The 69,799-nt window shown below is 55.2% G+C and overlaps 2 protein-coding genes across 6 annotated transcripts; one reads left to right on the top strand and one right to left on the bottom strand.

Moving 5' to 3' along the window:
- Nucleotides 1–8,137: 8,137 nt before the first annotated feature.
- CRLF2 (cytokine receptor like factor 2) lies at nt 8,138–24,035 on the bottom strand. The gene is made up of 8 exons (XM_033110867.1): nt 23,920–24,035; nt 17,843–17,945; nt 16,145–16,308; nt 15,443–15,576; nt 13,941–14,103; nt 13,326–13,431; nt 11,026–11,110; nt 8,138–9,062 (listed from the first exon to the last, which is right to left on the bottom strand). The coding sequence occupies exons 1-8, from the start codon at nt 23,999–24,001 to the stop codon at nt 8,784–8,786; spliced, it is 1,116 nt and encodes a 371-aa protein (XP_032966758.1). The 5' UTR covers nt 24,002–24,035; the 3' UTR covers nt 8,138–8,783.
- A 23,056-nt stretch (nt 24,036–47,091) lies between these two features.
- On the top strand, nt 47,092–65,313 carry LOC117028565 (granulocyte-macrophage colony-stimulating factor receptor subunit alpha). Of its 5 annotated transcripts, none has more exons than XM_033117362.1 (10): nt 47,092–47,233; nt 50,996–51,095; nt 56,225–56,354; nt 56,445–56,620; nt 59,222–59,355; nt 59,896–59,925; nt 60,571–60,706; nt 61,928–62,024; nt 64,018–64,099; nt 65,129–65,313. In XM_033117362.1, exons 2-10 carry the CDS (start codon nt 51,020–51,022, stop codon nt 65,222–65,224), a joined length of 957 nt encoding a protein of 318 aa, XP_032973253.1. In that variant the 5' UTR covers nt 47,092–47,233; nt 50,996–51,019; the 3' UTR covers nt 65,225–65,313. The 5 variants fall into 5 exon arrangements, with proteins under 5 accessions (XP_032973253.1, XP_032973225.1, XP_032973258.1 ...); XM_033117334.1 differs by having other exon boundaries at nt 56,424–56,620; XM_033117344.1 differs by lacking the exon at nt 47,092–47,233 and adding an exon at nt 49,176–49,197 and having other exon boundaries at nt 56,424–56,620.
- The last annotated feature ends 4,486 nt before the right edge of the window (nt 65,314–69,799 follow it).

The following is a 69,799-nucleotide window of genomic DNA, read 5'->3' as shown; positions in this document are numbered from 1 at the left end:
CACCTCTGGGCTTCACGCTGGCCTCCCTTAAGATGCAGGATGCCGTCCACCCCTTCTCCCCTCCTGTGGCACCCGTGGTCCACCCAGCAGTTCCCACAGAGGAGAAAACAGGGGTGTGCAGAAAAGGTTTTAATAAAAACCCAAATGCATGGGGCCAGGCCCATTCAGAATAAAGAGACTTAAAAACACACATTTCGCCAAACGGTGGGCGTGTCTGTGTGTTTGTGCTTCGGGGAGGACCCACCCCACAGCCCCAACTCCTGTGAAGATTGCTTTAGGCTGAAGACATCTGAGATTCAACAGATACCCTGTGGTGTTGGTGGGGGGAGGGAGGCCCCAGGAGCTTCCCCTGTGGAACCCAAAGCAACAGCTCCTGGGACCTGAGGCCCTATAAATTAATTCCTCGCCAGGGCTGAGCTCCCAGAACTGAGAAGGCAGTAAGACTCACCCCACATTCCTTGTTCAGGGGGGTGTATGCCCCCCCCACAGAGATGGAGACACTTTTCGTTTGTGGGTAGACAAACATCATCGCAGACTTTCTTATCTCCTGCTCGTTCTCAGAAAACCCTCTTCATCTTTCCAAAAAATCATCTGTCTTCCTGTCAGTGCCCTGCACCCGTCAGTATGGGTAGAACCCTCACCTTACTCACCCCCACCAGTTACTCACCACAGGACCAGGACACCCTGTCCCGGAATGTACCTTTTTGGCCTGTCGATGACTTCCAGGCCACAGGGAACCAGCACAGGTGGTACGAGCGCTCTGCACCGCTCACGCTTTCCTTCTGCCAAGGAAATTCCCATGTCTCCGGGGAAGGCCCATGGGGAAAGCGGGTTCGTAGGACTCCTGTCAGAGGAGGGGGCCCTGGCTGGAGTCTGCGTGACAAACCCCACTAAACAAACACTCTCGCTCACCAGGTAGCACTGCCCTCCCCTGTTCAGAGACCCCAATCCCTTTTCCTTTCTTGAGCTAAATGTGGACTGTAAGGCAGTTCTAACCACCCTTTGGAGTCACTCATCTCTGGGGACTGTTAGGTATAAGCTGGATACCATGCTAAGACACGTCTGAGTTTTCCTCCTGTTCATCTATTGTGGGTTAATCTGAGTTACAGCCCCTGCCCCCTCCCCCAGAGAACCTACAAGGGGTCCAGGAAATTTTTTTCCCTCCGTACGCATGTCGCTGAGTTTTGTATGCATGCACACTGCACGCAAACCAACTCTTGGTTTTTTCCCTTGTGTTCATCTCTCTTTCGTCTGTTGAATTCACAGGCCTCGGGTACAGAACCTAAAAGGTTGGAGGACAGCTTTCTCCTCCAGTACAGTTCAAACCTTCCCAGAGAACGATGATAAAGATTCCTCTAGGAACCCCTTGGAAGCAGACAATGCTACAGCCATTCAGTCCTCCCTGAGACTACATTCTGGGCCAGCATCCCAGACCCTTCATCAGTTCCAGATGACCAACTGCTTGGGTGTGATGGACATTCTAACGAGCCGAGGCCCATTGTGGGGATGTTACTGGACGCTGAGCTGCTCATAGACCTATACACACTGGAAGCGAGAAGCCTGGATCTTGGGGGATCCATTCCAGGGCCACTTTCTGTCATTTCATCTCTCACTGGGGACCAGTGGCTGCCACACCTGGGGATTCCTTTGGTGTCCTCAGGGGTAAGGTATTACAGTGACCTGGGGACATCATTGCCATATAAGAGCACCCTATGAGTTTTAGCAGCACAGCCACAAATAAGAGACAGAAAGGAGCTAGTCCTATTCTACAAAGGTCAGCATTTTAAATGTCTACATGCCAGTCCATTAACAAAGAAAATGGTTATGAACAGCAAATAAGTATTTGAAAAATAAATCTGAGCCGCCTGGCTAAAGAAATAAAAACTAAAACAGAGACGCCGTTTTCTAACTTTCTGGTCATCTTTTGCTAACACACCCCACGGTCCCAGCGACGGCTGTCCACGCAGAAGTGGCATTGAAGAAGCTCAACCAGACCTGAATTTGGGGAAGAAATGTGGGAATACATTGGCGAGAGTGTGAAATAAAGGCAATAATTATTTGAGAAACGTGTGCATTGAGGCAACAGTTGACAGCAGACCCCGTGGAGACGATGTCATGTCCAACAGGTGGGACGAGGAGAACTAAGAGCTCCCAAGCTGTGTCCCGGGCAATGGGGTTCCAACACATGCTAATACATGTCACACGACACGGTGTCTCCTGGGTGAAATGAAGTGGAACTAGCTCTGGACTGCAGGACTTCTCAGAGCCTTTGGCTCTTCAGAATATGATCCAAGTATGTAACGTCTCTACACTTGTTCCATCCGGCGGCCTCACCCCGTTATCTGGAAGTTTCCTCGGGACCCTGGGGAAAGTCTGAGCCTCCTCAATAAAGACAGTCAAAGGGGACATTTGGAACGGTGTCCTTTTCCCTTCACCCATCAGGGTGAAGGTCCAGGAGCCTCCAGCAGCCTTTGGGGTGCAGGGCTGGCCACAGCCCCCTCAGTCCCTGCCTCACAGCTTGCCACCCGCTCCCCTCTCCTGCTTTTCACCAGCGCACTTGAACTCAACAGACATGTGACGCGTTTTCTGTCACAAAACAAGGACATCGAAAGGCACGACTGAGGGTCGTCCACACGCCCGTGAGGGTGACAGAACACCCTCTGTCCACGGGAGAAGCACAGCCGGCTTCCAACATCGGACGTGGGCTGGGGGGTTGCATGGGAACGCGGAGCAGGAGGGCCCCCGTACCCCACTGTCCAACGGCCCTGCAGGGAATGAAATGAAACCCCCCAAGGTGAAGATGAGGTCCACACGGAGAAGTGCAGACATTCTTCGTGTCTACTTAGTGTGTCCCCTGATAATTCCTGGGGTATTTGCCGTGTGGATCGGGGGTGCCCTGTTCCTAATGGGGGCAAAGTGGGGGCAGGGGTGAGCAAAGTCACAAATTTGCAGACCAAGGTGGTGTGGCTGACGGTGCTGGGGGAATGCAAAGTTTTCTGCTGGTTCTTTAGGGCAGGGAGTCGGGGCTGCTCCCGTGGCCATTTTCATTGTCTTCCATCCCAGTAGACGGCCACATGACGACGACGACGTCAGGAATGGCTGCACGGGGAGTGTGGGGGGGTGGTCATAAGACGAGTTTGTCCCCTCCCTGCCTGAGGACATGGCAGAGTTCTGGACTCAGTACCATCACAACAGGGCTTTGCTTCAGGAAAGACAAAAGGAAATGAAGTCAGCGTCTTCTCTGAAGACCAGGAGGGAGCGTGCGCCAAGCTGGAGGCCTGGAGCCTGGCTGTCTGTATCCCCCACGGCCTGTGAGACAGGAAGGCTGCCCAGGGCTTCTGGGACAGAGGCTAAGGGGGCGTTTGACCTGTGTAACCACCGTCTTCTTGCTACTCCCCCTTAAACTCAGAAGCAAAGGCCCTTCCCCTTCACCTTGTTATGTTTCACTAAGGAATCTGAGACATGCTACATTTATTGCATTTGTTCATAATGAATTAGTGGGAAGTGAGACATTCAGTCACGCATAAAATGACATTTTGCAAACGCCTAGTGTTGTCACCCACGGAAGAAAATGCAACGGGGGTGCCCAGATTGGAACAAACCGCAAGAGTCGTTATTTTTAAATAATGCAATTGTCTACATAGAAAATACACACATCGGCCGTCTAACGGTCAGTAAGTTTGCTGTAGAAAAGCAAAGAAGAATGAGACCCTCTAAGAGTTAAAAAAGATCCGTTTTTGAAGGTCCACACACACAAAAAGTAAGGTGTCCGAAAAGAAGTTCAACCAAACCCACATAGGTTTTTTTTTTATTGAGAAAGTTCTGTTTTTGCGGGAGGGCAGAAGAGAATATCTACAGCAATGTAAAGACATAAGATATCTAGAGAACGCAGGCTTTTAGAGCCACTTTCCAGTGAAATCTCTGTGGAATTTCTCAGGGACGGGAAACAACGACCCTGAACCTCGTAAAAGAAAAGAGGACCAAGACATTTTTGAAGAAGAAAAAAAAAAAAAGGAAAGAAAGAGGGGGCGCTAGAGACTTACCCTGTCAAATATCAACATGTAAAGTGATTTTTTCAACGTGAAGGATTGGGGCAAGAATTGCAAAGGGTGACAACCACGCAGAAGCGTGTCCCCGTGAAAATGGAAAGTCTGGGCATGGCAGAGAGGGCAGTGCCATGAACAGTGGGGGAAAGATGGATACTTCAGTAGATGGCGTGGGTAACTGGCGACCCAGAGAGAAAAAAGGAACCGTAAACTAAACCTCTGTGACGGGCGTGAATTGGGTCCCTGGGACCTTCTCTCCCTGGGGCCCCTCCCATGGGTATGTCACATTGCGTGGCAAAAGGAGACTTTGCAGGTGCAATTACAGGTTCCCACTCAATTGCATTTAAGGTAAGGAGGTTATCCACCCAGTAATCAGATGAGGGGACAGAGGCAAAAGAGGAAGTCAAACCCTGTGAAAGTTACATTGTATCTGTGCAGGCGCAGATACATGAGATGCAAAATGTATGTGGTTGGTGCATTTGTGACGATTTGGTAACAATTTGTTAAGGCAGCATAGCTAACAAACAATGCCTAGGTCACAGTTTAGGTACGACAATATCTAGACAGAATAAATACCTACTTGTAAATAGAAAATCATTGTAACTTCTTGACGGGGTGGGGACACAGGAAAGTATCCATGGCGTGGGGCTAGGAAAAGATCGTTGCAACAAGACAGCTGGAGTTCACCCTGTAAAGCAAACGGCATAAAAACCCCAGGTAGTCACTGTCTGCCCAGGTTTGGGGAATTGGAGAAGGTGGGTGAGTTTGCAGAAAAATGTTCTATGCCATGTGAGCAGGCAGAGGCTCGTCGATGGAAGGGACCAGACAACACCGGTCAGCTTTTATGTTTGAAGGACCCCAGAAAGTCTGGGGTCGCCCAGATATTTAAGCCGTGGGTGAGCCCAACGCAGCTCATGGCCTCTGCTGTATGAAAAACACCCTCTACTACGTAGTAGGAGACGTTTACAACCCGTGTCCTTCGAGGGGTTTCAGATGCAAATACACGCACGCAAACGAGGCAGAAATGTAAAAGTCCTTACCTTCCGCTGAAATCCCATATTTCCAGCGTGAGAAGTGGAGACCACCCAGTGGTGAAATCTGGGCGGTTTGCCCAGGAACACAGAAAATTCCCTCTTTACGGTGTTTTTTTTTATCTCACCAACCGCGGTCAGTTAGGCAAACAGGACGGAAAAACTGGGCTGGGTAAATAATGCAATGGGAAATCGTGTGCTCGCGGGTTATAAAATGTAATTCTTTGGGAGAGTGTGTACACAACAACCTGGGGCTTTTAAAACGGAATAGGGGAGTACGTGCATGCTTATCCGGCGTTTGCATCTCAGTACTGTGCAAAAAGTGATTTTGACTTCAGCCTGGTTGTCTCTCAGCCCTTGGAAACTCAGCACCTCTTAAATCCATGTGGGTTTTCTTTTTTTTTTTCTTTTTTTTTTTGTATTTTTTTTTTTTTTGTATTTTTGCTTTCCTTTTTTGGCAGGCATGCAGAGGCACCATGTGTAGACTTAAGGGATTTGTTTTTTTAATTGAAGAAAATGTGAAAATGTAGTAAGCAGTGACACTAACCAAATATAGACATTTTTACAACGTATTTTTCCAAAATAACCAGAGGCACCTCAAGAGGCCTGGAAAATGTCTGACGGGAAAAAAGCATTTTTTTTTCCTGTTAAAAACATAATTGACTCTCCTGTGTAATTTAAGCAGCCACAGAAAGCATCTGTCACTCCTTGTCTCATGGGTGATAAGACGCGATGATTTGTGTTTCCAAAGGACGATGGAACTTTTCATTAAAATGAGAACCGATTTATCTTGAGGGGTTTTCCGAACATGTGTTTTTATGGCTACGTTCTGGACACACACATAAAGGCTGGATGACTATAACTCAAGCCTTCTGAAACGCTTTCTGTGGGTTCTGGGCGTAAGCTAATGTACTTACGCATTTAATGAAGATGAAGAGGTCATTCTCCTTGTTGGAGAAAGGATCCCACCGCAGGAAAGAGGGAGCTGGGGAGGGAATGTGGACGTGTCAGACGGGACTGGGGTGAAGTGTCCTGGGGCGGCTGTGAAAAGTGACGCCCAACTGGGCAGCATAAGAGAACAACAAGTCATCCTCCCCGAGTCCTGGACGCCAGGAGTGCGACATCAGTGTGTCCCAGGGCCACGCTCCCTCCGGAGGCCCCAGGGGACGGTCCCTCCTGCCTCTTCCAGCTCCTGGGGGCTCCAGGCGTCCCTGGGCTGGTGGCCGCCTCCCTCCCGTCTCTGCCTCCGTCTCCACGTGGCGTCTCCTCTGTGTCTGTGTCCCTGCTCTTCTGTCTCTGACGAGGACACTGTCATTGGGTTCAGGGCCCCCCGATCCAGGACGACCTCACCTCCGACCCTTCATTTAATCCCCTTTGCTCTGTAAGGTAACTCACTCACTCACAGGTTCTGGGGATTAGGGTGTGGACATGTTGGGGCTCGTTCCTGAGCTGACCACTGCTGTCCCAGTGCCCTGGCCAGTGGGCAGGGGAACTGAGGACGAGGGCTGTAGGGGGGTGAGGCCGGGGGGGGGGGGGACAGGGCAACTCTGCCCATGTCCCAGGCTTCCTGAAGCAACACACGTTAGTCATGGAGCTGCCTCCTGCCTCTTACTGCTGAGCTGTGTCCCCCAAAACCATATGCTGAAGCCCTGACCCCCAGGACCTCAGAATGGGGCTCTATTTGGAGACGGGTCTGTAAAGCGGGGACTAAGGTGACATGAGGTCACTAGGGCGGGCCCTGATCCAATAGGACTGTGTCCTTATCAGAAGAGATAAGGACACAGACACACACAGAGGGACGGCCGTGTGAGGACATGGGGAGCAGACGGCCGTCCACACGCCCAGGAGGGAGGCCTCAGGGGGGACCAGCCCTGGGACACCTGGGTCTCAGCCTCCAGCCTCCAGGACCGGGAGAGAGAAACGCGTGTTGTGCAAGCCATCCCGGCTGCGGTCCTTTGTCGTGGCCGCCCGAGCTGACTTATATAGCAGCTAATTACAGAGAGAGAGAGAGAGAGAGAGCCCAGTAGGCGGTGAAGAGACAGACTCAAGAAGTCAGTCAATGAACAGACGAGCACACCGACACACCTGAGCCAAGCTTTCAGGGCAGAGTGAGGGGTGCGTGGCTGAGAGGTGCCCCAGGAGAGGCCCTTGATTTCTGGGGTTACAGCTTCATCCTGAGCTGAGCCAGGCTTCACCTCGCACCTTAATTAATAAGCCTCTTAACACGGCAGACTCACACGGGTGCATAAGTCAGGTGTGGACAGGGCGGGGTCGTACGTCCACGCCCGTCCTGGGACGGGCTCAGGCTTGTGACAGACCAGGCAGTGAGACCATCGTGGACATTTAACTATGTGTGACAACAGGACTGGACCTGGAGGGTATTATGCTGCGTGAGAGAAGTCGGACAGAGAGAGACACATACCATGTGATCTCACTTATATGAGCAATCTCAAGAACAGGATAAACAAACAACAGAAACAGACTCATAGATACAGAGAACGAATGCATGGTTGCCACACGGGACGGCTGTGGGGGCTGGGTGAGAAAGGGGAAGGGATGAAGAAGTACAGATTGGCCGTTACATAATAGTCACGGGGACGTAAAGTACAGCACAGGGAATAGAGTCAATAACATGGTGATAACTCTGTACGGTGCCAGGTGGGGACTAGACTTATCAGGGACATCACTGTGAGGTACATAAATCTCTAATTATGTTGGTTTGTACATCCGAAAGTAACAAATAAAAAGATACATATTTAAAACATTTTGTTCCATTGCATTTCCCCAACACACACACACACACACACACACACACACACACACACACACTCCAACTTATTAACGGCCCCCTGCAGAGACAAAGGAGGTGGCTTCGTGCCAGCTCTCTTACCCCAGACCTCCGTCACCTGGAAACATCCTGTACACAAAACACAAGGAGATAAAAAAGCTCATGCTCGCCACCGTCTACAGAGAGTTCATCACCTACTGCACTCTCAGCGCACATCTCGTGCTAACGCTTTCTCTTTATTTCAACGAAAAGGACGAGAACAGAACGTACACTCCGTGGGGGTGGAGGGGGTGCTTCATGTGGCCGGGTATAGAGCACGTCCTGAAATTCTACCCATCTCTGAGTCGCAGACCCAGGTGGTGCGTGTGGACTCGGGAAGAAGAACAGAGTCTCGGGGAGAAAACACCCCAATTGCTGCCAAGTGGGTCTCTGTCTCCATTTAGATCCAGAGCTGAGTGGCTGGTTGGCATTTGTACAGCAGGATGCCTTTTGCTTGCTGGATGCACGTAACAAAAGATCTGAGAGAGTGCTGGCAAGTGGAAATGGAGAAAGAGCAACATGTAGGGGGTGGGGGCCACGCAGGAAGGAAGGTGGTTGCAGGGAGCCCAGGCCATGCTTCTTTGCCCATTCTGTGCCCACATCAGGCATGAAGACACGCAAGCTGAGAGCAAAACACCGCTCCCAGCAGGTGTCTCCCACCTACGCTGAATCCTTCTTCAAGCCCTCGAATAGTGACAAAGATGGGATGAGACTCAAGTGCATGGGTTGGGCGGTGGGGGTCTTTGGTGTCCCCAGATGTTGGCATTATTCGTCCGGGGCGTTCTCTTCATGGTGGTGGGTCTTGAGTTTCTAAGAAGTTCCCCCCTCGGTCTTTAAATGTCAACACAGACCCGAGATCGGCTTTGAATTTGCAGCCCCTCATAACGTCACGTATGAGTTGTCACTGATCACAAACGTAAAGCTCCCGAGAGACAGCACCTCTTCGCCTTGGGGACGCTGGCAAGGGGGTTGGCCGGGGTCTCCAGCGGCTTCTTTGTCCCCTGTCTGCAGGCACAGGGGGCCGATCATCGTTTCCGTGGGTGTCTCCATCTCAGCCTTGGAGTGCTGGACCATTGGGGCCTCTTCCAGAATACACTCCTGCTCCCTCTCTTCTACTTTGTCCAACTGGGTCACGTTCTGGGTGTCCTTAATCCACTCCTGCAAGTGTGACACATGGTGATTCACACAGAGCAAACCCAGCACAGCAATCTCCGTGGTCCAGCATCCCCACACAGTCTCCCGACACCTGGGGCAGCCCTGGTCCTGGGACCAAACAACCTCTCTCCGGCAGGAACACCCCTCCCTGTGGCGCCAAAAAGCCCTCACATTTGGCTTCTTCACAAGCCAGGCCTTGGAGGCTGGGGACAAAGGCAGGGCGGCCTTACGCAGACACTAACATGAGGGCTTTCCTAGTCACTCTAAGTCCTGTGTCGGTGAAGAGGGTCAGGACACAGCAACCCCAAACAGGCCACTTTGGCACGACGACTGTTTTGAGCTGAATGCAGTTTAAAAAAGAACCGGCTGAGGAGGACCTCTCTGCCCTCCTCCTCGCTGTTTAAAAGCGTTTCATGCCATTTCCCTGTGATAAAGAAAATGCCCGAGATCAGCTTTGAATTTGCAGCCCCTCATAACGTCACATATGAGTTGTCAAATTGGAAAGGTGGCCTCCTCCCCCTTTCCAGTCCAGAGACAAGCCAGAAAGGACTCGTTCTGTATCAAACTTTACTAAACAGCCCTTACTTATGCATTTCCTAGCCACCTCCCCACACCTTACCTGCCTCTCACAAGCCCAAATGCTCTTCCTCTCTGTCTCATCTCTTGTTCCCACTCTATCACCCTTCATTAAAATGGCATGTTGCTCCCCCAGGTCTAAACACCTCTTTGGGGTTTTCTTTCTTTCTTTCTTCCTTCTTTTTTTTTTTCTTTCTTTCTTTCTTTCTTTCTTTCTTTCTTTCTTTCGTGAACACCCCCATCATATGCATACGAAATAAACCTTTTACCTGTTAATCTGTCTTTTTCCCATTTAATTTACAGTCCTCAGACACAGAACCTAAGAGGGTAGAGGAAAGTTTTTTTCCCTTGGTTTTACCCTTCCCCTACACCGAAATAATTTTGAAATTTACCTTGTTCCTGTAGTAAGTTGAATGGTGCAAACCCCTTCCCCAAAATAAATATATCCCCAAGTCCTAACACCCAGAACCTGTGAATGTGATTTTATTTCGAAATAGGGTCTTTGCAGATGCAAAGAAATTAAGATGAGGTCGTCCTGGATCGGGGGGCCCTGAACCCAATGACAGTGTCCTCATCAGAGACAGAAGAGCAGGGACACAGACACAGAGGAGACGCCACGTGGAGACGAAGGCAGAGATGGGAGGGACGTGGCCACCAGCCCAGGGACGCCTGGGACCCCAGGAGCTGGAAGGGGCAGGAGGGACTGTCCCCTGGGGCCCCAGAGGGAGCGTGGTCCTGGGACACCTTGATGGCAGACTCCTGGTCTCCAGCGCTGGGGGAGCATAAATCTGTGATTTTTTGAGCCCCCTCTCCAGTTTGTTGCAGCCCCCGAAAACTCACAAAACGCTGGTAACATTGTCCTATAAAATCCATGCCTGACTCTCCAGCATCTGGTGAGCTCCTGGGGGCGGGGGCTGGTCCCCTGTCCCTAATTCCCCGCCAGCTGGCACTCAGCCCTCCTAAGCACTTACCCCATGAATGAAATAATGACTATAGACGTGGAAAGCGGAAGCTCAGGTTTGTGTGCAGTCCCACAGAGGGAGAACACTGAGAGCCTGACTTCCTGATGAGATCAGAAGGCGATTAGGCCGAAAAACCCGGTGGGGGCGCTGATCTCTGGGGCTGAAAAAAACCCACGGGGCAGGGGGTGGGGGTGGGGGTGCTGATCTCTGGGGCTGATTTAAGGAGAAGCTGCTTTCTGAAACCTTTGCAGCTTCTCTCTCTGACCGAAAGAGGAAAGTGTTTTTCTGCTGTTTTCAAACCAGAAAGGGCTGGTGGGAAGGTAGAGAGAGAGCTGGAAGAAACGCTGCCGTTGGAAAGAGTGCGTTGGGGAACTATGGGAGCGTGACAAAGCAGAGCAGCTGGCTTGTGCCCAGAAAGACGGCTTTACCTGGAAGTTGCCCCGGTGTGCCTCAAAGAGCCCGGGGAAGGTGAATTTGGGATCAGGCACGCTGGGCATGAGGAGCTTCTTAACTCTGAAACGCACACGGAGAGTCTGGTCAGGTGGGGAGTGGACTCTGAGGGACGCAGAACCCGATGAGGGCTGGAGGGTGGCTGAAGAGTTTGGCCCCAGAGACTCAGGGCCCGAGACGGGGCTGTGCCCTGCATTTCAAGGCATCCACCCCCCTCCATTCCCCTGGCACCCTGCTCCCAGAGTGCACCCATCCACCCACCAGGAATATGATGTGAAGGGCACAGACCACAGTCCTGTGAGTAATGCTTCCTACGACCCAGGAAGCCTGTTTCCTTGTCGTCGGCGTTTGGAAGTAAGTTGTGTCCCCTTCCCAAAATCGTAGGTCGCAGCCTGAACCCGCCCAGCATGACTGTATGTGCATGTGGGCCCTTAGGAGGTAACCCAAAGGAAAGGAGGTCCTAACGACGCAGCCTGGGTCTTCAGATGCAGCAATCGGGACATGTGATCCCCAAACCACGCCCCTTGGAAACGGTGATGATTTTGAACGGAAGGCCCTTGAGAAACAGCAGGTGTGGGGAGGGCTCCCTACCTTCCCCCCTGGACCTCGAAGCAGGGCACCAATTTCTCGTTAGCACAGCAAGTTTCCTTTTGTGAACATGTTCGCCCTCCCCACCCCCAGCTCCTTTACCAGGAAACGGAGAATGAGTCTTATCACCAGAGATGGCACCGAGATAATTCCATGTACACTATCTTTATCTACCATTAGTTTCCTTCACATGTTTCCTAGTCTCCTTCCCTCAATTTCCTTCTTACCCAGAGCTCCAAAATCTCTGTCTAGTCACTTGTGCACAATTTATCAATCACCCTTTGTTAAAATGGTGTATAAGCCACTCCTAGACTAACTACTTTTGGGGGGGGTACTTATTTTCTTTGAAGCCCCCACACATGTTAACAAGTATTACATCAATAAAGAACCATATGCCTTTTCTCCTGTTATCTGGCCTTGGTCAGTTTAATTCACAGGACTCCAGATACAGCACCTAAGAGGTTGTAATTTGATGGGCTCCTAATCTAATACAAGTGGTGTCTTTATGAGAAGGGAGAGGGACGCCAGGGCTGTGCCTGCACATGGAGGCAAGACCACATGAAGACGTGGAGAGAAGAGGGCTGTCCACAAGCTAAGGAGACAGGACTCGGGAGAAACCCTGGGCCTCGGACTTCCAGCCTCCAGGACTAAGACAGAATACATTTTTGTTGTTTGCGCCCCAAGTATCGCCATTTGTTACAGCAGCCCTACACAGGCTTCCCTTGAAGACAAGGCAAGCGGTAGCTTTTGCCAAGAAGGTTATTTGTCTGTTTCCCTCGGGGGTGCGGCAGGGGGGTTGTTTCAATTCTGTATTAAACACACCAGACTTGTCACCAGTCAACTGCCCTATCTGACAGCATTGTCCCCTCCTTAGCGTATGGGTGGTGTCTGTGTGAGCTGGTCAAAGAGGTGAGGTAACGGATGATTTATAAGAATTAAATGAGCCAGCTCCGTGCTGCACGGAGCTGGGAGGGCTCACCTTCCGATTAATCTAACTCAGCCTGGCTCAGACACAGCACCGGTGCTCCCAAAGGGAGGTCCCGCGCGGCACTCCTGCCGTTACTATGGAAACCTCGTCCTCACAAACAAAGATGGCACCCAGCACCTTCAAACGTCCCTCACAGCTGAACACCTGGGCGCAGGTACGTTTGACTCAAGATGGAAATAGCTGTGGTTCAATTGTCGTACAGAAGGTTAACGAAGAAAACGACTTGATGTCATGTTTCCGAGAAGCCGTCCATGGCCTCGAAGAATATTGTTTTGCTATGGCTAGAACTGCCGTTAGAAAGTGCACAAGTTTTCGTTGTGCAGTTCTTCTGACATACTCCTCAAGGGGTCTAGATGAATACGGGCCGAGGAAAAATAAACATTAAAAGGTGTTTTACGCATCTGTCACCCTGGGCGCAGAGGACACAGCTCAGGGGTCTGTGTATGAAGGGAGATAACGTTCCAGCAGCTTGACTGTTTGCAAGAGAACATTTTTGCAGGAATAGACATATGTTTCTGCACGGTTGGCATGGTTTTCCTACCATCTTTCTCGTAAGGTACGTCTGGGCAAGCGTGCGTGGTAGGGGCACAGCTAAATAACCATATCAGAGGACGGAGTCTCCTTTTTCTGCCCCTCTTGGACGTGCAAGAACCGAAGCCCTGTGCCCACGTGTGTGATGACACCCACGGAAGCAGTCCTTACCTCCGCAGTTTCCATACCAACAGAAACACGAGGAACATAATCAGGAAGACGACCAAGCCAGACATTAAAACAAACTTGGGGAAGAGCGTTTTCTCTTGGCACGAATCTAAAGCAAAACACAACGGTCCTGTGAGCTTTCAACACGATCCTACATGGGGCTCCACACATCTGGCCCCCACTGTGGTGTTCTTTTATGCATGTCAGGGGCAGCAAACCTTCATTTCAGTGAGAAACATCTGGGGAGGTGACGCGGTGTCTCTGACAGACACACGTCTGGCTGTCAGCCCAGGAGGTTGTGTGGACTCCGCACCGTGACCGAGGGTCCCTGTGTTATTGGGGTGCTTGAGGATATCGGGGCTTGCTTTGGGCTATTGCTTTTTGCTATTGCTAGTAACAACGTTCATAAACAGAGCTTGTTATTGTTGCTGAGTTATTAGAAAAAGAAACAACCCCACAACAATTAGCTCCATGAGGAAGGAAGACTGCCTGGAGAAAGAAACACACAGAGGGATGGCTGCCTGGAGCAGAGTTGGGACCAGGTGTGTTTGCAGGTACTGCCTCCGCCTCCCCCGGAGCTGGGGTGCAGGCCCCCGACCGCGGTGTGACAAGCGTTACCTCTCAGCTCAGCCCCCTGCAGGTGTGCCACCTCGGACCAGTCGCTGGGGTACGTGTCGGAGCCGTAGCCGGACTCCATGGTTTTCACTCTGGCCCGGACGAAATAACATTTATCGATATCCAGACTCTCTATCGTCACATTGCACGTGTTTTCCTCCTTGGCCTGGGGAAGGAAAACAAACGCGGCGGTCAGCGACGGCCCCTGGACCTGCGGTTCCCGTGCCAGCACGTCACACGAGGTCCCTGCTTTCAGACATCGGCACTTTGGTGTCCCGTCCTCTCACGACGCTCGAGACCGCGCCAACCAGAAACAGAAAGGGAGGGGGAAAAAACGCTTTGTCACAAAGACCATACAGATGCTTTTGGAGGATTCCTTCGCGCTGGCAAGTTCCTCCTTTCAACAAAAGTGTTGATTCTTTTAATGAATGAAGAGTACGTGACACATGCTGACTTTGGAGACTCCCGTGGTCCATAGCAGGGCCGTGGGTAGGCGCTTACAGCTCCCTGTGCAAACCCCTGAGTCCCCGTGGGTCCCATTTGCCTTTCTTTGGTGATTGGCGATTCCCTCCGCCAGATGTCCATTTTCCCTTACCTGATAGGTCCCCTTCGGCTGCTATGACAGGCAACTCCCTTTCCGTGGCACCTCGTCCGGTCTTTGTGCCTTATCACCCTTCCAGACACCTGCCCTGCCTACCCCTGTCTGCACTGGTCCTGTGTTCTCACCCCGTGGATACAGTGTTTCCCCGCAGGTGACGAAACCATTGACCCGTGGCGCTGGGAGAGAGCTCCGAGCCGAGGCAGCCCAACAGTCTTGCAGAGCAAGACCCTAAGCTGTCAGAGGACGCCCGCAAGGCAACGCCGGGCTTCCCTCGGGCCCCTGCGGGCACGGGCCCCGCACGATTCCGCCTGCCCCCTGCCTGTTTTCTCCCCACTTCTACTCCTGCGACGCCCTCACTTTCTGGTTTACCTGGTGGTCCTGTCATTATCGGCCCAGCCCCGGGAGCCCCGGGGAGTGGAGAGTCACGTGTTTTTAATGTATTCCATAGACCATGCTCACGTGCCCAGGACGAGAACACGTCCCCGGGGGTGTAAAAGGCACATGAAGAGGGGTGGAAGGTACCGGGTACCATGGCCCAATGAGAGGGTGTGAGGACGGTGGATTGTATGTGGCCAGGCCCGGTGTCCAGGGCTTTGGTCACAGGTCAGTCTGGATGTCACTGAGAAGGTATCTGTACTCGTGATTAAGAGCCGCAATCGGCTCACTTGCAGTCAGTCCACAACACGGGTGGGCCTCGCCTAATCAGTGGAAGGGTTACAAGGCCCGGTGGCGTCGCCCCAGACGGAAGGGACTTGGACCTCCCGACCGTCCCACGGAACCGTGCCCGGGCTGCTCGCCGCTGGCCTGAGGCTCGCCAGGCCCTACGGTCACATGAGCAATTCCCTCGCCTACATCTGGACGTCGCGGCCCCCCCGGGGCCTGACAAGACACCACGGCCACACACCTGCCACTCGCTGTCAAAGAGGCTTCTGTGCTGGACTTCGTACAGCAGCTCGCTGTAGGGCAGCTCGGGACACGTCACCGTGAGGGCCTCCTGACGCCACTGGAAGTGCAGCTCTTTCGGGAGGCTGGGCTTCACTAAGAACGAGAGACAAGAGGACGGTGACCCCTCTGCGGAGACAAACACGCCGCACGTCTGGGGTTAGAACACCTCCTGGGATGCGGGGTTCCTGTGTCCTTATGTGAGGGAAGCCGCGCCCCAGAACTCCCTGGGAAACTCTTGGGTTTCTACCATGGGATGACCTGTGACACCCAATCCTGAAAACAAAACAAAGCCTGTTTTAAGACACCTAGAATAGAGACTGTTTGGGGTGGGAGGTTTCTTTGCACGATGGTTCCTCATCCAAGACAGGCAGCCGACCGTCGAGACCCCTCGGGAAAAGCAACCGGGTGGGAGGTGGGGAGGCAGCGGGATCTCTCTGTCCCCACATTGGAGGGGTGAGCAGACAGCTGCACCTTTGGCGCCTTCTCTGAAATCACAGCCCCCACGGGGTCATGTGGTCGCCCCCTTTCTCGTGGCTCCATCTCTGTCCCTGGCATGCGTGTTGACATGGAACATTCCGGAAGGCGGGTGTCTTCTGGGTAGCGGGTGGGAAAGCGGGATTCTGTCACACAGGCGGGTGGGCTACGCGCTCTCGGCACTTACAGAAATTGCTGATCCAGACGCTGTTGTTGAGAACAGGATGCGTTCCGTTCCAGATGGAAAAAGACAGGATTTCATCCCCCGGGGCGTCCAGGAGGCAGCCAGCCGTGCGACCTTCCTGGAGAATATAGCTGGAGCAGTGCTTGTTCGTCTTCATGCTCGTGAAACTGCAGTTAAAAAAAAAAAAACCAGAACCGTGTAGCCAGGGGCGTCCTTCACAATCGCCTGTTAGCACGTCTGTGGCCAGCGCGTGGCTCCATGACTCTGCCACGGACGCAGATTGCGTTCGCTCGCTTCGCCCTGACGACGGCAGCAAGACCTGTCCAGACGGACAAGCGTCCCCTCTCTCAAGGGTTCAAACTCCTTGGAGGGTTCCTGCCACGCGTGGCATTGTGTCCTGCAAAGTCGTGTCACTGTACTAACCCTGGAACCTGGGAACGAGACCCTATGTGGAAACAGGGTCCCTGCAGACGGGACCAAGTGAGGGACGGATCTGAGATGAGGTCGTCCTGGATCAGGGGGGCCCTGAACCCAATGACAGTGTCCTCGTCAGAGACAGAAGAGGAGGGACACAGACACAGAGGAGACGCCACGTGGAAACGGAGGCAGAGGTGGGAGGGAGGCGGCCACCAGCCCAGGGACGCCTGGAGCCCCCAGGAGCTGGAAGGGGCAGGAGGGACCGTCCCCTGGGGCCTCCGGAGGGAGCGTGGCCGTGATGTCACACTCCTGGTGTCCAGGACTCGGGGAGGATGGGTGTCTGTGGTTCTGAGATGCCTGGTTTGTGGAACTTTGTTACGGCTGCCCCGGGAATTAATGCAGGTTCACCTGGACCTGTGCAGTAACCAAGCCTCTGCTTTGAGAGACAATTGACAAAGAACGTAGCAGGATGAGGGGTCTCTTTCCTGCGCTGCAAAGAAGCCTGAGGAGCAGCCCACGCTCTGTCCCTACGGCCTCAATTGCAAGCAGTTCCTCGATCAAAAATACCCCCCTTTGTGAATGAAGAACCCGATGGTCAGAAAACAGAAGTGGCTTATCCGTGCGACCACCCGGGAAAGCCAGCGCTTTGTTTCTTGTGGGCGTCGTAGGTTCCAGGTCAATTCCTCTGAGAGTTTCCCTCTTTGCTTTGCTCTCACGTGAATCTTGTGGGTTATCTCGCTGCCCAGGGCCAGCCACACACCCCACGTCTGCTGTTCGCAGAACTGAGACTGAATGGATTGGAAAAACCCTTCCTCCCACGTTTATACTGGCGTCTTTGAGGCGTAGGAAAGCCAGGCAAACAAGCCCATGATAAGGAGACGTGTTTTTGGGAACCGGCCCCTGGGGCCCCACCGTGGGAAAAGTTTGGGGATGGTAACCGTTGGCGTCGCTGCAAAGCGGAGACTCTTTCGAGTCAAGGCAAGTGCCGCCAAACCCAGCCGCCGAGCCGGGGCGGTGGCCCTGGGTGAATAAGCCCCGCGGCGAATGTCCTGAAGAGAATCCAGGTAGTTCCGTGCGTGACTCCGTCATCACTGCGTCCGAAGGTCTGGGCGGCCGCGGTCGTGATGGTGGTGAGGACCGAGGGCCCCCCAGTGCACACACGTTCCCACGTTGCACGTGCTGATGGTCCACGCCTCTGCCTCCTGGCCCTCCCGCCTGCCCGCGTCTCAGAAGAAGAGCTGTTTCAGCCCAGGACGGGGCTCGCCCCAGCCCGAGGGCGCTTACCTGTACAGGAAAGTCAGATTGGTGCCCACGCCTTCACTGGCATTCCACATCACCCGCACGCTCTCGAAATTAAAATTGACGATACGGATTTGCAATGCTTCCCCTGCAGGAAGAGAGACACAGAGACGCAAAGCTGGAAGGAGGTTGGGAGGTGTCACGTGACGTCGGCCCTCCTCTCGTGCACGTGAGGTGGTGCCCGAAAGGGACCGAAACCACCAGGATGCCACACAACAGTCAGAGGCAAGGTCACAGCGGCCTGTCTTCTCGTGTTTGCAAGAGGTAATGAGGCTCGTTTGCAGCAGACAGCCTTTGCATCCAATGACACCCTTTTTTGTGGGCACCCAGAGAGGCATTCAACCCTGTCCCCTGGCCGCCCAACGCAGTCTTACCCGGAACTGCACACACGACACCTTCAGTAGACGGTAGATAGACAGACAGATGATGGATGGATGGACGGATGGACAGACACACGATTGGCAGATAGACAGATGGATGTAGAAAGACAGGGCTGGGTGGATGAAGGGACACGTTTCCAGCACCCGGCAGGACGAGGCGGGTGAGCAGACACATGTCCACACGCTGACACAGAGGGGCTGGCGGTCCCTGCGTCAGGGACGCACACTGCACCTCGGTGCTGGCTGCAGCCCCCGGCCCCCGGGGTGAGAGGCGGATACACGTCTGGCCCCAGCTGTGTCCGGTCAGCCCCTCTGCGAGGTCCGTGCTTTGCCCGGTGAGTCTTCACGGGGCCGCCCCTCATCTCGTGGCCCAGACGCAACCATCACGGCTCCTTTGTCGTCCACATTCAACCCGGTCCGCAAAGCCCCTCTGGCCGTTTCTCAGTGCTTCTCTCAAGATCACCAACCACTATTCACGTTCCGTTTTCTGGTGCGAATGACCCACGCGCACACGGTGGTGGAAAGCCGGGGCGGCTGCCCGAATGAGAAGAAGCACCGGCCGTGTTCTCAGAGGTGGCTGCCGGCAAGGGGCTCGGCCACCGTCCCCTGCATTAGGCGGAGACCCAAACGCCGGCAGCGGGGGGGACAGCTTCCTGGCCGAAAGCGGAAAGGTGCCGCTGTGCCCTGAACGGGGCTGCTGGCCCGTGGGCAGCCGGACGTGGCACACGAGGAGCGTGGCGTCCCGTGTGACGCAGATTTGGCTCCGTCTGGTCGGTCCCAAGTGAGACGCAGGGACAAGTGTTAGGAAAGCTGTGAGGCATGGACGCAGGGGCTGGTTTCCTGGGCAGGGGGCCGCGGGCTGTGGGTGAGAGTCGTCTGTTTCCGTCTGCTCTGACTGTCGTCCGTTTGTACATTCAGCCTCTCAACTCCCTGCATCTTGGCAACCGACTGCAATTCCCTGGGACCCCGACAGGGACGAGAGACGTACAGGTCTCTGGTGTCTGCAGGGAGCCCTTCCTTCCCCGTGGACAGCGAGGACAGAACGGTCCTCCCTGGCAACCAGGCCTGACCACAGAGGACACGCTCTGCACTTGACCCGTTGCTTCCTGAAACGGGGAGCAGGCATATCGGGGAGGGGGCCTCCTGGCAGCGGGGAACCCCGGACCTCCCGAAGAGGAGCCGCACCCCTGCCTCCTAGGGACCACCTTCCAGAAGTCTCCATCCGCTGAGGGAGGTTGACAGCTCCGTGCTCAGCACATGTGACGTCAGACGTGTGGGACCCGGCTGCAGGAAAACATGTGTCATCGGTGAAGCCACACGCCCCGGGTTTCCAGAGGGACAGTCATGTGCCATGGACGGCTCCCCCACACGATGACTCAGCCGCAGGGACAAAGGGCAACTGCCTGAGCCGTGACACGGGGAAAGGTCGCAGATGTCACCGTGTCCCTGTTGCTCCTGTGCTAAGTGCTCCTGGTGGCTTTGGCCTTCCCTGCGGAGTCCAGGCCACGGAGGGGGTCAGGGTCCTGCCCGCTGGGCTGTGTACGCGCATTCTCGGCCGGACAAGCACGGAAAGGGGGCTGGGGGCCCTCCAGCCGGCCTGTAAAACACTGCACAGGCTGCTCCTGTGTTGTCCTCACAACTGCACGTGAAAGCCGCTTCACTGCGGGTGAGGGAGCAGGCGCCTTTCGGGAAACGGAAAGGAAACTTCCACTCGCCCAGTGCAGTTCTGGCCGCTGCCCCGTGCCTTGGGAGGGCAAACCGAGCTTTCAAAGAACAGCCTTCGTGCTCTCTGCTGAAAACGAGGGAAGAGGCCCTCCCGTTTCTGGGGGGCACTGACTTTGGGAAACCATTCTCTCCGCAGTGAATGTCAACGCTTCTGAAAGCGAGAAACCCGCCTGCCCGAGGGAGGGCCCAGGAATGTCTACCAGGGACCCGGGATTAAGCCTTTGAAATGCCAATATTAAGGGACACGCTGCCCCGTCTGCCACAGCTCGATGAGAAGGGAACAATTATGGAAAGAAAAGCAACTTAACAGATAAATCCTGTGTGAATCCACTGATAGGAGGTCCCCGGAGTCACCCGTTCACGGAGGCAGGAAATGGGTGGAGGTGCCAGGAGCTGGGGCTGCCAGGGAGATGGGGGGGGTGTTTTCTGGGGACCCAGTCTCGGTTTGGGAGGACGGGACGCTTTGGGGGTGGACAACGGGGATCGTTACACGACGGTGTCAATGCGCTCGATCCACTGAGCGCCGCCCTTCGAACCGGTTGAGACGGTCCACGGTAGGTGATGTGTCTGTTCCCGTCACCCGTTTAGAAAGATCAGCCACCGAATGTGGCTGTTCCAAAATGTCTGTGTAAGAAGAAGGAAGGAAGGAGTTGTCTGCGCTCCGGGCGTGGGGACAGCGGTCGGAAGGAGCGTCCCTGCCTCGTGGTCGTCTCCGACCAGCGGGCTTTCCAGTCTCAGGACGTCTTCTCTTTCCGAAATCAGAAAGTCTTCTCTTTGGATAAACACAAGGGGGTCCGTCCACATAACGGACTGTCACTCGGCCCCGCAAGAGAGGGAGGCGCTGACACTCGCCACCACATGCAGGGACCCTGAGGACGCTGCTCCGCGAGTGACAGACACCAGACACCAAGGCCACCCAGCGTGTGACTCCATTTACGGAAACGTCCAGAACAGGCTCCTCCACGGACGGGAAGTGGGTGCCTGTCGGTCGTCAGGGGCTGGGGGACGGAGGGGGAGTGACAGCTCATGGGGACGGGTCTCCTCGGGGACATGGAACGTTCTGGAACTAGACGGTGGTGACCGCACAGCTCCGAATACACTAGAAACCTCCAAATGGCACGCTCTCCATGGATGAACTGTGTGATACGTGACTTACACCTCATGGCACTGTTTCCCAAAACAGCCATCTCCTGGCCCAGCTCGCTCGCGACCTGCGTTTCCGCTGACTTCTCCTCACTTCCCACGGACACTTTGTCCTCTGACACGGATGAGCGGGGACCCCACGGGCGCATCACCTTAGAAAGGGCGGCTGCTGTCACCGGCACCTCCACATGTCACGGGTCCGGGCCCAGGTCAAACGCCCGGGCCTTTTGAAAAGCTGCCCTCGAACAAACGGTACCGCGCCTTCCCCGCCCCACACCCCCCAGAAAAACACGTAGGCTGCAGGAGACGAACGTGGGGATGAACAGATTTGCCAACCGGGGGTCGTCTTTTCAATACCAAGAATTTCTTTGTAAGTTTAGAAATTGCCTCCCAGTCAAAAAAAATACAGAGACAGAGAAAAAGTGACTGACGCCTCATAAAACAAATAAAAAATTTTTTGCTTTGATGAGCTTGGGTACGCCAAGGGATTTGGCATCCAAATGCTGTCGGGCATTTTGGGGGTGGGGGTTGGGGAAGGTCAGAGCAAAGCAGGGGGTCCTCCCCCCTCCTTCCTTCCTCGCTGTCTTTCTTCTTTCTTTTTCTCTCTTTCTTTCCTTTCTTTCTTTTTTCTCTCCTTTCCTTCCTTCCGTTCTTTCTTTTTTCTTTTTTGTCTCCTTCTTTCCTTTCTTTCTTCCTGTTTTGTTTTTTCTCTCCTTTCCTTCTCTCTCTCTCTCTCTCTCTTTTTCTCTCTGTCTCTCTCGTTCCCTCTTTTTCTGTGTTTTCTTAATTTATTGTGCTGCTGAAATGCTGACACCAGCATCAAATCTACCAATTACACCACCGTGCCCGCACCCCCAGTGCCACCCTCCTGACGTGTGCTCCCCCACCTCTTAGGTTGAATTCCTGGCCCTGAGTCCCGTCCTGCCACCCACCTGGCCCCACCTAGGGTCCCCCCCAAGCCTCTCCTGGTCCAGGCCCGGCTTCCACTGTCTCCACGCCCTTAGTTCTGGCTCCTGCCCCTCTGTCACAGAGGCTGGGGACACCGCTCAGAGCTGGCTGTCCATCCCTACAGCACAGTGTTGTTTCCCAGGCAATTCCTGGACACTCGTGGAAAAGCGTCCTCAGAGCTCGGTGGCTGAACTGGCCCCCGATGTGATCGCTAGGGTCCCTCCTCCCACCCCCTCGGTGGGACCCCACCCTCTGTGAAGCTCTCGGTGCGGTCTAAGTGGCAGCCACCAAACCCTCCCTGAACACTCTGACGTCCCCCTGGGGCTACGCATAGATGGCTGTACCCGCCGCCGCCTGGAGTCCTGGTGTCTGAAACGACAGGTTACACAGCCATCCGTCCTCGCAGTGACAGCCTGGGGGGGTGCGGGGGGGTCCCTGGGCGTCTATGAGACCCCAGCTCCCCCGGCTATGGGTCTACGGCGGTGCCTCCCAGCTGAGGCCCATGGTTAATGACAGACAAGCCCCAGGACAGGGGACAGGGGGTCCGTTCCTAAGCCTGTGCTCTCCGCACCCCAGTTCTCACTCGAGTTCACAAGCGTTTTCACACCTCTAATGAACTCGGGCAAAAAGCAGCTCTGTTGAAAGAAGAAAAGCGAGTAAACCACAAAAGCCTTTCGCCAAGAAAGCAAGCTTCTCGTTTTCTAAGAAGTTACTAGAAAGGCTCCGAGTGGCTGGCTCCCCTCGGCAGCCGAAATCCCGGCTTGGCAACCTCCACCCGTCGCCGGGCCTGGCAGCCGCTTCTGGGCTCCGAGGGGGTCAGGATCCAGAACTGGTCTAATCTGTGCGTTTTTCCATCAAACGGCACGTCAGGGGGTGTCAGGGAGAAGACGGGGTCTCAAGGAAATGCCTGGTACAGCGGGAGCTCCAGTGACAATGAATTCTCCGTCCCTCTGCCTCCTGCTGCCGGCAGACAGACGGCCTGATTAGAGCTTCCGAAAGCAGAGGGATGGGCCACGCACGGAGTTTGCAGCCCAGCGGACACCCTCATCCAGGCTCCCCGGCTCTGTCAGCTGCAAATCCAATGGGCCCCCCCCAGACTGCAGCGAACGGGGATGGTGGGGACCCTGCCAAAGCAGGTAGACGAGACGGATAAAATAGCACTGGCCACGAGAGGTCAAGCGTGGTGTGTCGTGTGTGTGTGTGTGTGTGTGTGTGTGTGTGTGTGTGACCCCGAGCTGGAGGCTCCAGTGCCAGCTTGTCTGGTGCAAGGGCTGCCTTCCAGCCGCCCTCCCCTGGTGGCACCTTTTATCAAAGCTGATAAGGTCCGCGTGGCATCAGCTTTCTGGAAATCCCTCAGGAACCAGGTCCGGAGGGCAAGCAGAGGCTTTGGGGTGACCCCAAAGGCTGACGGACAGAGGGATGGGTCCAAGACCCACTGACGGGAAGCCCCAGTTTTCTCGGAGACCCCCGATGACACGATGTCACCACAGGCAGGTAAATACTGCCCGACACAGAAGCCTCACCCTTGTGAAGGCAGGAAGAGCACGAAGCCGCCCAGAGTCTCCGCTCAGCACACACAAGCCCCTGTCATTCATTGCTTTTCTCCATTCAAACCCGATCTTGAACTCAGTCAAGTACGGGCCCTTCGCAAGGAGCCGACTGTGGTCTGTAGCTTCTCAGAAACCCGGGCGGGCTCGGGGGAACGTTGATGCAGAAAACAGCCAAAGAGACCAAAAAAAGAAAAAGAAAAAAAAGAAAGAAAAGAAAAGAAAGGAAGAAAGAAAGAAACCAAAAAGGAAGGAAGGAAGGGAGGTGAAAGCAAAGGACACATTTCCCACACAGTGGCCGTAGCGGCAAAACCCTTACCAGCTCCCGTGTTGCCCGAAGCTGTCAAATGTCCCACAAGCAGCACCGTGGCCGCTGCCCAGGCCGGGAAGGCCGGCCTCATGCTTGCAGAGGACGGAGAGAGCCGGACGCTGCGATTTCAGCTCATGACTAATGAGCAGAGATCAGTCCGTTTTTAAAAAGCAGAAAGAAAGAAGGGAAGTGACTACAGGAAACTTGAGTCATGCTTTATTTAAGAGAGATGAGTCTTGGCCAAAAAAGAAAGGAGAATCCTAGTTGCACACACATGTTCCCGGGCTTTGCTCACAAGCGTGACACATGCTGACCTTGTCTGTTCAGGACTCTTGGGATCGCGTGGGTCGTGACGGTCACGTGTGCTTGTGACCCCGAGGTCCCTGAGGTGTCCTGGACAGCACCGGTCACCCAGGGCCAGACATGTGACACCATCTGACACCAGGGCCGAGTGGCAGTGAGCTCGGTATCCAGGAGGGAGCAGTGCGGGGACATCCAGAGTGCAAAGGAAGAATCATTTTCCAGAGAGTTACCAGGGAAATGCGTGGGTGTGACACGCTCAGGGCACAAGCCCGGGTAGCTGTGGGTCAGCGGCCCGCTCATGTGCACCCTTGCAGCTGCCGGAAGCCGGCGGTCCTTCTACATAAGGACCCTCACGCCCACCTGGATATTCTGGGGTGATTGCCCGTCTCGAGAGTCTTCATCACACCACAGAAAGCTGCTTTGTCAGTCATTTTCATCAACTCCAGGGATTAGGTCATGCAGGTTTCGGGGATATCATCCTGTCTACCACACAGAAGTAGGGTGCGGACGCCCTCGTGTGACGGGTAATATAGAGATGGATGGATGGAGGGATGGATGATAGGTAAGAAATATATGATAGCTAGATAGACAGGGTGATGGAGACAGATGAGAGAAAGGAAGAGAGAGAGAGAATGTCTCGTGCTCAGGCAGGTTTCTTAACCTGGAAACGATGGACATTTGTGTCTCTCTGACTTGGGGCGTCCCGGGCCCTGTGGGGCTAAGCAGTGTCCCAGGTCTCCACCCCCCAGAGGCCAGGAGCACCCCCACACACACACTAAGTCATGACAACAAAAACTGTCTCCAGACTTGTCCAAACGTCCCCTTGGAGAGGGGGAGAGTCGTCCCTTTTTCTTCCCACCAGCCCTCCATCCTTCCCGCGCTCCCCACAAGAGGGAACCTGTTATCCCGAGGGAACCTCGCCCTGTACAGCCTGTTCGTTTGAGGCTGTTTACACACAAACGGGAGCCGTGCTGTGGCTACCGCCGAGCGGCATGGCCAGACAGCCTAAGCCGAGGTCTGGGACAATAACTAAGGCTCCTGTGGCCTCTTCTGTGACGTATGGACGGTAACTTGGTCAGACTAGTATTTCATGGGCACGGAAACCTGTGTGGTTCCCGAAAACGGATTGTCCCAGCTGCTCGTGCCAATGAAATGAAAAAGAGCACCTGCCCTGCGGGAGGAAACACGCGGAGAGGTGGGGAACACACAGCGTCTCGACACGCGGGTCCTCGGAAACTCTCGGGGAGCCCCCCAACTTGTCATTGGCCCTCACGCGGAAATGCAGCGTGGAAGGCACAGCTCCGAGACGGGGGAGAGGCCACCGAGGCCACGCTGGCTGGATGGAGTGACCAGAGGAACGGCCAAGGGCGCTGCCACGTTGTGTGCCCGCCTCTGTGCGTGGCAGCAAGCCCGGGGGGCTCGGGCAGGCAGGTGTTCCCTACCCTCTGGGCGCCACGATGAACACAGAGTCCCCGTGAACTGGAAAGGCTGTTGTCATCTCTCACGGGCATGACACATAACCACCCGTTTTACCTCCTCTTCTTGCTCATCGCCACTCAAAACCACAAGTTAGTAGTGCTGTTTACGTTTCACAATCCCAGGCACGTGCAGTGAGTCAGCGAGAAAAAAGAAAAAAAAGAAAAAAGAAAAAGAAAAAAGAAAAACGATGGAATTTGTAACGCATGGGTTCGAACCTAGCTAAAAATGTCACTGCTTCTCGTACGTGCTCCATGTCTCTGTTTTTACTCGTCCTGCACGTAGGTGTTATTTGGGTTCTCTGTTGACGGGTAACAAATAGCCCTAAACCTCAGGGGCATCAAATGACCAGCAGCCTTTTGTTATCTTGTTCGTGGAATTCACTTGCTCCCCTTGTTATCCGGTGGGGCTGGTGGCGGCGACTGGAGGCTTGATTGAGGCAGAATGTTCTAGAAGGCCTGTTCACATACCTGTCACTTGCACCACCTTTCATTGACCAAAGCCCAGACTCAAGAGGAGAGAAACTGGACCTCACCTCTCCTCGGGAGTTGCTGCCCAGAATTCACACGCGTATTGACGTCTCCGCAATAGCCATCTCCTATGAATAACGGTCAGTGTTATTTCCGAAAAAGAGCGATTCTCGTGTTCCCTGGAGATGAGATGCTTTGGTCGCCATGACGATACCTCTAGAGAGCCGCAAGCTTTAAATGTCAAGCACCTTCTGTATTGAACTGTGTCAGAGAGAACGCTGGCAGGTGATGGCTTATCTTGAGTCTGGAAGGTTCCGTGTCTCAATCTGCTGGAGGAGCGGGGTGTCATCGTCAAGAGGCAGACGGGGGGCAGCTGAGTGTCGTGAGCAGTGTGGTTGGTTATCAGAGCCATCTCTGAGCTAAAGCCCGTCCTTGGGAGCCATTACATAACCGAAGGATTTCCCCACCCAGCAGAGCGGAAAGCCCTTGAAGCTACAAATACAGTCCAGCAGCATTTTCACCTTTGAACAGTGCAGTTCCACTGGGACCGTGGGTGAGACCCTTTGCGATTCCACCTATTTGGGTGGAGATTTGAAGGTGGGCAGGGGTGCAGCGTGTGATCCGGAACCTTCCGGTTGCCGGAGGACTTGGCTCGGAGGGTGAACGAGGGGACACAGGGGTCGTACGTGTCGTGACCCAGGAGAAGGGAGGTTTGTCCAATGTGCTCACGTAAGAGCTATGCCTGCTGCCTCTCTCTCTGGGGACCCACCAGGACAGACCCTGGCGTGGGGCACAGACCTGTTTACAAAGCCGACATCACAGACCAAAGGAAATGAGCTCCTGAAGGGCACGCTCTTTTTGTTGGCCAAATAATTGCAATAGTGAGCGTGAGGGGCCCTGCCTGTGCCGTGTGAGGTTCCTTTAATAAGTCCTGGGAGTGAGCGTTGGAGACGGTTGGGCTGGCGCCCGTGACCTCCATGCCATGTCCCTCTCCCCCTTTACTTTGTCTCGCCCACCCCCTGTCGGCCCAGCCTTGCTTGTCACACGACGACTGGGAGTCCGTCACCAACATCCTGGCTAAACATGGGAGAACCGGACCAGGACATACAATCCGGAAAAGAAATCGTGTTTTGTTTTCTTTTGTTTCGGTTTTTCATTCGTGAATGTTAGAAAGTCTCATAAACACAACAACATGTTCAACACGAGGGAAAGGGACGCACAAGTAAGTAACGAAGTACATAAGTGAGCGAGTAGGTGAAGAAAGAAATAAGCGGTGTGATGATGAGTGGCACAGCAGGACTCTGTTCTCCTGGACCTATGCTTTCCATGCTGCGTCTGACACCCAGAAACTGTAGGACCTACACGTTGACAGAAAGAATAAATGGATGAGTGAATGAATGTTTGGATGGACAGATGGATGGATGGATGATGGATGGATAAATGGATGGATGATGGATGGATGGATGGATGGATGGATGGATGGATGATGGATGGATGGATGGATGGATGGATGGATGGATGGATGATGGATGGATGAATGATGGATGGATGGATGATGGATGGATGGATGGATTCTAAATAGATGGATGGTTGAATGGATGATGGATGGATGATGGATGGATGGATGGATGATGGATGGATGGATGGATGGATGGATGGATGGATGATGGATGGATGGATGGATGGATGGATGATGGATGGATGGATGGATGGATGGATGATGGATGGATGAATGATGGATGGATGGATGATGGATGGATGGATGGATGGATGGATGGATGGATGATGGATGGATGGATGATGGATGGATGGATGGATTCTAAATAGATGGATGGTTGAATGGATGATGGATGGATGATGGATGGATGGATGGATGATGGATGGATGGATGGATGGATGGATGGATGATGGATGGATGGATGGATGGATGGATGATGGATGGATGGATGGATGGATGGATGGATGATGGATGGATGAATGATGGATGGATGGATGATGGATGGATGGATGGATTCTAAATAGATGGATGGTTGAATGGATGATGGATGGATGATGGATGGATGGATGGATGATGGATGGATGGATGGATGGATGGATGATGGATGGATGGATGGATTCTAAATAGATGGATGGTTGAATGGATGATGGATGGATGATGGATGGATGGATGGATGATGGATGGATGGATGGATGGATGGATGATGGATGGATGGATGGATGATGGATGGATGGATGGACGGATGGATGGATGGATGATGGATGGATTCTAAATAGATGGATGGTTGAATGGATGATAGATGGATGATGGATGGTTGTATAGGTGGCTGCAACCATGGAAGAATAATTTATTCTTGGTTTTGGAAGTTCCCTGAGAGGCATTTTGTGCTGAATTTCCCCCCTAAAGTAAGACGTTGAAGTCCTCACCCCAAGTCCTCACCGTGACCTTATTTGGTTAGTGTCTTTTCAGATGACCCTGCAAAAATGAAGCCCTTTGACTAGGCCCTGAAGCAATGTGACTGAGTCATCACAAAAAGGGGAACCTGGGCACCCAAACCCTCCAGCTGGAAGGTCACGTGAAGACACACAGAGAGGGTGTCCATGTACACGCAAAGAAATACCTGAGGGTCCCAGGGCTAGGAGAGAGGGCTTGGAAGACATTCCCCCTCTCAGCCCTCAAAAGGAACCAGCCCAGCCAACACTTTGACTGGGGACTTCTGGCCTCCAGAACCATGAGACAAAAAAATTCTATTTTTTAAGCCACCCAGTCTGTAGTACGTTGTTATGGCCACCCCGGGAGACGCATGCAGGGGTCATCCTAAAGCTTCTACAGGGCAACAAGCTTGCTGTGGACAGAACAGCCCATCTCATTTCCTAATGGCTGCCATGGACAGAAAAGCCCAGCCTGTCGTCTGTCTTCTTATGACCCTTTTTCAGATAACTGAGGATGGCAAACACAGCCCTGTTTTCCGAGTTATTCACATATTATTCTTTCATGAGCTCCAGAGCCTTCAGCAGCCTGATCACTCTCTTGTCAATATGCCCTCAGATTCAAGGTGGCAGGCCACCCTCCATAGACTTCATTCACAAGGAGAACAGAAATACAAGAAAGGGAGCACAGGCTTCTACAGATTTCCGGACTAAAGAAGAGCATTGATGCCTACAGGGATAAACAGCTCCAAGTGGAGGAAGATGAAACTGTAGGAGAACAAAGAAACAAAAACACGAAAACAAGAAAAACCTTCTTTCTCTATCCTCTTGGGTTCTGTGCCTGGGACCTGTAAATTAAATTGGCAGATCAATAGTAAGGAGAAAGCAGAGTTTACATGTGCAGCACATAGACACACTGAGGAAACTCAAGGCCATGATTAGAATGTGGGGTTTATGTACTTAACTTTCTAGGTGATGGTAGGTGAGGACAGGACACTTAGAGGAAAACAAAGGACTTTTTGGAAAGAGAAGTGGGTTTTCTGAGAACAAGCAGGAGATAAGAAAGTCTGTGGTGATGTTTGTCTACACAGGAAAGAGTGGTCTTCCCATCGGCATCAGGGCCATAAACAACACCCCTAGACAAAGAATTTGGGGAGGATCTTACTGCCTTTCAAATTCTGGAAGCACATAGCCCTGAAGAGGAATTTATGGGGCCTTGTTTGCCAGAAGTCGCTACTTTTAGTCAGAGAAGGGAAGCTCCCAGAAGCCTTTTGTTTTGCATTTGTCGAGGCCCAAATGTCCTCAGCTTAAAATAATTTTGATACCAAAGTGCCATATTTTGGCGTGGCATATGTTGGTCCCTTCCCCAGCTCTAATCCTGAAGAAGGGTAAAACATTCGTATCCGAGGAGGAGTTCTGGGCATGGACGGGTGACCAGGGAGGTCCAGGATCTTTTCTCTGGGATTCTGTGTAGGTTTGGGATTCTGAGCCTTGTGTAGGATGGTGGGCGACCGTCTCAGTTTACGTGGGTCGAACGGTTTTCATGGCATCTCCCAGTGAGAACACGAGGTACGTCGGGAGTCTGCCAGAAGGAGCTGGTCATCCCACACCCAAGAGTGGTGAGCTCGGCGGCGGCGTTTGGGGGCCGTCACTGCCCAGATGTGACGGTCGGGGGTGCTGTGTGGGATTGTGAGTCCCTTGTCCCTCCCTGAGTCCCTCAGTCACACGCTCACACACCACACTCCATCTCGCACGTGGGGCACAACCCGTCGAGGCGTGATGAAGACGCGGACTCGTTGGGGCCATGCCTGACCTCGGGGGTCTTTGAGGGCACCCGTGGCCGGTGACTTTCCGCGACACCAAGTGCTGTCTGTGGAGCTGTGGAACAGAAGGGGAGACCAGCTCCTTCGCTTGCAGGCGATGTCCAGCCAGCGCTCTGTCTCTGTGGGGCCTTTTCTCTGCTTCCCAAAGGAATGGATGGTTTCCCGGGGGGACAGAGGATGAACCAGACAGCCTGAGAGGACCGGGAGCCCTGTGCTTTCTTGGCAAGGACCCCTCTCTTCTCAGGTACGGAGACCTCCAAAAAAGGTAAGTTTGTCCATAAAACAGAGGGAGGGGCTGACCCTCGTGACAACGTGGACGAACCTTGAAGACATGACGCTCGGTGAGAGACGTCGGTCGCCAAAGAACACATAACGGCGTCATCTCACTTACGTGAAATGTCCAGAATACGCACAATCCGTAGGGACGGAAAGCACATTCGTGGGTGCCAGGGGCTGGGGGCGGGGGCACCGGGGTGACTATTAATGGGGACAGGGTTTCACTTGGGGGGTTATGGGACAGTTTGGGGCGCATTGCGAAGGCAGGAGACGACATTGCATTGTACACTTTGAAATGGTGACCTTCTCGTCGTGGGAATTTCACTTTAATTTTCTTTTTTTTTCATGCTTCAGTTACAGTTGACATTCAACACAGAATGAATGACTAGCACAGTGGTTAGAGATTTACGTAACTTACGAAGTGATTTCCCCCGTAAGTGGAGAGCCCACCGGGCAGCACACACAGTTCAGGCAATATTAGGAACTCTCCCCAGGTCACCACCAGCAATACCGCCCGCTCCCCCTGTGCCCGCCCCACCCCCAGACCTGACCCCACCACCGGTGGGTGGCGCTCTCCTTGGGGGAGGGAGGGCTCGTCTTCAGCTTGTCTGAAATCCATGGCTTTGGTCCAAAGCTGCCCACCAGCTGTGAAACTCCAGCAAACGTCACTCCCCAGGCCAAGGATTCCTGGGTAAGCGTCGTGCCCTCTCTCCCCGTCACACGGTCACACTCTCGGTGCCACGCTGGGCCCCTTGCTATAACCCGGGGAGGAACTGTGATGGATCCTGCGGACACATTGTCGCCACAGCTCCGTGAGATTCCTGCAGATAACCAAGGGGGGTGCAGACAATCTGCAGAAGTGGCTTTAAAAAAAAAGAAAAAAAAAGGAAAAAAAGAAAGAAAAGCGCAGACTTTATTTTTAGAGCAGATTTACGTTTGAAGCCCAGGGACTTCCCATGGGGCCCCCTCCTCTCCCCCCAGGGTTTTCCCTGGTTTGAACATCTGGCTTCCGTGCGCTACATGTGTTGCGAGAGCTGAACCCCTAGTGATACATTGTTAATACGCTGGTTACTATCCTTGTACTATGAATGTCACGCTGTTGTTAATACAGCGATACGTGATTATTAAGTGTTGAATAATGGTGAACGGGAGAGCTCAACCTGGGGTTGCACGTGCTAGGGGTTTGGACACATGTATGATCACGTGTGTCCACCATGACAGGGTCACACACAGTGGTGTCAGTGCCCTCCACGTCCTCTGTGCCCCCCCGTTCACCTCTCCTCCCCACTCCCCCCAAACCCTGGCGACCATGGATCTTTCACTGTCCCCCTGGTTTTCTGTTGCACCGAGTGTCCTGGAGTTGGGCTCACGCAGCGTGGGTGCTTCTCAGACTGGCTCCTTTCACTGAGTCACACGCCTTTCAGGGGCCGCTCCATTTTCCATGGCTTGTAAGTACTTTTTCTTGAGCGACACAATGTGGCTGGAGGTACAGAAGTGGCTGCTTGGTAAGTCAGCTCCCGTTGACTCATCCTCGGGGTGTCCGATGCCTCAGGGACGTATCCCAGCTGCTGTCATGTCCCCAGGCAGTAGGACATGGGGTCCTCAGCACGAAGCACAAGGAGGGTGGCTGCACCCTGCACCAGCCACTCAGCCAGAGGAGACAAAGCAGGGTTCCTTCCGCTCACCCCTGTCCCAGCGTGGAGGCTCGTCAGCGCCGTGACGTGTGCTGCCAGGAGGTGGGTTTCTAGCGAGACCACCCTGTGCAATGTGGGCTGTGAACCACTATCTCTGGTGTCCACCCACCACGTGCCAGCAGCCCCCCCACAGGTGTGACAACCAAAGACGTCGCCAGGAATTGCCACGTGTCCCCCACTCGGACGAGTCGGTGCTGGACACAGGGGTACAGGGAAGGGCAGAGGAGGTGGGTCCAGGGCCAGTGGCTGCAGAAGCACCTTGGCCGTAGGTGCGGTTGGCAGCCACCACCAGGTGACTTTAAGGAAAGGGACCCCCGTTCTGGAACGGGGGTGGGGAGGCCTCGTCTGATCCGGTGGAGGCCTTCCCTGCAGACGTGGAGGTTTCCTGACAAAGACATCAATGTTGATTCAACACTGGACAATAGAAACGCTCCCTGAGTTTTCACTCCGCTGGCCTAGCCTCCAGGTTGCGCGCACTTGCCAGCCCCATAATTTCATGAATCGATTCCTTACAATGAATCGGTTAATATCTAAATACGTGTATATATGAGTATCCGTACACTGTATACACAGGAACAGGCATTTGTCTTTATTCGCAGAATTTGCCTACTTGCTAAAATAGCTCCCTGGGGGCACCTGGGCTGGTGGCCGCCTCCCTCCCGTCTCTGCCTCCGTCTCCACGTGGCGTCTCCTCTGTGTCTGTGTCCCTGCTCTCCTGTCTCTGATGAGGACACTGTCATTGGGTTCAGGGCCCCCCTGATCCAGGACGACCTCATGTCAGATCCTTCACTCAGTCCCATCTGCAAAGACCCCGTTTCCAGGCAAGGTCCCATCCTGATTTTCTGGGTGGACCCGGAGTCAGCAGGACATTGTTCCACCCCGTAAAGCTACAGCGAGCAAATGCTGAAGCAGCCAGAGCCAACGAGCCAGAGGCAAAGAGAGTGATTGCAGGATTGGGCCCCCAAGGTGCCTGGAGAACAGGCGTGACGGATGGGGAGAGCCACGAGAGTGACCCTCCACGCACACCGGTGACCTGTCCTGTGGTGGGAGGACATCAGGACAGAGACGCTTCAGAAGCTCAGCAAAGGGACGGACTCAGGAGATGAGAAGGGACCGCAGAGGCGGGAAGGGGCAGTGTGACTCGGGGGCAGAGTTTCCGTTGTACGGGATGAAGAGAGTTCTGGCGATGATGGTGGTGATGGTTACACCACAACGTGCGTGTGCTGAAGGCCACTGCACGGAGTCCCGTACGATGAAGACGGACGCTTTATGTGCTTTGTCACCATTCAAAGGCACTGGAACCTCTCGTATGTGTTTTCTCCCCCTGCTCTGGGAACAGGCTTTGCTTCCAGGCGGAAGACCGAACCTTGCAAGCAAGGCTGTCCACCGTGGGAAAACCCCGTCACGTTCTCAAAAATCACTGAAATCGCATGGAGGTGACCTTCCCAGGATGCAAAGGAGTCCTGCTTTGCGGGGAGAGGGGGGACCTGCTGGCAGGGGCTTCCCACCAAGGTGGAGCAGAGAAAATACGGCTTGGCCACATTCAGCCACAGCGTCTTTCCACGCCCACGTGTCCTCTGTCCCACTTCCCTTTCTGCCGTCGGAGTGGCCAGGGGCCCTCTGGGATCTGCTGTGAGAACCGGGCTGGGGGTGCGTGGGGTGGGGTGTCTGTGGGCGTGTCACGTTGTCTTGCGATGACTGCCACCCAGGCTCGGCGGTCGCTGGCCTTCTTCTAGGAATATTCCCACATCGTGGCCTGAGTCACCGGCATGGGACACGAAAGCCAGGGGCCAGTGGGGACATCTTGACATGAACCTGTCTGTGGGCACATCCTGCGTAGACGAGAAAGATGCAGCCAGAAGCTGGTCTGTGGCCCAAGGGGGCCGTGGCCGGGAACCCGTCCGTCACAGTTCTGGACCTTCCCGGGCCACTGGCCCCGTTGTGACATCGTCCGCTTTTCAAAACGGGGGCCACACACGTGGGCTTTCTTTTCCCCAGTTCGCAATAAATAATGTGCTTCCATAGTGAATGTGAGCACTTGCCTGCCGTAAACGTGCCTGTCGTGCGGGGCGGCCTGCGGGGTCTCAGCTCCCGCTCCCCGCACAAGAACGCAGGACATGGTGAGGCCAAAAGGGAAAACCCACGGAGCCATAGGTAGGGGAGTCACACCACTATAGTCCCGCTGGCGGCTGCGTTGGAGACACAGGAAGCAGGAGCCACACTGTCCGCAACCAGCCGTCCACTTCTCTCTGGCATCCAACCTCACTTGCTGTCTGCAATCCCCTCTTGCTAGCTCAGCCCCCATCTCCTTGCGAGCCCCGATTTGCTGCTAGCCTCGCCACGGCAGTTATATTAGTGGCCAATGGCTCACTGGTTACAGCTGACGGCCAACTAACCACAGCTGCTGGCCATTTGATCACAGTCGATGGCCATTTACTACCTGAGCCAGCACCTTTCTATGTGAGGCCGAGAGCCTGGAAACTGCCCTCCTGGCTCTGTCCCCACAGGGCCCCTCACTGCAGACACGTCAGGCCCTTCCAAATGTGGGTGTGCCCCCTGTGCCCAACGGTTTTCTGCTTGAAAATGGGTGGAAAACCACATTTTCTTCTTTCCTAGTGCTTTCATCATCATGGGGCTTCCCTCAGCCTCAGCCGCCAACCAACCGAACCGACCGACCGTGGCTTTTCTCTCAAGTTCCCAGCAGCTGTGGAGACGTGTTCGCTGCCTGGGTTCCCCCCATTGAATACAGGGGCAGGACAAATAGGGAGGGGAAAAGAGGTGATAAGCTCCCGGGGTCTGTCTTCCAAACAGATCCAGGGACAGATTTGGAAATACATTTTCGTGTTAATGTCTGTCAGGGATTGAAATTGATTGCAGCCCCAAATGCAGGACCTGTGCATGGGGGCCTGTCTCTTGACACTGAAATGCTTTACCTTGAAAATGGATATTTTGCCCAAGAAATGGCCCTCCGGGGACCGCCCAACACCTCCCTAACCCCAGGCTAACTCATTGAAACCGGCTTCGTAACCTTGGAAACCACACCGGGAGCTTCACCGCCTGGGGGGGAGGAGGTGGCGGGCTTTCTGAAATCCAGCAGCCGACCTGTGAAATGTTGCTGTGCAGTTTGGGAAACCTGGGAGGCTGCGTCCCCCACCCCCACCCCCACCCCAGCCGCACACAGCCCTGTCACCGTGGTCCTGGGCCCTGCCTGGCCGCCAGCCTGTCCTGCCGCTCCAGCCTCCTGGGCATGGAAGCAGCCGAACAGGGAGTCACTAAACGTCCTTTTCTTTCTTTCTTTTCTAAAACGTGCATTTCTAACTGAGGTGAATCACCTGGGAAGCTTGCAAACATTACCTGAGGGTAAAGTTGTTCCCTGAGCCTTGTAACTCGGACACCTGTGGGGTTTCCCTACCTCTGAAGGGCTGTGCAATGATACCCTAAGACGGGGAACTAAACGGCTAAGGGAGAACTTGACCTACGCCTTTGAAGACAGGGCCTGCACGCAATGTCACAAGGCCTTGAGGTTAATCATAAAATTCCTTTTGGCCTGACAAACGGAGCTGATCTGCTAGATAAAGAGTGGGTTCCTTTGCTAATTCCTTCAGGAGGGGCAAGCAGAACAAACCTGGTAGACGGATTTCATTAGAAGGCGCCAGTTCCCTTCTTCAAACAGCTCCCCTTCCCCAAGCAGGTGAAGGAAGGTATAAAAGTAAGAGCTTTTGCCTCAGTCAGGGGGCCACCCCCACTTGGAACCCCCCTCCCGCTCGGGAGCTGCAATCTCTTCTCCTGCCTCTAACAAACGATCCTCTTTTTTTGAAAAAAAAAAAGAAAAGAAAAAAAGATTGGGTCTGCAGAGAGAAAGAGAAGTGGAAAATTCAGGCAATTATTTTGATCGTTCCTGCTTACGTAGTTTACCCACCCAGCCACCCAAAATGCCCAGAACCCAGAGAGAAATATTGACAGTTCTCTGGTCTACTGCTCACTTCCCCATTTCATTAAAATCTAACAACTCCAATTGGAAAATGAAATTCAGTTCTTGGGTGTTTTTGAGCTGTGTTCAGCTGAAGAAAGCGATCGGTGTCTGGGACACACAGGTTTGCCGGTTCTGCCTGCTCTTACTTTTGTTTTGTTGTTGTTGTTTTTAATGTGCAAAGAAGCAGTTTTTGACATTCTCCACCCGTGTTTTGTCCCGAAACTCAGTGGAATTTCACAGACCTCAAAATCCTGCAGATTTGCCCTCCGTGGGCACGATACTGTGGGAATAGTTCACCGACAAAGATCTTGAAATAATCGCAGACCAAGATCTTGAAACAATCACAGACCTAAACCCCAGTTAGCACCCACTCCTACCGCCCAGAAACCTAATCTGCGAGTTGGTGTCAAAGAAACAAAAACTAAACGGTACTTTAACAAGAAGAGGGGGCAGGAAATGGAAGACAGAAGGGTCAGGAGGTGGGGGACGCGTGTGGGAAAATGATGTTTCCAAGCATCATTTTCTAACTCCGCCCTGCGTGGGAGCCACACGGTGGGACAGGGACGCCCGTTACAATGCAGGATCCTTGTCCTGTGGGACCTGCATTTCTAACCCGCCCCCAGGTAATGAAATGCTGAGCCTGCTGTCCCAGGACCCCCGCAGGACATAAAGTGTTCACGAGATGGAAGGTACCGCGCTGAGGACAAAGGCCTTCTTCCAGGGTATCCGTTGTCATGGACGGCGGTCTCTCAATTCACAACAGCATTTCGTGGGAAACACAGCATTGTTTTCCCCACCCGGAGTGGCCATCAGCCGCTGTCTTTATCCCGGCGCCCATGGCTGTGGGGGAACCCTGGAGTACACCCTGCGACCCGGAGACGCCTTGTCAAGCAGAGACCCCTGGGTCTGAGACGGACAGGGCATCTGAAGGACACTGTGACCCAGCACTGAGTTGCTTGATTGTCACCACAGAACTTCACCGCCGAAGGCCCCTCCCCCACCAAGAGCTCCATCCCTCCCAGCCAGGAAGGGGGCAGGGACTGTGGACCAGTGATGGAAGTTTCCGGTGATTCAGGGGTCGGTGGAGTGAGTGATGGAATTTTGGGGTGAGTGACAGTCCCTAGGATGACTGATGAAAACTTGGGGTGAATATGGGGGTTCCCGGGGGTCACATTTTGGGTGAGTATGGGGGCTCCCTAGGGGGAGTGATGGAAATGTGGGTTGATTGCCGGAATCACCAGAAATCCAGTCACTCAGGAGCAGCCCATGAGTCGAAGTAAGTGGAGTGCTTGGATCAACAACATTTTCTCTCCGTAACATTGTAACTCTGCTTCTTCTGGGACAGCATTCAAAAGCAACAAAAAGGAGGAAAGACAACAACCCTACATCAAAGCTGAGCGCTCAGATAGGGGCTGGGTCCCCAGCACTTCCTGGGCGTGTGAATGAGGCCGGGGCCCCAGGTGACACCCTAGCTATGACACACAAGGTTGCCGGAGCAATGTGACACCAAGGCACCAGCAAACACGCCCAGGGTCTCTCAGATCCCCAGCCAAGGGGGTCTTGCCTCCCACCACTATGCATCTCAGAGCCGGGGGTGCTTTCTCCAAAGCGAGAAGAGCCCTGGGCACCTTCTGTACCCCTGACTTGTCTCTACTTGGTGAGATTTTTCTAGGAGCAAAAGCAGCAAGGCCAGCTGGGGCTAGAAGGGACTTTCCACAGCTGTAACAGCATGGAGATAACCCAGGAGATAAGGATACGAGTCTCTGGTTTGAAAAAAAGAAAAAGGTCACTGAGCAGGTTCTGGAGTCACCAGAAAAAAAAGGCCTACTTGTGTCTCTGCAGCTGGCTGACACGCCCTCCAGCTCCGGTGGGGCAGGTGGTGCAGGTGCCCGGCGGGGGAAGGAGAGATTCAGACGTGGAAGGAGGCCTCCTTGGTGAGGTCTGGCAGCCTCCCCTGAGCTCCAAATCCAGGCGGAGCTGCCATCTGCATCCTCAGGTGCTCTGGCACACCTGCCTCTTCTGGGGGGGCTCTGGCTGCAGTGTGGACCCTGGGGACAGAATGGCCAATTCCTGTCCATGCCCTGCAAGCTCTGGTGTTTCCAGGAAGGGCAGTTTGCGGTTTCCAGGAAAAGCACGTATGCCCTGCAATGCCTTCCTGGTCCTGCCTGACAGCTGGGACCCCACTGCAGCTCCGGCACAGAGAGAGGGCCGTGCTGGGATCTCCAAATTGCCTGGACCGCTCATTGCATCCGTGATGAGGAAGTGGGTCAGCTTGGTGGCAAGAAATTCGGGTTTGGAGGACAGGCTGGCACAGCCCCTATTTGCCAAGGATGGGTTCCAGAGTTCCCTGACGTTGCACGCTTTGAAGGCAGGGTGTGCAGGCCCAGCGGCTCCTCAGAGCCTGGCTGCCCTGCAAGAGATTTTCAGAGGCAGCTAGCGACCCCTAGTGACCAAAACTTCTATTCTAGACAAGAGAGGAAGTAGCTGCTCTCTGCTTGGACGGACAGACCCTCCTACGTCCCGCCCAGCAGGACCTGGGGGCGGGGCCTTCCTGTCACTCAAAACACTGTCTCTGAGGGTGGAAGAAGCACCGGGACGCTTCCGTGGCCGTTCAGTGTCCTAGCTGCTCAGGCCAAGGTCCCCGTGTGGGCTGAATTGTGTCCAACCCCCACTCCCCCAAAAAAACTCTTGAAATTTGAACCCCTAGGACTGTGAACGGGACCTTATCTGGAAACAGGGTCTGTGCAGATGGGACTGAGTGAGGGATCTGAGATGAGGTCGTCCTGGATCGGGGGGCCCTGAACCCGATGACAGTGTCCTCATCAGAGACAGGAGAGGAGGGACACAGACACAGAGGGGACGCCACGTGGAGACGGAGGCAGAGATGGGAGGGAGGCGGCCACCAGCCCAGGGACGCCTGGAGCCCCCAGGAGCTGGAAGGGGCAGGAGGGACCGTCCCCTGGGGCCTCCGGACTCCTGGTCTCCAGGTTGGGGGAGGATGGATTCCTGTGGTTTTAAGCCCCTGGTCAGTGGCCATTTCTTCTGGCCGCCCCAGGACATTCATATATTATGCCACTATGGCCATATTTAGAATGTGGCAGAAAAAAACAAGGGAATATGAAAGCCCCGGGAAACTAGTAAAATCCCTAAACCGAGAAATCAACCGGACCACCGCCAAAGCCCCTTGCCTGCGGACACACGGTATGGCCAGCAGGTGGCAGTCGAGTCCCTAGGAAGAAATCGCTTGGCCTGGTTGGAAATTTGGCTTAAGATCCAACTATTAGGTAAATAAGAAAACGGGCAAAGACCTCCCGTTTTGGAAGACGGAGAAGAGAAAGTCGAAGGGATCAGGGAGGTTCCCCGGGGTCAGCGCTGTCCACCCTTTGACTGACGGGCAACCCCGGATTTCCTTGTGGCTTAAGGGAGCCCACCAGCCCGGCACACACGTCCGAGCCTGGATTTCTAGCTTCGTAAAAGGACACAGGTGAACTGCACGAAGGGCTTCCCCTCAGGACGTCCTGGTTACTTATCTCATCTGCACAGACCCTATTTTCAGACAAGGTCCCATTCCCAGTACTAGGGGTTCCAATCTCAACTTTTTTTGGGGGGTAATGGACACAGTTCAGCTCACACAGGGACCTCGGCCTGAGCAGCTAGGACACCGCCCCGCCACGGAAGCCTCCCGGTGCGTCTGGCTCCTTCAGAGTCAGTGTTTTGAGTGACAGGAAGGCCCCGCCCCCAGGTCCTGCTGGGCGGGACTTTGACGAGAGCAACTACTTCCTCTCTTGCCTAGAAGAGAAGTTTTGGTCACTAGGGGTCAGTAGCTGCCTCTGAAAACCCCGTGCGGGGGGCTCTCTGCTCAGAAGGGACACTGAAAGCTGGAGGTGGGCAGAATGGGGGCGGGGGGCAGGAAAGTGGGACCTGTCAGTCTTCAGAAGCAGGCAGAGGTACATAAGGGAGGGGACCAGATGCAGAAGTCCGCGGCATGGGGGCACCTCGGAGGTGTAGGCAGGCCCGCTGGTCGTCTTCTCAGCCGTGTGTCCCCCCGGGAGTGTTCCCTGCAGGCCTGGGGAACAGGAAGTCAGAGAGAACCCCGAGATGGGTTCAGGTCCCACGGGTCAGGATTTTAACCTCCAGCTGCAGGTCATGAGATCACCTTTTCCATGAGGTATTGTGCGCAGTGAGTGGCAGAATTCGGTTTTGTTTCCCGATTTCCCACAGTGGGGCTTGTGGGGGCCCAACCCTGGGTCGGGGACCTTATCCTGCGTGATTCGAACTCTGTCTTCCCTGGACAGTCTCTTTCTTTGCTTGTTCTTTTGACTTTTGCTACGACTTTTCGGTTCTTTCTCTACAGTGGGGTGGAAGGTGACAAAGAAGCATCTTGCCTTTTTCAGACCGGATCTTATGTCCGCTGACTTGATACGTTCTGTCATTGTTTTTCACCATCAAAGGACAATCGTGAAATGCACGAGGGAGTCCCCAGGACAAAGAGAAGGGACAATATGCCACCCATAGCCCTGCTACCTGCTCATTCGTGACCTGGCGTGACAATCCTGCAGGAAACCTCTCCCTCTCTCCCTGTGGAACATGAAGCCTCCCAAGAAGGTGAGACTTCACAGGAGAAGACGTCACGCTGTGCCACGTCCTCCCGCTGGAGAAACCAGCAGACGTCTTTCATCTGCTTGACCCTGTAGACGATACACACAAAGCTGACGACAATTAAGCTATTCCAGGGACTTTCATCCCAAGTGGACCACGAAGCACACAGAAGATTCTGCCATCGGCCACCGCTCTGCAGGGAGCCAGGGCGTCTCACACCAGGGGGACATCACCTGCGTCCCCCACACCCGTTCATGTCTCACCCAGGATTATACTCCGTGGCCCCACCTGTGTGTCGGGCAGCCGGGTAGTTTGGTTCTGAAGATTCACTGAGCCTGGCAGTGGAGGCCAAGGGCCCCCCCTGCCCCCCTTTTGGTTTCAGTCTGTCCCCCGTCCCCCCTTTCTAAAAGCACGGGACGTCACCTCGAGCCGTCTGCTGGGTTCCGTAGACATAAATGCAGTTAAGAACCAGGAGCCCACAGGCTAGTTGGAAAAGCAATGGTGAGAGAAGAAATGGGGTATCTGTGTGACAAAGTGGACACGTGGATAGCTGTCCCTGGGGCTCCTAAAACCCTTTATGTCCCTCCCCGTTCAGCAAAGAGCTTCTAAGGAGGAAAGAAGTTCCCCGGGCAGAGAGGTCCTAAAGAGCAGAGTCAAGTGGAACCATTTAGGTAGGTGTGGGAGCTCAGGGGGCAGGATGACGAGAAAGGCCAGGTATTTGCACAGCCTGAGAGCGTGGGGTCCCCAGGGAGGAAGAGGAATGTCTTACAGATGCCCCGTGGTTCTTCAGGGCTGGCCTGCAGGAAACCACAGGAGTGAGGCCTCCAAAAGGTGCCCAACAGCCCCGGGACCCTTCTGACAAGACCTGCAGACCAGACTCTCTGACAAGACTTCACGTCAGTCATTCTGATATGGCCACCCGACGAGACCTTCCAACCAGGCTTTCTGAGCAGACTTTCCGTGGGGACAGAGTCCCCGAGAGCAGTTTCCAGGCTCTCGGCCTCCTGTGGAAAGGTGCTGGCTGGGGTAGTAGATGGCCGTCAGCTGTGGCTAGTTGGCCGTCAGCTGTTACCGGTTAGCTATTGGCCACTGATATAACTGCCGGGGCTAAACTAGCAAGCGCGGATTGCAGTTAGCACGGTGGATTGCAGTCAGCAAGCGGGGTCGGTTGGCAGAGACAAGTGGACGGCAGGCTGCAGATCGTGTGGCTCCTGCCTCCTGTGTCTCCAACGCAGCCACCAGCGGGGATACAGTGGTAGGACTCCCCTACCTATGGCTCCGTGGGTGTTCGTTTTTGGCCTCCCCATGTCCTGCGTTCTTGTGTGGGGAGCGGGACCAGAGACCCTGCAAGACACTTTCCAACAAACCCTCCCTAGAAGATCTTCCAATAAGACCTTTTTACAAATCCTTCCAAACAAGACCCTCCAACCAGACTTTCTGAGCAGACTTTCCAACAAGGCCCCACCCTCATGACCTCATGTCACCCCAAACCCCTCCGAAAGGCCCCACCTTTCAACACCGTCCCCTAGAGGATCAGGGCTTCTACACATGAATATTTCTTGGGGGGTCGGGGACAGAGGGGCAGAACCATTCAGCGTCTCACACTACTTCTCCACGTTGGAAATCATGACCCAAAGCGGTGCAACTTCTTCTGTAGGAAACGGGCCGATTCAGCATCCTTCTCTCCTACTTTGTACATTTCTGGAGACCGACAGGCTGTGTGTCCCTCCAGCTGCGCCAGACGGCACCAACGGGGACACGGCGCGGATCCATCAGGCACATGAGTGATCACAAGTCCAGCCCAGCCTTCTCGTGCCCACGAACGTGCCCCTTAACCTGGTCCCTCTTGGCCCTGGGGGGATGGGGTGGCCACACGCCTCCCCAGGGAGCGCCAGGCAGACTCGCAGGCAGGAAGTTGAGAAATGCTGTCCACACACACGCTTTGGAAATGCTGTCTCTTGATGTCTCCTTCTACTTCTGGGAACAGGGATGGCCCAAGGAGCCAGGGCTGCAGTCTCCCCCGAAAGCTGGCTGAGGTCCGGGTCTGCTCAGCCGCCCCCCTCCACCTCCACCTTCAGGGGAAGAGTAACAAGCATCACTCTCCTTTCTCCTGCTGAGGAGGCTCCGGGGAGGGACAAAGGCTGTGACTTCCGGGCACCGAGTGGCCATTGGCACAAAGGGCAAACACGTATTGTCACCAGGCACCCAGGGCAGGGCTTCTCCTTAGAACTGCAGACGTCTGGGGCGGGCCGGTCTCAGGACGGGCGTCCTGGGCCCCGCAGGACACTGAGTTGTGTCCCTGGTGCCCACCCGGCAGGTGCCCGGAGCTCCTCCCCCGTCAGGACAAAAATGTCTCCAGACGTCATATGTCCCCTAGGGAAACAATCATCCCTGTTTGAACCAATGACATAGACAGACTCATAGACGATGGATGGATGGTTAGATAGATAGATAGATAGATAGCGTCTCTGACGCTAAGTCAGGTCTCTCAGCCTCACACCACTGCCGTCTGGGGCTGGATGACTGACCAATGTGGGGCGTCCCGGGCCCTGTAGGACATTGACCAGCGTCCCTGGTCTCCACCCGGCCGATGCCAGGAGCACCCCCTCCCCAGTGTGACAACCAGAGACGTGCCCCTGGGGGCAGGACCTCCCCTAGCTGAGATCCTCTGGCCCGGAGAGCACTGGGTGGGCGTGGGGGCCAAACGGGCTCCTGTGTGAAGCTCGCCATTGAACCACACGAAGCAGACTTTCATCCCGCAGGGAGGTGAGCTGCAAGTGGGAAAGGAGACAAGATGCCTCCTCGTGGGTGCTGTGCTCATGGTCGCGTGTGCAGCTCTGTGTGTAGACAAGGAGGCCACCTAGAACTCTGCCCCGAGAGGCTGCCCGCCGCCCACACGCTCAGGAGCAGCTCCCGGTGCTGTCCTGGGGGACGTGGCCTTGCGGTGGAGCTGGCTGCCGGCCCAGGCATGGCCCCCATGTCCCTATGGAGGCATCATGGACAGGGGACCTGCTGGGGCGAGGACAGGCCAGGGCAACATGGACACAGCACAGACGCCGAGCTCCTCAATCTTTCTGTTAATGGGATTGCTTTCCAGTTTGCTGCTCCCAACTCGCACAGGAATAGCCCGCTTTGGGAAAGATTTCTAGCCTCAGGGCACGTGACATTCCATAAATGTCCCGCCGCCTTTGCTCTATTTTGCTGATGAGTGGACCCCCGTCCCCTCAGTCATGACGTCCTGGAAAAAAAAAAAAAAGAAAAAGAAATGTTCATCCTGTTTTTCCTCCCAATCTGACACGCACAGAAAGACATAAATGTTTTCTCATCAGGAAAAAAGAGAAAAAGACGGTGATGTTTCATTTTTTTTAAATTGATGTTTAAAATGTTTTGAAATCAAAATGATATGGAGTAACGTGTGCTTGGATTTCACACAGGTTGATCAGATGCCCTTTGCCGTCCATCCATCCGTTAATCAATCCATTATCCATCATCACCATGGGTGGATTTTATTTTTTAATCTGCTTTATAGATTTTTTTTTTAAATCTGATTTTTTTTTTTAAGTCTGCTTTGGAGACTCTTTTTTTTTTCTTTTCAAAGGAAGGAGATCATTTAGGTCTGGGTCTTTCTCCTAAGCGTTTTCCTCACACACTTTATCCCCCAGATGGAAGGGGAGACCAGTCAGTGGGGTGGACCTTCTGGAAACGAGGCACAGGCTACCGGGGACACAACTGGTCTCCAGATCCCTGCTTGCACTTCCAGGCACTAATGAGTGACAAATGGACACTGACTTCTCTGTCATCCAGCGGTTCCAGCCATGGTGACCTGCCAGCAGGCCCTGGGGGACCTCCGACCTGTGACAGTCACCTTGCTGGAGGGACGGAGCTGGGCAGGGCCAGAGCTGTAGGGAAAAGTTTCACTTTCCCTTCATCGTGAGTTCTTGGAACACTGTGGTGTATCGCGGGACACTGTCACATTTTATCAGAAAGGACACCAAAGGTTAAGGCTTGTCACGTCAGTAAAAATTCCACGTTCCAAAAAGAGAAAGCAGAAACGTGAAGGTGTCATGCGTGTTGGCAAAGTTCCAGAGTGGATGACCTGGGCTCCCATTTCTCCGGCTCCTTCCTCCCTGCTCCCCCCGAGACAGGGTCCCCAGGAACCGAGCAAGCCACCCAAGGCCAGGCAGGGTGTCCCGTACTCCCCACCCCCGTGCCTATGCCCTGGAGGCAATTCTGAGCAGAACCAAAAACGCCAAGACAAACACAGCGAAGAAAAGAAGGAAATGGGGGTTCCAAGAAGCAACGTGTGACGTTCGCCCAGACCCTGCTGACGAAGCTTCTGCCGTGTGTGTCAGGCGTGACCAGACGTGGTGGCCTGCGTGACGGGAAATAGTCACTATGTCGGGCTCCTCATGACCACTCTGTTTTGATGCCTCGGTAGAAGGACTCTCAGGACTCCGAAAAGCTATTAGACTGTCGGTCCTGGTTTAGTACAGTGAACACATACAGATAAGAATGAGGAAGGGCAGGACGTGCAGGGGACAGGGTCCAGGCGAGACAGGACGTGAGTGCGGTTGTAGCTGTCCTGTCCCCATGGACTTGCTTGGACAGTTCTGACTTCCCCAGCAGTGGTGTGTGACCACGTGCGTGGAGGTTTGCTGCCCAGGAAAGTTCCCCAAGCTGTGGCATCCAGGCGTTTTATTGGGGCCATTCGCACAGCACGGTGTGCCCGCCTGGCTCACCTAACTTCATCGTCAAAAGCCCCCTCCAGAGGTCTAGATATGGGATGACCCAAAGGTCCCACTGTCCATCACGTCGTGGCACAACCCACAGTCCCAGGAGAACAAAGACATTCTTAGAAGGCAGCACATCCGAGGGCTCAGAGGTGGCCTCCCGGGAGCCGGCCAAAGCCCACACCTATCTTGGAACCGGCAGAGTGTGGACAACCCAGGCTCACAGACTTAACTCTTCAGCACACAGGTGTGTTGTGGGATTTTTCACCCTGCAGAGGCCCAGGCGGTGTCAGAATCGGGAATATCTCTCCCGCCAGGAAAGAAATGCCGTGGGACACCCGCTGCTCCAGTTCAAACGTCTTCCTGGATTTCGTGATGCCTCCTTATCCCTCCAGGAAGCCGCTTAAAGGGGGCCCACGGCACCCACCTCTCGTCCGTTCACCCCACCCTCTTTGCCAGGTCTCCTTTTGCTCCCGCTCTGATAAGGCACCGACGTTCCCGAATTTTCTCAGCCCTGAAGCTCTCATGTGTGGACGGACCCTCCAGCTGCAGTTGTGTCCCGGCCATTCAGCCCCCGTCTTGCTGCTCACAGCCCTTTCCCGCTGCCTGGCTGTTCTGCCCCTCAGCTTCCAGAGTCTGCAGATCAGGGAGAGGCCGCCAGCAGCCCCTGTCACTGGGGGTGACGGTGCAGGAGACAGCAGCTGATGTAAACCCATGGGCACTGTCAGTCAGGCTGGCCTTCAAGCCCACACTGGTCCGTGTCACTCTGTGTGACACACGGTGGCCGGTGAGCTGCAGGCCCCTCCCTCAATCCCCCGGGGACTGAGTACAACGTCCGGGGTCCACAGGAAACACTGCCCCTTCTCTGACCTAGTCTTGCCCACCTCCTCCTGTGACGGTTCTTCTCTGGGGACATCCCGTGTTGCACTTATGTCCCCAGCCCCTGGGAAGCTTCCACTCAGCTTTGTCCTACTGTGAGCTGCAAACCTGCTGCCTACACACTCTGGTGGGTTTTCATCCCTGGGGTGGTCTGCAAAGGCCTGACAAATTGCACAACACCAGCCCGATGTCACAAGTCATCCAGGAGACATGCACCCGCGAAGCCACAAAGACCCACGGTGGTTCCCAGCGCGGGCACCCTCTCCCAGCCCTCGGCTCGGCTGGCTGTCGGGAAGACAGCTTTGCCTGTGTGGCTGCAGACAGGCGGCGGCTCCCTCCCAGACACCCACGACTCGTGTGTCAACACACGTCCCCTGTGCTTGCTTTTCTCGGCGCTTTGCAGAGGGCACGCGGGGAGTGTGTGGCGCGGCGTGTGTGTGCCAGGGGACGGGTGACCCCCGGAGCTGCTCTTGGGGGGTGGGGCTTGGAGAGGTCACCGGGCACCTAACTAAAGAGAAGTACATTATAAGGGCAGGAAGGGGTGGGGGTTGTGTGGAAATAGGAAGGTCTTGCAATCAGAGTATTCTTAGTCGTTCCAAGGCAGCGCGAGATGAGATGTCGGGGCGCCAGGAAGCCGCGTGAAGAGAGCTGGAGCCGAGCCTGGTGAGGAGCGGTAAGCCTGTGCCTTTATTCTGTGCTCCTTGAAATGGGTCGTCCCTTCGGTGAAATGTCCTGCCTGTGGGGCTGCGGCTGGTGGCTCAGGCTCCGGGTCAGTGACACCTCACGTGGGACCTGGGGACCGCTGGATGAGCGGCGCCCCTCCGACCGGGGCCACCGCGCAGGGATCTGACGGCCACGGGCGGGGCCACCGCGCAGGGATCTGACGGCCACGGGCGGGCGGTGCGTCCTCACGTCGCTGCCCCGGCCCGGAGCCGCCGGCTCAACCCGGGAGCTCGCTGACTTTCGCAGGACAACCGGGCTGAGTCCAAAAGTGTGCAAACACCTGGCGGCAGTGTGTGCGTGCGATGGTCCCCACGTGCCAGGTCCAGCCGCCTCATCTGACAGACCCTGGCAACCAAGGGCGGAGCTGGTGGCCAGGGGGGGTGCAGGCTGTCACTGGGGGACCCGCCGTTTCATTCTGCGTGTTGTCTGAGTCCAGCGATTGAGGGTACCCCCCGCCCCCTGGGACCTCAGGGAGCTGGAAACCCAAGCTCCCCCAAGGGGAGCCCACGGACGTGGCACCAACCCCCCGAGTCAGGCTCTGCGCCGCTGGCCGCCTGTCCCCAAGGTGATTCTTGCGTGCGCAGTGAATTTGAGAAACACTAATCTGATAGATGGAGGGAGGGTACAGGCGATTGTTTCTGGCCCAGTGTCTGTCTAAAGCTGAAATCTAACAAGGAGAAAGGAAGCGTGGTGGGGTGAAAAGCCAAGGAAGAGAAAGCCGGGGCCAGCGAGTGCCCGAGGTGCAAACGTGGTGCGAGCGAGTCTCCATTTCTCTGCAACACGCGGCGGATCGCGAACATCCACCGACACGCAGGACACCCTGGGGGCTGCCAGGGGCTGGGGGGGGGGACGGGACATGGGGGTGGGTCTCCTTCTGGGGGACGAAACCCGTCTGGATGGAATCCAATCGAGGCGATGGGTGCAGCTTGTGCTGCTTTCCAAAGCTGTGTTTTATGCCCCGGGAATTTGGCCTCCATTGAAAACAACAAAACGAAAAACAAATGAAGGCAAGACGCCTACAGCGATGCGGTGTCCGTGGGCTTCAGCTCCCGGCCTCTTCTGTGAAGACGCCTGGTAAATAAATGATGGTCGAGCGGATACACAAGGCGCCACAGGTGTGCACCTGGGCGGTCGTAGGCCTGGCTGTGTCCTGCGCTGCCTGAGTGGCCGTCCGCCGGGGCGTGTGTGTGTCACAATGCTCGGCCCAGAGCCTTAGGACAGTGCCGGGCATTTACCTAAGAGGACAGGCATTTACCTTGAGCAGACCAGTGGGTTGTTGCTCGGTTGTTTTTAAGCCCCGGGTGGAGACACTGGTGCTTTTGCTGCATCACGATGAGCGTGAAGAAGCCAGCGGGAGTTCAACGCAGAGCAAGGTGGGTGGGCAGCTGCCGAGCAAAACTTTCTGTGCAGGAACTCGGGGTGTCCCTGGCCTTGGAGGGGGGCATGCGCCCCCGGGCCCCTGGGGCTCGGCCGGCCCAGACGCAGGTGTGACCGGAGGCGCCGAGAAGCGGCAGAAACGTGGATCCAAGAAGCGTGGGGAGATGACGGAGGCAGGTGCACAACCACAGAAACCTGTGATGCCCCAGAAGTCGGTGCCTCCTTCGCCCTGCAACCCCCGCCCCCCGCGCTCAGGCAGCTCCCCTCAAAGCTCCACACGGGGGGTGGGGGGGTTTCGATAAATTGAAATTGCAGATGTGAAAATCAGGGAGGGAACTAGGGTGCCGAGACTAAGGGAAAAACAGCCCTGTGTGCTTCTGGGAGGCGGCAAGGAAATCCCCGCATTTTAGAGAACCGTGCAGAGCCCTGGAGGAAGGCTGGGGGGGGGCAGGGCCCAGCCCGCAGGTGGAGGAAGCAGGTGCCTCCCCGACACGCAGGCTCCAAGATACTCGGGAGGTGGAGACGTTAGGACCTGCGGTTGGTGGCTTTTATTTCCCCTTTGGTAGAAAGTGAGGGGCCAGGGGGCTCTGGGAGGTTGGGAGGCAGAGATTGGAGGCTGGCGGGGGCCCCCAGGTCCATGCGGGCCCAGGCACGCACACCTGAAGGTGGTATGGTCCACTGTGGGCTGCCGCCGGGAGAAAGGGCCAGGGGACCAAGGACTTTGGAACCTAGAGGAGCCAGTGGACCCTTTGCTACACAGAGAAGATGGGAAGGGGGACCGACCGGTGAGGACACAGTGCACACTCGAACAGGAGACATGCAGGGGACGTCTGAGAAGAGATAGCTCAGGGTGCAAGGTGGGGGGTGGCCTGCGGGGGGCCTGGGGGACGGCCGGCAGGATGGGACCCAGGTGGGACCAACATGAACAGTTGTGTGACATGGGCCAGGGCCTGGGTTGTAGGGACGTGGGGTGGAACGCAGGGTCTTTCCATGGAGACGGGGCATGGGAGTCGGGGAGTCCCCTGTGCACACGGATGTCATCCCAGGTGGCACAGGCAAAGGGCTTTCAGCCAGCAGTGGAATTCCACACAGGATGGGGGCCGTGGAGGTGGGCGGGGGCTTGGAGAGAGGGCGGAGGCGCCCCCCCAGTGTGGCTCAGGGGCAAAGAGAACTGGACCCCAAACATGTCGACCTGAAGGGGAGACACTGTCCTTAGGTGGGAGCCGAGCTCCAGCTGAGCCCGGAGGCCAGTGGAGGAGGGAGGCAGAGAGTCCGTGAAGACAGGTAAGAATTGTGGTGATGAGGAGATGGAGGTCCCAGGGGCAGGCCTGGTGGCTGTGGCGGCCGGGCCCCCGAAAGGCAGGCCGTGGACAGGGCTGAATAGGAAAAGCATTCATTAGGGAAATGCCGGGGACGTAGTGAGGGAGGGACAGAGGGGAGGGAACGGAGGGAACGGTTATAGATGAGAGATGATTACAGATTCATCGTGATAGACAGGAAGGAAGGAAGGAAGGAAGGAAGGGAGGAAGGAGAAAGGGAGGAAGGAGGAAGGAAGGAAGGAGAAAGGGAGAAAATCTGTGGTCGCTTGTCACGGCAGCCCCCAGGCACCTAATACACCAAGTAAACAGAGGCAGCACTTCATCCATGAGACTCTGGAAAGCCAAAGAAATTACAGAGAACGTGATCGGGGAGACAGGCCTCAGAGGAAAGAGGCGTCACTAAAAGGACGAGATCATCAGGGACACGGACGGACAGGAGAGGAGCGAGCGGACAGGATCTCAGTGGCGGGCAAGGGTGGGAACACGGAACCCACGTGAAACCACACGTCACCAGAACCGTGACAAAAGAATCAGCCCCACCGCCCACGCCCTCAGGGAAATAAGTGGGGGGCAGACCCCAGGACGTCACCCCCAAACCGAGTCTGAGGAGGGGGCCTGGGTCTGCATAGAGCATTTTGCTTTGCGATTTACACTTTGTGTTGCATCTTTACTAGACTTGACTTGTCCCACGTTGTTTTATTCCTTGCTTTTTCAGTGACCGTTGACTTACAATATGACGTTCGTTTCAGGGGTACAGCACAGTGGTGAGACAGGGGTATCACTTACAAAGCGATTCCCCCGGTCAGTCTAGTCCCCACCTGGCACCGTGCATCGTCGTCCTCGTCACCGAATTATTGACTCTATTCGTTGTGCTGTGACTATTCTGAAACTGCCAGTTGGAGCTTCTCAATCCTTTCCCCTTTTTCATCCCGCCCCCCCACCCCCTCCCATCTGGCCACCATCAGCCTGTTCTCCAGGAGAGAGCGTTTCCTCAGTGTGTTTCGCTCTCTCTCCAGCACCTCCCATCCTGCGGGAGCCCCATGGAGTCCCTGGTGAAGGCCGTCCTGCTCTCGCTGCTGCTAGACCCGGCGTTTCTCCTGACCCAGCAGGACGAGGGTAAGTGTGTGCGGCGCTCGGCTTTTCTCCGCCACTCCCCTTGGATGACCTGGTGTCTGGGGACGTGTCCTGAGATGTGAGTCCACTTTCCTTTGGTCTCTGACGTGCATTGGGGACGTGGGACATCACTGCCCGCTGGCTGGCCGCGTGCCACGGTCTAACCCAGCCGCCTTCAGGGGTGGGACGCGTCCCTGTGTGTGCGTGTCAGTTACTGATATTGATGCTGATTCTCAGCGCCTCGCCGTTGTAGGGAGGATGGTGGTGAAAAACACACACTTAGGTCCCGAGTGCGTGTGGCGGGGGTGCTGGGCGGTGGGGTGTTCTGCTTCCTGGGCCGTCAGCGCTGTACGATGGACTGGAGATTAGGGGTAGTTGGGGGACTGTCGGTCTCAGGGAAACCCTTGGTCCTCCGGGTCCAACTGTCGTGGTGTCAAGACATCCAGGTAAACGAAGCTCACTGGGCAGGACAGGGACCCCCGGAACCCCAAACGCCCTGTAAGAGCACTGTCAGGAATCACTGCCCAGGCCTGGGGGCCCTGAAATGACCAGGGAGAACTGCCGAACGACAGTTAGCTTTTGTGACTTTTAACCGACCTTTTGAGGGCAGACACGTGATTGCTTTAGGCAGCCACGATGGAGACCAGGGAACAGAGAGGGCAAGCAGCCTGTGGAAAGTCACACAGCCAGGGACTGACAGAGCTGGGGCCCCAACAAATGCACAGGCGTCTTTGTGAAAGTCGGTCTGACTGGGAAATGTGGACGGAGTGGACACCGCTCCCCACCCCTGAGAGACCAGATAGGCTCATGGCGGAGGCAGTTGTCTCCCTGCCCTGCAAACAGGGGACCTGTGGAGCCTTCATGCAGTGACAGTCTGTGGAGTCCTGGCGGCTTCTGGAGTCCTGGCCCCTCTCTGGTGGGTTGCATATGGCGCGGGATGGACCCTTCTCAATCTGGGAGCCCCAGGTCCTGGGGACACATGGCGTGTGGGTTCTTCCGTGTCACCAGCGTCCTGCTGACCACTCCAGACGTGCTTGGCTGGGTATGAACTCCAGGGCAGAGAACTGGCTTTTGCAGAACCCACAGGCTAAGATGGAAGAGCCACGGCCCATACAGCCCTCGGGGACCGACGATTGTTTGTCTTAGAAGTGACGAGTGACGTGGAAGGAGGAGAAGCCCGCAGGAGGCCGTGGGCTCCAAAGCGGCTGAAGGAACTTCACGCGATAACAGATTTCCGTGTGGACCCCAGAGGCCTGCACACAGATGGCCCCTGGGATGGGACGGGGGAGAATGCAGGTGTGACGCACCGAGCCCAGACTGTGTGGAGTGACTGACACATTCCAGACGCACACGGAAATCACCCGCCCCCCCATAAAAATAAAAGTCTCGCTCAGACATGCATGCAGGGATCGGACCAGAAACCAACGCTTTGTCCACCCGCATCAGGCAGGACACCCGCCTGCCCTCCAGTCGGGCTTTCAGGCCGACTAGCCTGTCTCCACCAACGCGAGAAGCTAAATGACAGCTTCTATAGCGATGGGCCCCCCAATGGCCAGGACTGGATCAGAAACGGACAAGTCCCCTCACCTCGGGCCCCACTTCCACCTGAAGACCAAGCAGAGAAAGCCCAGGGAACGGCCCCAGCCGATCACACGGTTGTCTGGCTTCTCGTCAGCCGCCACCTACCCCTTCCCCAGACCAGCTGCCTCCGGTTGGGACACAGCCACTTCCTTCTTGCCCACGGTGAAACCTCCCAGCCATCTGCCCACCCCTGAGTCTCTGTCATACCAATGACAATGGTTGACTTCCTCCTATGGGGACAGCTAGAGCCTGTCTTGTTCCCGCCTGGTCGGTCATCATTTAGCTCCTCGTGGAGCAAAGGCAAGGAGGTCCAGGCAGGAAGGAGAGATGGGAAAGGGAGGTGTTTCTGAGGATGTGACAGGTCCCGGGGCCGCCTTGGTGACAGAGGCAAGGGGACAGCAAGTCCCAGCGCTGATCTGAGCGTATACGCCCTGGGATATGTAGGTTAGGGGGAATAGACACAGCAGAAGAGTGGTTTCTGAACCTGGGGGCTACATCTGTCAGCTTCTCACAGCACAGAACCCATCCCCAGTCTACACGTGAGGTTCGACTGAAGCACAATGAACTTAACTGGGGACTGCGAAGAAAACACCACTGCCATCCAACGTGACCTGATTCAGAAGGATAACGCATCAGTCAAAATACCCTTGACTCCGCTCTCATCAAGTTTAGACACAAGACAACAGCCGGTACAAGTGACAGACACACACATGGCACGAGGACACGCAGAGGAGCCAGGGCTCTAGCTGTGCCAGGAACATGAGGCGTATGTCCAGTGCCCTGCTTCCCGGGCGCCCGAGGGGCTCCCCGGAAAACGTCTTATCCTAAAAAGAAGGGTGCCACAGCCCACATGCCCACAGGGGAGGAGCCCCAGCTCAGAGCCTCCGTGAGCTCAGACCCCGCAGAGGGTGCAGGGAGCCGAGAGGAGGTGGGACCCTCGGGACCGTCAGCCACCCGAGGGAGGGAAAAGCGGGCTGACTGGGAGGATGGGGGCCCAGAGCCTCCGGCTTCGATACCAAGGGAGCATTCAAAGGCTCCCAGAATTTCCGGAGCTGTCTTTCAGGGGGACACCACGTCCATCAACAGTGATGGGGGAAGACAAATGGTTTCTTGTGTGACGTGCATACGTCCGTACCCCTTTAGTTGCTTAGGGAAGCTGGCAGCCGGCCCTCAGGGAACAGCAGCAACCTTTGACTGGGTGGCTCCATCAGAGGTTATATTGTAGCATTAGCCCCGAGCAGGAGCAGACAGACTTGGATACGATGTAACCGTGAAGCTTGTGGGAGGCTGTGGAGTACGAGATAGGACAAGAAAACGCAATACCAGAAGAGAGGGTGCCTTGAACTCCCTGACGTTCAAGTTGCCGTGGGGTCTGGCTGCTCCACGTGGGCTCCATCAGCACCGCGGGAGAGCTTGGTAGAAAGGCAGAATCTCCGGCCTCACCTGGGACTTGGGGGAGTGGAACCTGCATTGTGACAAGGCCCCCGGTAACCGAGAGCACAGTGAAGTGTGAGTGCCTTTGTGCACCTCTAAACGCGGCTGTAGGTGATCACGTTAAGGTCCCACCCAGCAAGTTGGCACATGGCCACCCACCGAAGGAGGTACATGGGGGACATTTCACACAGGGGTGGGGTGGGCGGGTGGTGTCCCGGGGTCAGTGTCAGAGCACGCGACAGTCAACAGGAGAGGAGAGAAACCTGCTGCCTCGTCCACTGGCTGGTTGCCTCTTTGGCTCAAGGAGACAGACTGTCACTGCACCTTTCAGAGCTCTGGTCTCCACGACGGAGTCACGTTCCTGACTACAGTCAATAGCAGTAAATACAGTAAATAGCAAGGGCAGCTTACAGAAAAGGTCTTCTTCACAAACCCAGGTAGGGAAACCGTCCCCGTGACCCTTCTGCACCCCACTCGCACCAAAACCGGGACCCCTTTTCCCAGCTTTCTTGAGAGCTAATTGAAACACAGGAATTGTGCGCTTTGATGACATACAAGTCGATGTCGTGATACGTGGACGTATTGTAAAGCGAGGACCCCAGAGAAGCTATTAACACATCCGTCATGTCCCACGGTCACCGTTTTCTTTCTCTTATTGTTTTCTGGGGAGAACCCTTGAGGCCCACTCTCTTAGCATATGTCAAGCGAACGATACAGTATTATTCATTGTTGACGCCAGGCTGGGCAGGGGGTCCCCAGGATGCATTCCCCTTGCCAAATTGAACCTTTCTATCTTGTGACCAACATCTCCTGATTTCCCCCTCCTTCCCAGCCCAGCCAATGGCCAAGCACCACTCTATTCTCTCACGCCATCCGTTTGACCATTTTACATTCCACATAGAAGAGAGATTGTACAGTATTTGTCTCTGTGTGTGCGATTTACTTCACCTAGCACATTGCCCTCTAGGTCCATCCACGTCGTTGCAAGTGGTAGGATGTCACTTTTGACGGCCGAGTAATATTCCACCGTATATACGTACCCCATTCTCTTTACCCATTTATTTATCAGCGGACACTTAGGTTGTTTCCGTTTCTTGGCTGCTGCAAATCGTGCTGCGATGGACACGGCGGTTGCAAATCTCTCTCCAAGATGAAGATGTCATGTCCTGTGAATGTAGGTCCAAAAGTAGAACTGCTGGCTGACAGGGTCGTTCCGTTTTGAATATTTTGAGGAGCCTCCATGTGTTGTCCACAGCGGCTACACCAACGTGCAGTCCCACCAACGGTGCCCGAGGGTTCTCTTTTCGCCACAGCCTCACCAAGGACATCTCCATGTCTCCTTTGGGAAAATGTCTCTTCGGGTCCTTTGCCCTCTTTGTAGGGGTTTTCATTGTTTATGTGTTTTCTGCTGTGGAGCTGTTTACATTCCTGCCACATTTTGGATAGTAACCCCTTCATCAGACATTGATGGTGTGCAAATATTTTCTCCCGTTCTGTAGACTGCCTGTCACTCTGCTGATGGTTTCGTCTGCCGTGCAAAAGCCTTACACTTGGATGCAATCCCAGGTGTCTGTTTTTCTTGCCTGTGTTTTGGCGTCATATCCAAAAAAATAACGGCCAATGTCAATGTCAACATCCATTTCCCCCGTGTTTTCTTCTGGTGGTTTTATAGTTTTGGGTCCTATGTGTGAGTCTTTAACCCATTTTGACTTAATTTCCGTGTGAGATAAGTTTCCTTCTAATGTATGTGGATATCCAGGTTTCCCGTCGTCCTTTAGTAAAGAGAAAATCCTTTCCTCATTGTGTGTTCTTGGCAGGTAGTTCTTTGAACGTGCTGTTGGACTCGGTTTGCCAGTATTTGGTGAATGATCTTCACAGCCACGTTTATTAGCTCTATCGGCCTGTAATTTTCGTTCCTCGCGTCGCGATTAGGGAGATGCTGTTCTCATAAAATGAGTTTGGACGTGCTCCCTCTTCTCTTTTGGGGGAAGAGCTTAAGAAGGATTTCGTGTTACTGCCTCTTTGGTGGTTTGGTGGACAGGGAAACCACAAAGCCATCGGGTCTACCCCCTTTGCACCTTCCATCGCCAATTATTTTGTTTCTGCCTCTCCCCCAGGTGGACCGGGCACAGCCGCCCAAAACTTCTCCTGTCTTATCTACGACGCCGATTTCATGAACTGCACTTGGGCAAAGGGCCCATCAGCCCCCGACGACGTCCAATATTTTTTGTATCTGAAAGACGCAGAGTAAGTGTTGACCTCATGGGGACAACGATGAGAAATACAGTGAAAAAAGAAATGTCTTGATTGTTGCAGGAGCCTTTCGGGATCTTGCAGGAAGAACCTGAACGGGAGAGAATGTCCTCGTTACGCAGAAGACTCAGGAACCCACGTGGGATGTCACTTCCAAAACCTGTCAGGATTAGCGTTCCACACTTGCTTCCTGGTTAACGGTACCAGCCAACAAACAGGAATCCAGTTCTTTGATACTACTTTGTCGATTCATAAAATAGGTGAGAACAAGAACAAGATGTCACCACTGCTTAGCATGGTCACACCCTTTGCATTGAAATCTGCCTAAGTTTCCTAGGGGTGCTGTAACAAATGGCCCCAGACTTGAGGCTTAAAAAGATGAGAATTTATCGTCCCCCAGCCTGGAGGCCAGGAGTGTGACATCAGTGTGTCCCAGGGCCACACTCCCTCCGGAGGCCCCAGGGGACGGTCCCTCCTGCCCCTTCCAGCTCCTGGGGGCTCCAGGCGTCCCTGGGCTGGTGGCCGCCTCCCTCCCATCTCTGCCTCCGTCTCCATGTGGCGTCCCCTCTGTGTCTGTGTCCCTGCTCTTCTGTCTCTGACGAGGACACTGTCATTGGGTTCAGGGCCCCCTGATCCAGGACGACCTCATCTCACATCCCTCACTTGGTCCCATCTGCAAATACTCTCTTCCCAAACAAGGTCCTGCTTATTTCAGGGCTTGCCAAGATTGGGGATGTTTCCTTTTTGTTTGTTTCTTTCGATCAGATGTAAGAATATGGCCACACAGGGAAGACAGAGGCCAAGTAAAGGGCTTCACCTCTCCTTTTACCCGGCATAGGACACAGAGACATACGATGGCGCTGGTGCCCCCCACCCCAGGAAGCCAAGGCTCTTCCAGTCCCCGGTGCTGGCACGGCCTGGAGCTGACAGCAAAGCCTTGTCCTCCCAGGACAAAAGCCTGCACAGTCAGACCTGCAGGTGGGGGGCACTGGCCCTTTCGTGGACATCCCCCTGTGGCTGCAGGCACAGCTTTCTTTTGCCTTATCGGGGGCGGTGCAGTGAAACATCTCCCCAAATTAGAGAGACAGCCACCCCGGAAAAGCAAGCAAGCAGATTCTAGATCAGGTCCTGCAAGCAGGGTGCAGGGGTTCCCAGGCGTTCCTCCCTGTTTCGGGGTCAACATCATTTCTGACCGTGACCTTGCGATGTGTCCCTGAAGGATTCTCAAGTGGCCTGGTCTTTGTCATTCTACCCAGCGCGGTGGACTGTGTGCTTGGGGTGCTGGCTATTCATCGGGAAGACAGGGTAGGAGGTGTCTTAGGAAAATTCAGAAAATGCCCGTTCTCCGGTTAACGCCACTTGCAGGCTCACCTGTTGGGGAAGCTCCTGCCGTAGGCACCTGGCCAGTGGCAGGTGTACTGGGTCCTGAGAACACTGCTCCACACTGTATGAAAATCGGGTGCATCATCCCTATTTAAGCCAAGACATCCCAAGACGATTTCCCAACGCAATCCAGCGATACTGCGATCTCTCCTAAGAAAAATATGTGTGGTCTGAGTCCTGGCACGGCGGTCCTAACGCGTAGGGAATTTCCTGTGAGGAAAACAATAACGGTGTCTTTTGTTACGCTGGTAAGCTGACTTTTGGAAGGACCCCGGGCCGGTTGCCAGCGGGCCCAGCCAGCGATTAGAAGCTGGAACTTTCCATCCCCACTCACCTGAACTTGGGGGGAGACGAGACGAGCTGGAGATTGGGTTCAGTCCCTCTACGCATAGTAATTTAATCAGCCGTGCCAACGGAAGGAAACCTCCACAAAACCCCAAAGGATGGGGTTCCTGGAGCTTCCGGGTTGGTGAACCCATGGAGACTTGGGGACGCTGGTCTTTTCTTTGTGCTGAGCTTGGAAATCCATGGTGTGATTTGCAGTGAAGGTGTAGGTCCCCGGACATGTGGCCCCAACAGACCCAATCGAGACGTCCATTCCAGGAGGTTTACAGTCCCAAGAGAAGAAGGGTCACTCGGCCCGGGGGCCCAAACGTCCCCTCCGAGGGTCCCATAGTGGAACCGCGTCGTCTCCGTGTCCAGAAGAGAAGGGGCTGCAGTGACAGTGGGTTCACTGGCGGGGCTCCCGTCCTGTTTGCTGCTGGAACCACTGCAGGCGTCACCACTGAATGTCCGTGTCTCGTTGGAAGATGCTGGGCTGCCCCTTTCCGTTCAGACATGCATCGACGCCCCAGGCAGAAGCCGTGCATTTGCGGGTGCCATGGGGACCCTATTCTCCCAACGCCCCTGACTTCGGGTAACCCCACAGCCCGTCTGCCCGACGGCCGTGTGTCCACGTGTCTGAAGCTTCACTGCAGCCGCCTCCCTGCCCGTGGAAGCCACAAGCCCCCAGCCCATCCACCCACCCTGGGCGACTGCCGTGTTTGCGTTGCTTTGGGTTTGGGTTATTTTGCCAGCTCTTTGTCTTCTTTCCAGCCCCCTGCCCCAGGCTGGTCTCTCGAGGCCAAACCTCTCTCCTGACACTGTCTTTTCTTGCCAAGTCAGCCCCCTCTCCCTACCTGCAGGCTCAGGGGTCCCACAGGTGGCTCCAGGCCCCTGGGATGACACACATGTCAAATGGGCCTGTCTCTGGCCTCCAGAGCCACCACTGCCTCCCTCCCTCCTTCCCTGGGCTTCCAGGGACCCACACTTCGTCTCCTCTGCCCATAGCGGCCGATCGGTCATCTCCCAGCGCCAAGCGTCCCGGCGGTGACCGCGGGGAGCGGCTCATCCGAGCCAGGCGGACAGAATCGGGCCTCCCCTCTGCGGCCCAGAGGAAGCCCTGGGGTTCAGGGGTGTATCCTGGGTTCTCGTTACAGAAAGATACAGCCCTCCCCATAATATCACCGTGCACTGCAACACGTCACGCTGCCTCATCCAGTGGGAAACGCCCCGGACCCGACGCCAAGCGTCCAACTTGTACTTCCAGTTCCAGCTGGACATCCGGACGCAGGTGAGTGGACGCTGCTTCCTGCAGGGCCCTGGGCCTAGGGAGCCTGGTGATGGGGACCCGGGCACAGGAGGTGGGTGGGTGACACAGTGGCACCAGTGCAGGGTGGGACTTGATCCCACAGCAGCTGCAAATGGACGGTCACAGACCCAGGTGGATTCGTACGGCTTCAAGGTGGTGTGGACACAGAGGCTGGTGCAGAAACGGGAGGACCCATGGTTAGGTGGCCACCTGGGCCCAGTGTAGATGGATGAAGCCTCTGCTCTGTGTCCCCGGGGTTTTAACGAGGACGTGCCACCTGCTCAGGTCTAGAAGGAGCCGTGATCCGGGAACGTCCTCCCGTCTCTGACCCACTTCCCTCTCCCCCACCACCCCCCGCGTGGTCCTCTCCAGGGTTGTCAGGAGCTGAGACCGGTCAGCCCTCCGCTCGTCCCTGCCTCTGTTGGCTCCTCGGACCGCATGCCCAGGGGAGAATGGATAAAAAACGTGAAGCATCTTCCCACAGGAACCTTTTCTGACTTGTGCTCTGTTTGGTTTCTCTAGGACAACATGCAACCCGGTGGCAATCAACTGGTGAGTTACGGCTGTCCCTCACACCCTCAGTCCTCGTCTGTGGGAATGAAAGGAGCAGCAGGAAGTGCCACCAGGGGACAGCGGCTCCCGGGGCCACCCACGCAGGGACGCAGGGCCTCCCGGCAGCCTGCACGGGCGGGGTGGCCCCTTGGCTCACGTGTCATGGCCCGGTGCTGAAATTCGTTACATTTATTATACCCACGATATAACAGAACTTCACGTCCTATACCTCCTCCGTCCATGTTGCTCAAGGACACGTTCCTTTGCGTGTCGAGATGATTTCTTCCTACAAAACCCCACCCAGAGTTGGGTTCTCTCGTGTCCCTCACGGGGTTTGGTCCCGCGTGCCGTGACGGCTGAATCACTCCTGCCACAGCTTCCGTCCGTAAAGACGCACGTTAATTTTGTAAACCACGTCCGTGTCTCCAGGCAGCATGGAGAGTCCGGCCTGAGACGACGTGGCTTTGCTTTCGTAGCCGAATCCCCATTTTCCTTCCACAGCTTTCGTGCTCGGGTCGTGAGAGCGTGCCTTAGAGTCTCTCGTCCTTGTCAGTTGTGCAAATGAAAAGGCAACCCCGCCCCCAACACACCCTTCTTCTTTTTCAACACAGGTGACAAGTCTCTCTCACTCTGTCTTTTCCAAAGGTGGACGTGTCTGGTACTTTCGGGAATAGATACAGCTTTCTGAACCCTCCACCCACAGCCAAATATGTTGTGAGAATAAGAGTGGCAGACACCAGGCTCCTGCAGTGGAGTGAATGGAGCCAGCCGGTTGCATTCGGTACGTGCATGTCCTAAAAGCGTGGCTGGATGTGTCCCACCCCCTGCTTTTATCCCTGCGCCATTCCGAGGGCCTCGGGGGCCTGAGGAGTGCCTGGACACAGGCCCCTGCTTCTTTCTTTCCCTGACGCATGGCAAAGGCTAACGAGCTAGACCCCTGCGGTCACCAAAGGAAGGGACACAGGAAAGTGCCCTCCCCACCAGGAAAGGCCCACGTCAGACACTCCCCAGTCTTGGCCGCTGGTGAGGATAAAGTTGCCATCAGAATCGGGGCTGTTTCCTGCTAATCAGGAGAGAGCTGTTTCAGGAACTGAATTCACAAGAGATCCAACGGGTTTCCTGCCTCCGACTCTCATGAGCTGGTGAGAATGGAGTGGTGTGGACCCACAGCCAGTCTGGTACTCACAAAGTTTCCGTTCCCCCACGCCCTGGACACTTGCCAACGTTGCCAGCGGTCCGCAAGCGTTGTTCTGCATACGGACCTTCCCATCCCAGATACAGGAGTTTCACGTAACGGCCAGGGGACAATTTGTACGAGAAGGCAGCAACAAACACGTCAACAAACCAATTTTAAAAGGGAGTAGAAAAATGGGCAAAGAAAAAAAAAAAAAAAAAGGAGGGACGTTTCCAGGCTTCCAGGTCTGAACAATGTGGCCTCGCCTCTTTTTGGCTTATCAGGTGGAGTAAGCACTTCTGACCGTTACTGGGTAGTTAGTTATCCGTGACTGTAGCAGCACACATTGTATCTCTTCATATGGAAACATCTCGAAACGGCACCGAGTCCATTGGGTTACGACACGGGGATCAGAGAACCGGGGTTTTCCATTGCATTTTTAAATAGGGACGGACGGAATGTGCTGTGTTGTAAAAAGAGCTCATTCATTGTAAAAAAAGAAAAAGAAAAAAAAAGTGCTGATTCCACATGATATGCAAAACCCAAAGCCTCAAAGTGTGTCGAAAGCGTCTGCCTGGAACTGCGCTTTCCTTTCCGCGTGGCCATTTTTGAGCCGGGGTGCTGGTCTTTGGCTTGCGGCCTTCTCAGGGCACTTTCTATGTTCGGGGTACTCACGGTCACAGGGTCCTTTTGTTCCCAGGTTCCGGGACTGGGAACTTTTTCTGCAGATTTCCCTGCAGCTCTGGGTGCTTTTCCGTAGCTGGCAAGTGCATGGGAACCAGGTGGCCCCAGGGGGTAACCTGGTGTGTCACCGTCTCTCTCCCCCAGGCTCGGAAGAACGAGAAGCCAGCCCAATTCCTGTCTACACGCTGGTGATCGTAGGGACCGTCATCTGCTCCCTGATTCTCGGCTTCGTTTTAAAAAGGTAGCACAGCACGCAATCCGGCTCCCAGGTCGGCATTGTCCCTGCAGGACGGAGAGGCGCGTTGCAAAGTCAGCCCGTTTCTCTCGCTCAGAGGAGCTGCTGGCGGGTCCGCGTGGGGCCGTCCAGCGGAAACCGCGTGTGGGAGAGGGAAGGATGGAGGAGAGACTGCAAAACACATTGACAGGAAGAGCGGGCAGAGGGCACCGGGCTTCCACCGGGGTAGCAGGGGTTCATGGCGGCCAACGTGGCCAGACAACCGAAGGGGGCCTTCTCCTGGGCCCCAGTGGGCACCCAGCCCCGGACGCAGGGACTGAGATGCCACCCGTCGTCCTGGCCGTGCCAGCCACACCCAGCTGGGTCCTTCGCTTCTGCCCGACACTAGACCCCTCAGAGCCCAGTCAGCTTCACCTTGTACCTCAGAGCCGGGCTGAGCCCCCGTCTGCCTCCCTCTCTCCCCATAAGACTCACGGGGTCCTCGGGGTCCACCCAAGCCCACCCCCTGCCAGCAGTTGTCCTGGAACCCCAGCCTCTGGCTGAGTGTCCATCCTCCAGCCCCCACCATCCCCCACACACACAATCAGCATCTTACAAGCACCTCTGTAGCCGTCCTTACGTCGTCTCAGCCGTGTGTCCTCAGCAGCAAGCGCGGGCTCCGGCCACCTCACTAGTGCGTTGGAATGAAGCATATGCAGGAGACATGAGAGTGTCAGCTGCACGACTCTCCTGCAGGAAGTAAGGGTGCCGCGGGCATCCACCTGAGCTCCCTGCCCCCAGAGCTCGCGTCCTGCTGGTGCGTCCTGCGGTCACTTCCTCCAGGAGTGACACGGGTGACAACGGCATAGCAATGTGGCATCGGGACCAGGAGAGAACGCCATCCTGTATGCTGGGTGTGCTGGCAAGGCACCACTGTCCCCGGGCTCAGCCCTGCCACCAGTCACGGGGATGGGAACACACTGCATGCCTTGGAGAGTTATCTAAAGAAAAGCTGTGTGAGTTTCCTGCGGCCACCAGAAAAACAAGTGACCACAAACCAGATGGCTTAAAACCACAGACACCCATCCTCCCCCATCCTGGAGACCAGGAGTGTGTCGTCAAGGTGTCCCAGGGCCACGCTCCCTCCGGAGACCCCAGGGGACGGTCCCTCCTGCCTCTTCCAGCTCCTGGGGGCTCCAGGCGTCCCTGGGCTGGTGGCCGCCTCCCTCCCATCTCTGCCTCCGTCTCCACGTGGCGTCTCCTCTGTGTCTGTGTCCCTGCTCTTCTGTCTCTGATGAGGACACTGTCATTGGGTTCAGGGCCCCCTGATCCAGGACGACCTCATCTCAGATCCGTCCCTCACTCGGTCCCATCTGCACAGACCCTGTTTCCACACAGGGTCCTGTTCCCAGGTTCTGGGGGTCAGAACCTGAATATAATGCCTTTGGGGCCACCGTTCAGCTAAGCACAAACACCAGATGATGTCTTATGACTGGAGTTTCCCTCGATGCCATGAAAAGGAAATAAACGCCCCTCAGAAAATGCAGCAACACCCCGATGCTTTGCCAAGACGAAATGCGCTGGTTCCGTGACAACACTCAAAACAAGTGACAGAACGTGAACCCGGCACATGGAAGAAAGCTGCCCCGCCAGAAGCCACGGGCTTTGAGTTTGGGTGGAGGGACACGTGCCTTCCGAGGACCCCGGCCTTTTAATACCCGACACCCTGGACGCCCCCTGGCTTCCTGGAGTGGACACGTCCCCCACTCTCACCTGTGGGTCCAAGGGACAGAGTGAAGGTTCTAGAAAGACCCTGTGGCCATCACTCCATCTTCTTAGACTGCTTGCTGCTGTTTCACTTATCTGAGATTTGAGTCGGTCCCTCTCTGATTCTTAAATGAAATTGCTGTGAAGACATGAGTCCAGATGCACGTCACGGGCACGACAGAGTGTCACGTTTTGGTGCAAAGATGAAATTGGACATCGAGGTCCTTTCTTCACACTTTTCTTGTCTTACCAGGTTTCTCCAGAGTTACTCTGTTTGCACACCGATTCCGGGGATCAAAGATACATTGAACGAAAACCATCAAACTGACAACCAGGTACGTATGGGGGTGCAGAGGACGGAGCCAGGGTGCAGAGGGGCACAGCGACCCTGGGAGGGGCCGTCATCTCCCCCGTGTCCAACGGAGCGAGACCAGCACGTGGCTGGAACCCTGTGACCCGCTCGCCCCCCGCCTCCTGGGGTCAGAGGTTACGTCTCTGTGAGCGGTGTCTGGGGGAATTAGGGAGTGGGCGGGAAGAAAGAGGGGAGGAGAGGAAAGAAGGGGAGAGACTGGGGGAAGAGAGACAGAGACTAGATGGTAGATAGATAGACAGACAGACAGACAGACAGACAGATAGATAGATACATAGATACATAGATACATAGATACATAGGTGATGGATGGGTGGATGACAGATATATACATAGATACATAGATAGATAGATAGATAGATAGATAGATAGATAGATAGATAGATAGATACATAGATAGATACATAGATAGATACATAGATACATAGGTGATGGTACAGAGATAAATAGAAGACACAAAGCACAAAGACAGAAAGCAGTCTGACCTGACCTCATGGAGGAAGTGCCCAGAGAGGCTGAAGAAGCACAAGGACAGCGTGACCTCTGCTCCCAAGACACCCTTGGGGGCTCCCCTCACGTCCCGCTCTCCCTGGTGGCTTCTGCTAGTGGCTCTGGCTCTGTCCCCGGGGCCACCTGCAGGGGGCTGTCCCCTGTCCTGCATCACATCCAGCCGCTCACGTCTCGCTCAGCATGTCCTTGACATGTGTTCGTTGTCATCAGCCCACGTCCTGGCCCCTCCCGCGACCTCTGAGGCCTTGCCAATCTCATTGGGCCAGGACGAGCCCCCTGGCGCTCCCTTTCTCTTGGAGCTCCGTCCTGCCCCAGGACCTTTGCATGTGCCGTACCCTACACCGGGATGTCCCTTTCCCAAGCCCTCCTCCGGGCCGTGCTGTTCATCTGTCAGCTACCTGGCCGGCCCGGCAGATGGTCTCAGATTTCTGTCTACCACCCGGATGGCCAGAAACCTGACAGCGTCTCCTTCTGTTCTCCCCAGATCGTCTGGGAGACAATGGTACTTGATGCAGGAAAAGGTAACGACGAAGAAGTGTTGACAGTACAAGAGGTCACAGAATCCACAGCAACCCCATGAATGTCACAAATGTCCCCCTGCCCCGGTCGTGCTGGAACTTGTGTGTGTGCGTCTATGTGTGTGTTTCATTGTTTCCAGCATTTGTAGAGCTTTCTATTTTTTTAGTTTTTTTTTACTCTAAAAAAAAAAAAAAAAATGTGATTTTTTTTTTTTTCCCCCAATGATACTTATAGTTGCAGGGAGTGTGTGATGCCCTTCGAACGTCCTCCACGAACAACTACACCTTCCAGTAAGGCAGGTGTCCTCCCAGGCTGCAGACAGCAGGGGCGGGGACGTGGGTCTCTGTGGCCTCAGGTTGTCCTGTCATGTCCCTGCCCTCCTGCCTGTCTACCGGCCCTGGCTTAGGAAGGGGTGAGTTTCCACAGGCTACTGCATGCGTGACGACTCCGTAATGTAACAGATCACAGACCTGTCACCTTAGAGCCAATGGGCCGTCCCGCCTCCTTCCCAGAAGGGTGCTTGTGACAACATAGGAGCTCAAACATCGTCTCCCAGCTCAAGGTCCCTAACGTAACCGTATAAGCAAAGAGTAAGGTCACAGTGTCACAAGCATCAGGAATTAGGACGGGGACGTGTCTGGGGACCTTATTCTGTCCACCACGCAGGGACAGGATGGGGACAGTTTTGGGGGCCACGATTCCATCGACCACAAGTAGTAACAGACAGCACCATGACAGAGGCTGAAACATCACATACGATGAAATCCAACAGGGCGTGACGCATCCCTGGGGACCTCAGAGGAAGGAAAGAGCAGGAGGGGACAGTATTTGCGGGTGAATCTGACCTTGGGATCCGAGTTTAGAGGTTACCTTTGGTCTCCCATACGTGTTTTCCATCTTCCTCCTACAGACGCGAGCCAGCCCCTATCTACCAGCCTGGGGGAGGTTGGGAGCTGGGCAGCGAGCAGAAGCAGCCTTCTGGAACTTTCTCCAATGCATTTCCATGTGCAGGGGATCCTGGGGGGCCCCGTGCACTTGGTGGGCTTGCCCTGTGACCGTCCCTATTGCGTTCTTGCCTTGGAGGGGCTCCAGCACTCCCTGTGGTTCTCTCCAGCAGAAACGCCCCTGGGACCCCACTGTGTGTGACCTGCCAGCTGCCCAGTCCACTTAGGCCTCTGGCCTCCTTCCTGACATGACCAACAGCTTGCACGGTGGTGCCCCTGCAGTCACATGGGGACAGAGGCACGGTTTAGGGAACTTTGCTGACCACAGCCTTGCTCAACAGGAAGAGAGGGAGACAGTGGGGGGTCTTGCGGTCAGTGTCCTCGAGGAGCAAGCAGCACAGACTGTGTCCCCACGTCCACTCCCCCGGGCTCAGCACATCTGTCCTCCTTGTGCTCCCTCTCCGTCAATGGTGCAGCCGTCATAACCCACGGGCTGCCACCTTTGTCCCTAAGGAGAGGATTCCTTTAGTAGGCCCGTAAGTATTTCCTGGGCACCAGTTTATGCACCGGCTGAGTTCTAGGTCCTCAGGGCACCCCGGGGAGGGGGTGTGGGGGACGCAGATAAAACTTCGTGCCCCGATGGAGCCCTGAGTGTGAGATCCTCGCTGACCCCTTGAACCCGGGAGCAGCGCTTTCCCACAGTAAGCCCAGGTGAGAGGGACTGCTCCACACACACCCCCGTGCAAATCTGAGGTCGGCCTGTCCCCGCTGTGTGACCTCGGGCCACTGGCTGGCCCCCTCTGTGCCTCCGTCTCTGCCTCTATGAGGTGGGCACCTCAACACCCCCTTCTATTCTTGCTGTGGGATGGATGGGTGCCTTGTGCTCTGGGGGCCGATGCTTGGGGTGGGGGTGGGGGTGGAGCAGCTGTGGTGCTGGAGGGAGACCAGTCTCTGCTGGGCACGGTCCCAGGATGTCCAGGCGTCCGAGTGAGGCCAGCCACCCCATGTGTATAAGGCTGAAGTCAGCACGGGGACTTGGGGTCCACCCCTGAAAGACGTCACCTGCTGGGGCATCTCCTGTGGGGGCAACAGGACCAGGGGAGAAAGTCCAGCTCCAGGGACGTGTGACCACCCACAAGGGCGCGGGGCAGGAGTCCCGATGTCCCCGCCCCTTCAAGCGCCGATTCTGAAGTCCGGCGCCCAGTCATAAAACGCCAAGTGGTAAACCCCCCCGGAAAGGACGAGCACAGCCACCGTTGTGATGAAGGTCCTCACTTTTTGCTGCAATGGCCTTTTCCTTCAGTTTTCATAGAAGAGAGGGGAACGATGGTGGGGACAGGAAAGCGCGGGGTGGGGACCAGTTGGGCGCCCTCCGCTCTCCCTGTAGCAGCCGCAGTTTTTATGCTGAAGGAGAACCAGCGAGACCCTCAGGGTTCTGCTGCCTGAGAAGCCCCGGGTGCCGAGGACGGGCCAAGGATGCTGCGTGACGTCACAGAGGGCGTGTGACGTCACGCACTCTCTCAGCACGCGCCACGCCAGGCGGAGCGCGGGCGGAAGCTGGGGACGGTAGTGAGTAACAGTGTATCAGTCAGCTCCTGCTCGGTGTGGCTGGGTGGTCACAGATGCGCCGCCCACACCAGCACCTGCAGCCAATAGGAGGGGCAGCGGGGTGGGGGGCGGGGTCCGTGGGAAACCCCGTGTCTCCTGCAAACCGGAAGCTGCGGGGGGAGAAAGAAATTAACTCTCTTAATAATAATAGTAAAGGCCCTGATCGGAGAGTCTAGGTGAGAGGCAGCAAATAAAGGCGACCCACTGATTGATTGTAGTCGGGTCTTTTGCAGAAAACCCCGGCCTCAGCCGACCCTCTCCTTTAGTAAACAGACGAGTAAAACAGACAAGGGACCGTTCAGGAAATGTCACCTGTGGATGGACCTCAGGACACACTTGCATTTGACACATTGTGGGCTCTCTCCTGTTCTCTCTCCATATTATAATATCTACCCGTCTATCCACCGTCTGTCATCTGTCCATCAATCTATCACGTATCGTCCTCGTGTCCGTCATCCATCAATTATCTATCCACCATCTATCAATCTATAAATTATCTATCTACCTATTATCTCTCCATCATCTTTCTATCTATGTCTATGTATCTATCTGCCATCCAGCATCTTTCTCCTCCCCCACCTCCCAGCATGTACTGTCACCAAAGCCCCCCCATGGTGTGAGCACAGCGGGCTGACCTGCTGGACCTCAGGGTCTCCAGGTCCCCTTCGCTCCCATCGAGCCTCCTGACCCAGGGAGAGCGCCCCCCAGTCAGTGCCACCTGCTGCCCTCAGGGCCCACACTGGGGACCCGGTCCTGCCCACGGTGGCTGGACAGGTTCAGAGAGTGAAACAGGATGTGGACGGTGAGTCAGCAACCCCATGGCGGAGCCGCCCTCTGTTCTTCCTCTGATGCGTCCCCGCCACCCCGAGTTGGGACGGCGGTCGTGCAGGGGGGGTGGATTCGGGAAGTGTCCCTCCAGAACCCTTGCGACACGCACCGGAGGGAGAAATGACTGGCACACAGTGCAATGTTCCCGTTCTGAGAGCACAGCCCCGGGAGCTTCAGCCGATGGATAAACCGGTGGAAACACCGTCACTTTGGTCACAGAGGGCCCCTCTGTGTGCGTCCGCGCCCCTCCCTCGCCATCTGACGGCCGAGGGCTGGCTGCCCTCGCAGAGTGGATGCTGGACATCCCGGGTTCCCCCGAGATGCACCCCCAGGGTCTGGCCCTTCCAGCTCAACGTGTCTCTGAGATTCGGGCACAGCCTGCGGGCGAGGGGTCACTCCCTGCTTTTTACAGCCGTGTAGGGCGTGTGGAGGTGTCACCAAGTCCGTTGAGGGGCGCTTCAGCCATTCCCACTCTCTCTTGCACAAACGCCTGAGTGAAACTCCTGGGCCCGGCAGGAAATGTATGTCTGATGTTGTAAGATGTGAGAACCACTTGTTTGCTGTGTCCTGCCCCAAATTCACAGGCTGAACCCCCAACCCCAGTGGGGTGCGGTGAGGAGGTGGGGGCTGTGGGAGGGGATTAGGGGGAGATGAGGTCGTGAAGCTGGGGCCCCCATGACGGGACCAGTGTCCTTACAAGAGGAGGATGACACTAGAGCCCTCTCTCTCCTCCGAGTGAGGACACAGAGAGAAGGTGGCCCTCTGCAAGGCAGGATGGGTTGTCCCCTGAAAACTGCCCTGCCCACACCTTGATCTCCGACAAGCAGCCTCCAGAGCTGTGAGAAATAAGCGCTGTTTAAGCTCGCAGTCTGTGCTGTTTCCCTATAGTCATCTGAGCCGATTAGTACACTGCCACACCATTTCCCCGCCCCCACGCCCCTGTCTGTTCTACCTGTAACCCCCACAAACGGGTCCCTCCCCACCCTGGCCAACACCTCTCGTTGTCTTTTTCATGGCCTCCCACCGCTTGTCTCAATGCATCTGTGAGACTGGGTGGACTCCAAAAGGTGTGGAAAATAGGGATCCCGAAGAGCCGTGTTACCAGTCTCATTTAACTTAAAAGAAAACAGTGATTGGCTACAGTCTCATTTGCTGTTCCTTCCATCGCTGGGAACTCTGCTTCCACTGTGGCTGTTTAACTGGTAACAGTAACCTCTCTGAATTCCGTAACACAGCCATGTGGGAAGTTAAATGTT

The sequence above is a fragment of the Rhinolophus ferrumequinum genome, chromosome X (genome assembly GCF_004115265.2).
Source record: "Rhinolophus ferrumequinum isolate MPI-CBG mRhiFer1 chromosome X, mRhiFer1_v1.p, whole genome shotgun sequence".
Classification (NCBI taxonomy): domain Eukaryota; kingdom Metazoa; phylum Chordata; class Mammalia; order Chiroptera; family Rhinolophidae; genus Rhinolophus; species Rhinolophus ferrumequinum.
This window is presented reverse-complemented; position numbering and strand designations above follow the sequence as displayed.

Bases quoted from the DNA above. Each gene is read 5' to 3' on its own strand.
- CRLF2 (XM_033110867.1), bottom strand. From the start codon at position 24,001: ATGAGGCCGGCCTTCCCGGCCTGGGCAGCGGCCACGGTGCTGCTTGTG. The intron at 15,577-16,144 runs GTAAGTGCCGAG...TCTCGTTCTTAG, and splicing joins CGTCTGGATCAGCAATTTCT to TGAAGCCCAGCCTCCCGAAA. The intron at 9,063-11,025 runs GTAAAGCCGTCT...TCACACTTGCAG, and splicing joins CACACCGGGGCAACTTCCAG to GAGTGGATTAAGGACACCCA.
- LOC117028565 (XM_033117334.1), top strand. From the start codon at position 51,020: ATGGAGTCCCTGGTGAAGGCCGTCCTGCTCTCGCTGCTGCTAGACCCG. The intron at 62,025-64,017 runs GTAGCACAGCAC...TTGTCTTACCAG, and splicing joins CTCGGCTTCGTTTTAAAAAG to GTTTCTCCAGAGTTACTCTG. The intron at 64,100-65,128 runs GTACGTATGGGG...TGTTCTCCCCAG, and splicing joins ACCATCAAACTGACAACCAG to ATCGTCTGGGAGACAATGGT.